This window comes from Myotis yumanensis, unplaced genomic scaffold (genome assembly GCF_028538775.1).
Source record: "Myotis yumanensis isolate MYYU_CA2020_CCGP unplaced genomic scaffold, mMyoYum1.0.hap1 SCAF_3, whole genome shotgun sequence".
Classification (NCBI taxonomy): domain Eukaryota; kingdom Metazoa; phylum Chordata; class Mammalia; order Chiroptera; family Vespertilionidae; genus Myotis; species Myotis yumanensis.
The window spans coordinates 112,989,292-113,061,380 of record NW_027223754.1 but is presented as its reverse complement, the minus strand read 5'-3'; the positions used below and the strand labels follow the sequence as shown (position 1 = coordinate 113,061,380).

Sequence of the window (72,089 nt, the reverse complement as noted above, 5' to 3'; positions counted from 1 at the left end):
TAATTTATGACACAGCATTACCGAAGGAGTAATACTATTAAGAAATTTGATGGGAAAATTTTCCTTTTAGCATCATCTGTGGAAACAATGTAATCATCACTCAAATATCTGTGAAAATCTCCATCGAGTATATCCAAATTTTCTTCATTTAATTTTTGAACATGCTCATTTTTTGGACAAAGAATTGCACGTTTAACTGCTGGTGGGAATGCAGACTGGTGCAGCCACTATGGAAGACAGTATAAAGTTTCCTCAAAAAACTGGAAATGGGGAGACCGGGAAGATGGCAGCATAGGTAAACACCGGAGACTGCCGCCATGGACAACCACTTCAAAAATACAACTAAAAGTCGGAGCGGACATCAACCAGAACCACGGGAAGGCTGGCTGAGGAGAGTCTCTTCAACTAGAAGCAAAAACAACAGCATTCCGACGCTCAGCGGAGGCGCAGTGTGGAAAATTTAAAGGTACGGCGGTGCGGTGGTGAGGGTGCGCGCGCAAAGCGGGCTGGCGGCTGAGGGCGAGATTGTCGTTTTCAATCAGGAGCGAGTCTCAGACTCTGGGCTACAGATCCGGGCGAGTCTCTAGGGACCCAGACTCAAACGGGAGAAGCGGGACTGTCTGGCTACGGCCCCTCCGAGGTTTGCAGCGGTTGTTGGGACAGAGAGGCAGAGCCCCTGGGGACGGACTGAGAGTGACCATAGCTGCTCCCTCCCCCCGCCCTGTTGAGCCCGCCCCGCCCAGGCCCTGCGCACAACCATTTGCCGACTGCCTCAGGCAAAGGCTGGAATAACGCCTCCCCAGAAGACAGACGTTTTCCACAGCTGATCCCTACAGCCAGTCGGCCTGGTGGTCAAATCCCTCTAGTGTTAACTACAACAATTAAGGCTTGGCTAGAACAAGACTGCGCACAGAGACCACAAGGGGGGGCACCAAGAAAGCATATAAGATTCGGAGACAAAAAAACATGACAGAAATGGAAGATATGGAGCTAAGAATCGCAATTTTGAGGGCTTGCCATAAATTTGTGCAGAGCCTCACGAAAACTAATGAGACCCTCGATGCTACGATAAAGAAATTAGAAAGTAAGCATACACGGACTGAAATAAAGAATATTATACCCAATAGCAGACCAGAGGAGCACAAGAATCAAACCAAAGATTCGACAAAAAACACCCAATTGGAAAAGCAAAATGAAAAAAGAATCCGAAAGTGTGAAGATAGTGTAAGGAGCCTCTGGGACAGCTTTAAGCGGTCTAATATCAGAGTCATTGGAGTGCCAGAAGATGAGAGACAGCAAGATATTGAAAACCTATTTCAAGAAATAATGGCAGAAAACTTCCCCCACCTGGAGAAAGAAATGGACTTACAGGTCCAAGAAGCGCAGAGAACCCCAAACAAAAGGAATCCAAAGAGGACCACACCAAGACACATCATCATTAAAATGCCAAGAGCAAAAGACAAAGAGAAAATCTTAAAAGCAGCAAGAGAAAGAGGCTCAATTACCTACAAGGGAATACCCATATGACTGTCAGCTGATTTCTCAACAGAAACTTTGCAGGCCAGAAGGGAATGGCAAGAAATTTTCAAAGTGCTGAATACCAAGAACCTACAACCAAGATTACTTTATCCAGCAAAGCTATCATTTAGAATTGAAGGTCAGATAAAGAGCTTCACAGATAAGGAAAAACTAAAGGAGTTCATCACCGCCAAACCAGTATTATATGAAATGCTGAAAGGTATCCTTTAAGAAGAGGAAGAAGAAGAAAAAGGTAAAGATACAAATTAGGAACAACAAATATGCATCTATCAACAAATGAATCCAAGAATCAAGTGAATAAATAACCTGATGTACAGAATGAACTGGTGATTATAATGAATCAGGGACATAGAAAGGGAATGGACTGACTATTCTTAGGGGAAAAGGGGTGTGGGAGATGCGGGAAGTGACTGGACAAAAATCATGCACCTATGGATGAACTCAGCAGGTGGGGAGTGAGGGTGGAGGGTGGGGTGGGAGCTGGAAGGAGGGGAGTTATGGGGGGAAAAAAGAGGAACAAATGTAATAATCTGAACAATAAAGATTTAAAAAAACAAACAAAAAAAAAAAAACTGGAAATGGAACTCCCATTTGACCCTGTGATCCCACTTCTAGGAATATATCCCAAGAAACCAGAAACACCAATAAGAAAGGATATATGCACCCATATGTTCATAGCAGCACAATTCACCATAGCTAATATCTGGAAACAGCCTAAGTGCCCATCAGTAGATGAATGGATTAGAAAACTGTGGTACATCTACATGATGGAATACTATGCTGCTGTAAAAAAGAAGGAACTCTTACAATTTGCAACGGCATGGATGGAGCTGGAGAGCATTATGCTAAGTGAAATAAGCCAGTCAATGAAGGAAAAATACCACATGATCTCACTCATTCATGGATAATAGGGACCATTATAAACTTTTGAACAATAATAGTTACAGAGGCAGAGCTGCCTCACACAGATTGTCAAACTGCAGCGGGAAGGCCGGGGAGGGTTGGGGGGCAGGAGGGAGAGGGGTAAGAGATCAACTGAAGGACTTGTATGCATGCATATGAGCATAACCAATGGACATAAGACAGTGGGGGGTAGGGGAAGCCGGGGTATTGTCAAGGGCAGGGAAAAAAAAGGACACATATGTAATACCCTTTGTAATGCTTTAAGCAATAAAAAAAAAAAAATGAAAAAGAACAAAAAAAAAAAACTTTTTAGAAAACATGAAAAAAAAAAGAATTGCACGTTTAGATATATTTTTAATATTATCTATAGCAGTGATTCTCAACCTTGGCTGCACATTAGAATCACTTGGGAATCTTTTTAAAATCCTGATTTCTGGGTCTTATCCTCCCGAAATTGTTTCTTTGTTATGCGGTGCGGCCACAACATTAGTAACAAAGAAACAGAATTAAAACTTTATTGTGGGGAGCCACTACAGTGTTTTGGACAGGTTCAAGCCTTGGACTGATGAGAGAGCACAGTCCTCTCATTGCCATGTGCAAGTCCCAGCTTGGAGGGCACGGCCCTCCCAGCACAATTATAGCCAACAGCTGTAGTTGTAAGCTTGAACCTATGGTCGGAACACATGGCCCCACATGCCTGAGTGATGTGGGCTTGATAGAGTTCAGGTGCATGTAGTTGAGTAGGATTGAAACCCAGGAGAATGTTGTAAACATCTTGGTGATGCCCTTACTTTGCCTCGTAGCATCTGCTATAAAATAAAGGCATGGCTGTGGGCGTGGTCGCTGTCTCTCAGAGAAGCAGCATCCCACTGAGACCCGGCTTTCATTCTCTTGTCTGTCTTTTCTAAGCCTTTCAGCCACCCCCACTCAGGTTCACCCCTGGCTGTGCTGGCGCACAGGCACACTTTAGAAAGATCTGCCTCCACGCTCGGAGGGCAGGTTCCTGTCTCAAACCCCACCCTTACAGGAAACAGCTCCGGGAAACAGCTTGTGGGAGGGCGCAGCCATTGCCAAGACAACTCCTGCAGGACTGACTTCCTTCCGCTTGGTCGAAGCGGTTCTGGAAGTGATGAACACCACCCATGGTTTTTATATAAGTAGCTAGGAAGTCAATAGAAACAAAAAAAGTCAACAGGAAAAAATATCATTATACAATATAGGAAGTCAACAGAAACTGCTCATGGTGTTCATGGGAGATGGGAGAACCTGAAAATCTCTGAATTTGGGAAATCTTTAGGTACCTTAGGGAACTTTTAAGTGGTTGGCTTTCTCTAGTGCTAGTACAGGGTGTGTGTTTATGTGTGTGTGTGTGTGTGTGTGTGTGTGTGTGTGTGAGAGAGAGAGAGAGAGAGAGAGAGAGAGGGAGAGAGAGAGAGAGAGAGAGATCTAACTGGGCTCAGGGCCTCATGCAGCAGTTTTAAGAGCATAAGCTTCCAGAGCAGTGTTGGGAACCAAGTGGTCCCAGGATGTACTTTTAACTCCACCTACTTCTGAACTAAGTTACTTCTAAAGTTCTGTTCCATAAACCTGAATCATGGGCCATACTCCTAGCACACAACAAAGGGAGACTTACCTGCCTTGCCTTGAATAGCTGGGATTTCCCTGAAAAGAACACCGTGGAGGTTAACTCCCAGCTCTGGCTCTTTATAAATGGTACCCATGTAGTGGGACCTAAGCGTAGTGGGACCTACTAACCTTAAAGGAAAAGACCTGAGCTGAGTCTTCAGATCCACAAAGGTTGGAACATCTTTCTGTTCCTTTGGTGGGAGAAGTCAGGTGATTCTTTCTACTGTCTCCTGAAAAAGACATCTGGGCAGGGAAGAGCTATATTCCCTCCTCCCAGAAAGGCTTTTCATGGTACAGGAGTGAAGGGGTGGGGCAGGGAGAAGCCCACTTGAGTAAGTGTGGGGTTTCACCCACATGCATGGAAACTAGTGTGGTGAGTGACTTTGTCATCATTCAGGGTGATTGGTTCATTTTGGGGTGCTTCACTCATTCTCTCCTGCTCTCCCTGCCTCCTCTGGATTCTGCTTGGGAGAGGAGTGCACTGGTGAGGGGGCTTGGTGGGAAAATACCCCTGAGTGGCAGGAATACCCTTGGACCCAGCACACAGTTTACAGCTGGTAATAGGCTCTTGCGGATACTCCAGAAGGTACAATCCCAGACTTGGGAACTACTGGTAGGTGGCTCTACAACATTTCTAGGGTGCCTTTGAAAAGACTGCTTGCCACTGAGTACTTAGCAGAATGTCTCTGTTTAGCTTATAGTCCCTGGTTCCTGTTAGGAACCTCAGGGCTTGTCAATGTGTTCATTTTACTGTGTGAGCAATGCCATTCCTGACATTAATCTTGTTAGTCACTGTACTGCTACTCCCCCTTCTGAGCTAGTGTCAGGCTGTGGGGACTATCCCTTGGCTGGGGAGTGAAGGGACACCCCTGTGGTCAAATTGGTTCTGGATTGGTTATGGCACACCACAAGCTGTAGGGAGGCTGTCCTCTTCCTTGGGTTTGCCATCTTGCTCCTTCTTCAGGTTGACATGTGGCCTTGGACTGGGTGCCGAAGCCCCCTGGGCCTCCATAGAACAACTCAGTCTCCTTGGCTTTGGAGTCTGATAGGTCTGGCTTTGATTTCCTTGTTTTAACTTAATGTGTGACTACAGCCAAGTCACTCACTCTCCTCATCTTTAAAGAGAGCAATAATAGTATTTTGCCCATATTAAGTGAGAAATTGGATACCGGGCACATGGTACAGTTGCCTGGAGCATTTATCACACTTGCTGTATGTTACCTTTTTTCTAACGAGTGTTCTGTGACTATTAGTTTGGTTGTGCCACATTGCACTGGCCAAAGTGAAGGTGGTGAGTGTCTTCTCGGGCACTGGGGCAGAAAGTGTCTCATTTATTTTTGCTTGTTCCTGAGCCTGGATGCTTCAGCAGGGACAGAGGCAGGAGTAACCTCTGAGCCTAGAGTGGAATCGGAGTCAGGAACATCTTTTACTGGGTGGGAAGTGGCCCAGGCCTCCAGCTGCTGCCCTGCCCAGTGGCTCCTCCTGGCTTGGCCCTGTGTTGAGCCCTGTGGAAGCCACCCTCGTGTTGGGAAGGCCTCATCCATCAGGATGTGTTCAGAGGCCTGGGATGTTTTAAAAAGCTCGCCATCGAGTTTCTTTCTGTGACACATTAGCACCCCTTTGGGCTCCTGGGCCTCTTTCCAGGAACTTATTTTCAGGCAATAGCCCTTTAATTTTATAATAATCCACACCATCAGATGTTGTAGATTACCTAAACCCTGTGGCCACCTAAATAGATCTCTAAGTGGTTTTCAACACCCTTCAAATACAATGTAAATTGTAATATCTCTCAGGATATGTGAGAACATCTGTTTTTCTTCAAATGAAGTAAACATAAAAGGGTCTCTTGGGATATCTTTAAAATAGACTTAATACAACATTCAGGAATGATGAGCAAAACCTAATCACAGTCAAAAAGGAATGTGAGCATTTCCTATTAATAATACTGGGACTTTATGCTTAATTCAGTGTTAAAAATGGACAATTAAGCCTGTAGGAGTCAGGAAGTTAAATTAAAATTATCACAGTAATATAAATTTAGCCACATTCTGTATTAGTTATGAAATCCACTTAACACTGCAAACAATATGTTTTCAGCTAGTTACAAAAGGAAAACAGAACCAAAAACCATGTTAATGCTATATATACTCTGTTCCTGTGGTCAGGGTCATTTTGCCAGAGGAAGAAATTTAACTTTTGAATCTTTAAATGTCCAGTTATTTAATGAGTCCTCTATTTGCTTGCTTGTTGTATAATTTCTGACAATAAAACATAAAAAACAGCCCTAACCGGTTTGGCTCAGAGGATAAAGCATCAGCCTGCAAACTGAAGGGTCCCAGGTTCAATTCCGGTGAAGGGCATGTACCTTGGTTGCGGACACATGCCCAGTAGGGGGTGTGCGGGAGGCAGCTGATCGATGTTTCTCTCTCATCGATGTTTCTAACTCTCTATCCCTCTCCCTTCCTCTCTGTGGAAAATCAGTAAAACATATTTTTAAAAAAACATAAAAAACAAGCAAAGAAACTTTTCTCTCTCCTCCCTGCTTATCCCTAATAAACTGAGTTGTCTGCACCAATGGCATCCTCAGGGGCACTCGACCACCTCTCTAAGTTCTCCCCCACTCTCTGTGGCATGAATGCTCTTTGGTTGCAGGGGTTGAAATTCAGTAAGGTGCAGAACCTCTAATCTAGAGCTGGGAATCCCCTGTGGCTATTTATTTGGGGAAAATGAAGCTTGTAATTCAGTTCTTCACTCACTGAGTCTACACCCTGCGCCTTCCTGCTGCTCACAGACCACATCTACCTCTATTCCATCTCCTATCAGGAGACCATAGAAGATGGGCATTCATTTTTAATACACATACATCTGCATCAAGTCTAATTTTACACATCTCAATAGTACTGTCAAGTGGGTTATTGGGTGCTATGGTGCTTATCAAATACTAGAGGCCCAGTGCATGAAATTGGTGCTTGGGTAGGGTCCCTAACAGCTGCTGGCTACCAGCTGGGGCCTTCCTTCGTTCTGCGCTGCCGCCTGGTGGTCAGCGCATGTCATAGAGAGCGATCAAACTCCTGGTTGGTTGAACTCCTGAGGGGACACTTTGCATATTAAGCTTTTATATATATAGATTCCCTCAAGAATAGCCAAAGTCAACCAAGCACTGGGAACTTCAGCTACATGCCCGAGTGATCCCTGACAAAGCACTCTAACAATACTTATAATGAAAGTGTCTTAGAGGAAGATCTCAGGGAGTGGCACTGACAGAATGTTGTCAGAAATCTGAGAATTATTCTTGATTCCTTTTTTTTTACCCCCTACTCCACACTAAGCATTGTAGTGATTATTTAATAAATAGCCCTCAAATCCACCAACTTCAGGCCAATGCCATTGCTACCTACCAACCATAATCTACCATCTTTTCTCCACAAATTTCTGAAATGGACCCTCAGCTGCTCTTCCTATCTTCATGCTGGCCTCCCTAATCTGTTCATGTTGTAGCCAAAGCAGTCTTCTAAAATGCAAATCCAGTTGCCAGACTCCTCCTCTTCAATCCTCCAGTGGCTTCTCTTTGTCCCCAGAATCATTTCAAAACTCATTGATGGTGGTGATGGTGGGTGAGTGGACATGAAAGAGGGCATAGAGAGGATAAATGGTGATGGGAATAAAATCCTATATAATAAAAGAGAAAGATGTAAATTGACCGTCCCTCCGCTATGCTCACTAGCCAATCAGGAGTGCGTATGCAAATTAACCCCACAAAGATGGAGGGTTAATTTGCATACACAGGCGCCAAGCGGCCTGAGTCCCAGGAACATCCTAGGGACCCAGGCTGCTACTAGCCTATAGGCCCGCGCATAGGCCCTGAGCGGCCGGCATCCCAGGACACCCCCGGCCACTCTGGGCTTACGGGCACAGGTGCCAAGCAGATGTTCCCATCCTGTGGCTGCTTGTGCATGCGCCGGCACTAAGCGGCGGACTGGGTTCATGCCCCCCAGCCCGGCGCCCACAACACAGGGCTGGCTGCTGGCCTTGGTGGCGTGCAGAGACCCAGCAGCTGCCGTGCATGTGGTCCAGGGTCTCCGCACACCCCCAAGCCCGATGCCCACAACACGGGGCTGGCTGCTGGCCTTGGAGGTGTGCCCCCCCCCCACCCCTGTGGTGGGGACATGCCCCTAGCCCTGTGGACACAACACAGGGGGTCCTCTATGCATGAGCTGCAGAGGAAACACCTTTTCTTTTCTTTTTTTAAAAAAATATATTTCATTGATTTTTTTACAGAGAAGAGGGGAGAGGGATAGACAGTTGGAAACATCGATGAGAGAGAAACATCGATCAGTTGCCTCCTGCACACTCCCCACTGGGTATGTGCCCCCAACCAAGGTAGATGCTCTTAACAGGAATCAAACCTGGGACCCTTCAGTCTGCAGGCCGACGCTCTATCCACTGAGCGAAACCAGTTCAAGCGTAAACACCTTTTCTGACTGCTCATTGGCTAAGCTCCCTGTACGCTGCCACTTGCAGTGTTCTTGGTAACTTGGGTTATAAGAATCCAAGAAGGTGATCTAGGGTTTCCCCACCACACTCCTGGAGGAAAAAATGAAGGTCCGCTGCTGGAGGGGCTAAGAAATGTTATATCCTGCCCTAGCCAGCTTGGCTCAGTGGATAGAGCCTCGGCATGCTGATTGCAGGGTCCAGGTTCGATTATGATCAAGGGCATGTACCTAGGTTGCAGGCTCCTCCCTGGCTGGGGCCCAGGTCAGGGCTCATGCAGGTGGCAACTAATCAAAGTGTCCCTCTCACATTGATGTTTCCCTCTGTCTCTCCCTCTCTCTTCCACACTCTCTAAAAATCAATGGAAACATATCCTTAGGTGAAGATAAAAAAAAAAAAAAGAAAGAAAGGTCATATCCTATGAAAGACACATTTTGAAAATGCCTAAAGAAAGTTGTCATTTTTTCATGGTGAAGGGACTGGAGTCCGTGTTGATGAAAACACCTGGTGGCTGTGGTGGCTGGCAGTGGCTGCAACAGTGGGGTAATGGGGCTGTCGCCTTCCCCTGATCTGCCCAGTTGCCTCCTGCAGAGGGAGGTCAGACTGCGGCTTAGGCCAGCTCCCCATGGGGACATCCCCTGAGGGCTCCCAGTCTGTGAGAGAGGGCAGGCTGGGCTGAAGGAATGCCCCCCCCCCCAGTGCACAAATTTCATGCACCAGGCCCCTAATAGTAATAATAATAATAATAATAATAAACTCCTTGATGAAACTGGCAAGGTCCTTTGTAACATGGTTCCTGTGGAACCTCCCACACCACCTCTTCAATCTAGTTTCCAGCTAAGTGGAAGTTTTTTCAGTTCCTCAATTGCATTGTGCTCTTTCTCTTGCTCAGGATCTTTAAACATGTAATTTCCCCCTTTCTCATCTCTTTGCCAAGCTAATATATACTCATCTTTCATTTTCATCTTTGGTGTCACTTCTTCTGGGAAGATTTTCCCAGTATTCTCTGTAAAAAAGACAGAAAATAGTTGTCTACTCTATTATCCATTTACCATTCACCCCAGACTCCACCAGGGCAGTAATGTGCATGGTCAAAAGACTACATTCCTAGTCTCTTCTGAAGTGAGGAAGCCCATGTGACAGCATTTTGGCCAATGAGATGGAAGCTGAAATTGCAGGGTAGGATTTCCAGGAAAGCTCTTGAAAGGGTGATTCCTCTTTTCTCTTCTCATTCTTTCTCCTTCTTACTTCCTAAAGTGAAGAACAGATGGCAGAAGCACCAGAGCCACAATGGACAATCAAGTGACAATGAGATGGCAGCCACATGTCATGTTGATAGAGCAGAAGAATTGGCATGTGGGTTCTTGATGACCTTGGAGTGGCCACACCAGTCATGGTTTGCCTACTGCCACAATTTTTTATAAATGAGAGAAAAATAAAGTTTAATGTTTAAGCCATTACTGTTTTGCTTTTTATCCTTATAGCAGATACATTTTATTCTAACCAATATTACCATTGACTGAGTCTATTTTGCTTAGTACCAAACCAGTGGTATATATGCTCAGTAAGTATTTGTTGAATGAGTGAATAAATGAGAGAAGATAGAGAATACATAACATTTAGTCTTTCTGTCTAACTGTCATCTGATCATTTTTAGGATCTAGGTACTGTATATAATTCCATGATTCTTTTAATAGGTCAGTTGAAGATCCTGGATCATTCTTCTAACAAATTACTTAGAACTCTAGTCACCACACATCTCTAAAAATAGTTGATCTGAAATTCCTTCAAGATTTTGATTTGTTTCAGATCCATGGACTCATTGTTAAAGATTTACAAGAAGCAGAAAATGCAAAGAGACTGATGTGTTGGTAATTTTGTGAAGAATTTAAGGTCAGTGTCTCGATTCATTCTTTTGCACATAACAAAAAATGTTGCATATAGCAAAAATGGTGTTGTTCCAGCACTATTTATTGAAAAGATGATCTTTTTTCAATTGTATTGCTTTTGCTTCTTTGTCAAAGATCAGTTGACTATAGATAATCTATATATATAGAAGCTTAAGTGACCAAATGACCGAATGACCAGTTGACAGTCGCTATGATGTGCTTTGACCACCAGGGGACAGATGTTCAATGCACAGGATCGAGCTCCCTCCTGTCTGGATTGGGCCTGTGGAGATTGAGCTGAAACTGGCTATCTGACATCCCCTGAGGGGTTCCAGATTGTGAGAGGGCACAGGCCAGGCCAAGGGACTCCACCAGTGCATGAATCCATGCACCGGTCCTCTAGTCCTACCTAATAATAGACAAATAGGGTAATTAACTATACCTCCACTACACTTCCCATTGGCTAGTCAGGGCTATATGCAAATTAACTGCCAACCAAGATGGTGGCCGGCAGCCACGCAGCTGAAGCGAACATGAGGCTTGCTTGCTCCAGTGATGGAGGAAGCCAAGGTTCCAGCCTGTCGCGGCCCGGCTCTGAGCTCTGGAAGCAACAGCACCGAAAGCAACAATGTTTCAATTATAGAAGCTAAACAAGCCCCAGATACCTGCTTTCGGCCTCAGAGCTGGAGCGAGCAGGACAGCAACAATGTTTCAATTATAGAAGCCAAACAAATCCCAGGTACCTGCTTTCAGCCAGCCAGGCCTCAGAGCTGGAGCCGGCTCTCAGCTCCAGTGACAGATACAAAAGGTAAATAAATCCCAGAATAAAAAGAAAAAGAAAAAAAGGAGAGGCTGGGAGCTTCAGTCGCCCGCCAGCCTGAAAACGGCCCTCAGCCCCTCACCCAGACTGGCCAGGCACCCCAGTGGGGACCCCCACCCTGAAGGGGGTTGACCAGCTGCAAACAGCCATCAGCCCCTCACCCAGGCTGGCCAGGCACCAAACGGGACCCACACCCTAATCCAGGACAACCTTCAGGGCAAACCAGCCGGCCCCCACCCGTGCACCAGGCCTTTATCCTATATAGTAAAAGGGTAATATGCAAACTGACCCTAACAGCAGAAAGACTGGGAATGACTGGTCACTATGACACACACTGACCACCAGGGGGCAGATGGTCAATGCAGGAGCTGCCCTCTGGTGGTCAGTGCGCTCTCACAGGGGGGAGCTCTGCTCAGCCACAAGCCAGGCTGATGGCTGCCAGTACAGCGGTGCTGGTGGGAGCCTCTCCTGCCTCCTCAGCAGCGGTAAGGATGTCTGAATGCAGCTTAGGCCTGCTCCCCACTGGCAAGTGGACATCCCCGGAGGGCTGCCAGACTGCCAGAGGGATGTCTGATTGCCATCTTAGGCCCAATCCTCCGGGAAGCAGACCTAAACCAGCAAGTGGTCATCCCCTGAGGGGTCCCAGACTGCGAGAAGGCACAGGCCGGGCTGAGGGACGCCCCCCCCGTCCCGAGTGCACAAATTTTTGTACACTGGGCCTCTAGTATTGTAATAACTATGTATAGTGCCAAGTGAATACTAGAATACTGGGAGAGATCACTTTGCAAATTATGTAATTTTCTTACTACTATGCTGTATACCTGAGACTAATATAAAATGATATTGAATGTCAACTATAATTGAGAAATAAAAAATAAATAACAAAATAAGTCATGGAGATGTAATATACAGATGATGACTATAGTTAATAATACTTTATCATATATTTGGAAGTTGTTAAGAGAGTAGATCTTAAAAGTTCTGATCACAGCCCTAGCCGGCTAGGCTCAGTGGATAGAGCGTCGGCCTGTGGACTGAAGGGTTGTGGGTTTGATTCCGGTCAAGGGCATATGCCTGGGTTGCAGGCTCAATCTCCAGTACAGGATGTGCAGGAAGCAGCCAATCAATGATTCTCTCTCATCATTGATGTTTCTATCTCTCTCTCCCTCTCTCTTCCTCTCTGAAATCAATAAAAATATTTTTAAAAACGTTCTCATCACAAGAACAAAAATTATAAGTATGTGTGTGTTGGATGTTAGCTAGACCTGTTGTGATGATCATTTTGTAATTATACAGATATTAAATCATTATATTGTATACCTGATACTAATATAATATTATATATACATTATATCACAATAAAAATACAAAAAGAAATAAAGTTTTAAAAAATCAGTTGACTATATTTATGTAGGTTGATTTCTGGGCTCTATATTCTGTTCCATCGATTTATTTGTTTATTCTTTGCCAAAGAATAAAAACTGTCTTGATTACTGTAGTTTTATAGTTAGGTCTTAAAGTCAGGCAGTGTCTGAATTTGTTTTTCTCCTTCAATATTGAGTTAGCTATTACGGATCTTTTGCCACTCCATGTAAATTTTAGAATTAATTGTCAACATCCACAATATAACTTGGTAGAATTTTGATTGAGATTGCATTGAATCTATATATCAGGTTGGGAGGAATTGACATCTTGACAATATTGAGTCTTCCTACCCAAGAACATGGAGTATCTCTCCATTTATTGCCTTATCCTTTTATTTAATTCACCAGAGTTTTGTAGTTTTCCTCATATAAATCTTGTACAGATTTGGTTAGATTTATGCTTAATTATTTTATTTTGAGGGAGAGGTGCTAATGCAAATGGCATTATGTTTTAAATTTCAAATTCCACTTGCTCAATATAAGAAAGTGATTGACTTGTATGTTGACCTTGTTCCTGCAATCTTGCTATAATTATTGGTTAGTTCCAAGTTTGTTTGTTTGTTTTTATTGATTGTTTCAGATTTTCTACATAGACAATCATGTCATCTATGAATAAAGGCAGTTTTATTTATTTCTTCTCAATCTATAAATCTTTTCTTTTCTTTCATGTCTTGCCGCGTTAACTAGGACTTCCAGTATTTGAAAAAAGTGGTGTATCTTTCCTGACTTTAGCAGGAGAACTTCTAGTTTCTCATCATTAATTATGATGTCAGCTGTAGGTTTCTCATGGATGTTCTCCATCAAGTTGAGGAAGTTTCCCTTAATTTCTGGTTTGCTAAGAATGTGTTAATAATTGAAAGTATCCAGGTTTTATACCAGCCAATTGAGAATTTAGTAGAGGAGCAGAGCTTTCGGCAAAATTCATAAAAGGTGAAAACTAGACCAGAAAAAGAGCTCAGTTATTCCTTTGGGTTATGCCATTTACTAGCTTAAATATTGAGCAAGTAAGTTACTGTGAGTCTCAGTTTCTACTTTGGTACAATGGACTAAATAAGATAATGCATGTAGTATGTTTAGCACTATTTTGAGTAAAAGGTGAGCCCTCAGTAAATGTTAGCTTACTCAGTGCTTTCTCAGTGCTCCAAGATCCAGGCTTAAGTAGAACTATGCCATTCTTTCTTGACTTGGGGTAGTTTGTCCCTAGGATTTTATTTGGTATTGGTTACATAGTGACCTACTTTTGTGAAGCCTTTCCTAATCAGTTCCTAACAGGAAAAAAGAAAACTGTTAACTGATTTGCTCCTTCTTTTCGCTAATTTGTAGTTAATTCCTTCCTTTAGCTTCAACATGATTTTTCCCCCCTAACTCTCCTTCAGGGATTAAGCAGGTAATCCAATCTCATGGTTGGGTATTGTTTGGGCCAGTTCAGGATATCTGGTCCCTGACCTTAAAATATCAGACAGGGGATCATACCACCTACCTACTTAAAATACAGGCCAAAGCAAATAGTGGAATAAGAGATATATAATAAGATGCTAGAGTTCCTGACTTTGTTCTTTAGGCAGGTTAGCTCGTTTGTGAAGGAAGAATAAATTATGGAGATTTCCACCACCTGATATTTCTAACCTATTTGAAATGCAAAGCTAGAAGATCCTCTAATCCATACAGTTCATAGTTCAGTTAATATAAACTCCTTTGTTGAACCTTTTTCAAATGAATTGGTTGCGTAATTTTATGCAACTTACTTTAACCTCTAAGTGAAAAATACTACTGAGCTACTAAACCAAAAATTTTTTAAATATAAATTTTATTGAGGTACAATTTACATACAATAAAATGTACCCATGTTAAGTGCACTGTTTTGATAAATAAATACATCCATGTAACCATCATCAAAATCAAGATATAGAACATTCCCCATATGGTTTCCTTGTGTTCCTCCTGAGTCACTATCCAGTCCAGCCTCAGCTCCAGGCAACCATTAATCTGCTTTCTGTCACTATAGATTATATTATTTATCTTTTCTAGAGCTTCATGTAAATGGAATCATATGGCATGCATTCCTTTGTGTCTGTCTTCTTTTGCTCAGCATATTGGTTTTGAGATTCATCTATGTTGTGTGCATCAGTAGTTTGTCCCTTTTCATTAGTGAACTAGAGGCCTGGTGCACAAAATTCATGCACTCGGTGGGGGGGGGGGGCATTAGCCCTCAGCCCAACCTGCGCCCTCTCACAGTCTGAGAGCCCTCGGAAGATGCCCGACTGACGGCTTAGGCCTGCTCCCTGTAGAGAGCAGGCCTAAGCCATCAGTAGGAAATCCTTAGCACTGCCGCTTGCCAGCTGTGAGCCTGGCTTCTGGCTGAGCAGTGCTCCCCCTGTGGGAGCACACTGATCACCAGGGAGCAGCTCCTGCATTGAGTGTCTGCCCCCTGGTGGTCAGTGCATGTCATAGTGACTGGTCAGCTGGTCGACTGTCTGCCCCTTGGTGGTCAGTGCATGTCATAGTGAGAGGTTTAGCGGCCTTAGCATATCATTAGCATATTATGCTTTGATTGGTTGAACAGATGACCAGACACTTAGCATATTAGGCTTTTATTATATAGGGTTAGAGGCCTGGTGCACGAATTCGAACACGGGTGGGGTGCCTAGGCCTGGCTGGGGATCAGGGCTGATCAGGGCTATCTTGCACAGTGCCTACTTTTGTGAAGTCCTTGATTAGGCTTGATCAGGGCCTGCCGGCTGAGGGGAGGGACCGGCTGGGAGGAGGGACTGCAGGAGGTTGGCTATGGGAGCGCACTGACCACCAGGGGACAGCTCCTGCGTTGAGCATCTGCTCCCTGGTGGTCAGTGTATGTCATAGCTACTGGTTGACTGGTCGTTTGGTCATTTTTTTTTTTTTTTTTTTTTTATATATTTTATTGATTTTTTACAGAGAGGAAGGGAGAGGGACAGAGAGTCAGAAACATCGATGAGAGAGAAACACCGATTAGCTGCCTCCTGCACACTCCCCACTGGGGATGTGCCCGCAACCAAGGTACATGCCCTTGACCGGAATCAAACCCGGGACCTTTCAGTCTCCAGGCCGACGCTCTATCCACTGAGCCAAACCGATCAGGGCTGGTCGTTTGGTCTTAACAGTCACTTAAGCTTTTATATATATAGATAATTTCATTGTAAGAATATACCACAATTTTTTTATTCCATTCACCTGCTAGACATTTGGGTGATTTCCAGTTTTTGACTATTTTGAATAAAGCTGCTACAAATATTATAATACAAGGCCGTGTGTCTACATGTGGTGAATTTATATTCCACAAAATTCTGGGGCCTGCTCTTGCTGTAAAATTTCTCAGGAATACAGTATTCTGAGACCATGGCAAATTATATATTCCAAGGTAAAGGACAAGTTCTTACATCTGGCCCCTCCTTCTACTAGAAAGAGTCATAGTGCCTGGAAGATCTATGCGGATCTTAGAGGCAACATATACTTCATTTGGGCATGCTAGTCCAACACATTTACTGAATAACCATAAAAGCTGCCAGTTTTCAGTGAGACTCTACCATAAGAAAAGGTTCTGTATACAAATTCAGGCTGCTGTGCAAGCTGTACAAATTAAGACTCAGTGGATATTAATGGTGCTTGAAGCATCAGTGACAGGCGGAAATGCTGTTTGGAGCCTTTGACAGCCACTATAGGTGAACCTGAATGTAACTCCTTAGGATTTTGGAGCAAAGCTATGTTACCCTCTGAAGATAACTATTATCCTTTGGAAAAACACCTGGCTTACTATTGATAATAAACACTGAACACTTTACCATGAGCCATCATGTTGTCTTGTGACCTGAGTTGTTCATCATGAACAGTGTCATCTGACCCACACCAGGAATTTGGCTTCACACAACAGCACCCCATCATCATGGGGAAGGAGTGGATAAAGGAGACAAGGCTCCAGCAGTACCTGAAGACACAAAACACAGCACAAGCAAGCACACGCCCTCAGCCAGTACTGTTGTCAAGTTGACTGTTCCCTTCAATCTGAATCTATGTCCTCATGAGGAGTTCTTATGACCAGTTGACCGAGGAAGAGAAAATTTGAGGCATGGTTTATAGGTGTCTGCACAGTATGTTGGTACTACCCAAAGTGGCTATCTGCAGACTATAGCTTCACTCTGAGGTGGCCCTGAGGACAATGCTAAAGGATAATCTCCTCAGTGGGTGAACACAGCAGTGAAAGTGAACGTTCCTTTTGCCCAGAGGAAAAACATGGCCCTAAGCACAAATCTGCAATAACTCCTGGAGAGTAGCCAATGGCTTAGGCAGATAGTCAGGAACTTGGAAGGGATCTAATTGGAAACTGGTGGCAAGAAGGTCTGGGAAAGAGGAATATGGATTGATTTCTCTGCATGCACAGAAAATGTGAGAATTTGTGTCCCATGTGAATGCTTAGAAAAGCAACTGAGGCAGAGGAAGGAGGAGCTTAATAGTCAGGTGGACAAGATGATCCCTTTTGGTGGCATCTGTTAGCTACGCTGGTTCTTACCCAATGGGCTTACGAATACAGCGGCCAAGGGGGTAGGGTTATGTATTGACACAGCAACATGGATTTCCACTCATCAAGGCTAATTGGCTAATTGGCTAATTGGCTCTAGCTACTGCTAAGTGCTCTACCTATCATGCATGAAAATCTGCATCATTATGGTGCCATTCCTTGTGTTAGTGCTGGTGAATAGCAAGCCATCTGGCTTAGGGTGATTCTAATGGACCACTTGCATCAGGGCAGGGACAGTGCTTTGTCTTCACTGGAATAAACACTTGCTCTGGAAAATGACTTGCCTTCCTTGACTATAGTGCTTTGGCAAACCCACCATCTCTGGACTTAATCCCATTGTCCTGGAATTCTATCCAGCATTGCTTCTGATCAAGGAAGCAATTTTATAGCAAGGAAAATCTAGCAATAGACTCATGATCATGGCCTTCATTGGCCTTGCAATGAAGCAGTTGGCCTGATTAGAACTCTGGAATGGACTTTTAAAGGCTCACTTATAACACCAGCAAGGTGGCAACACCTCGTAGGGCTGTGGTTATATTCTTCAAGATGCAGTATGTGCTCAAATCAGCCAGGACTCAGGGGTCCAGGAATCACGGGGTGAAAATGAGAGTGAATTTCTCACTATCACTCCTGATGTTCCAGTAGTGATTATGCTTCTCATCTCTGCCACTTTTAGCTCTAGTCTAGCAACCTTAGTTTCTATGGGAACAATGCTTCCATCAGAGAACACAACGATGGTTCCATTAAACCAGAAGCTGAGTTTACTGTCTCCTCATGCCAGAGAACCAACCGGCAAAGAAGGGGGTTCCTTTCTCTGCTTGGGTGATTGTTCCTGATTATAAAAGGGACACTAGACTGCTACTACGCATTGGGGTGAGGAGTTTGTACTCCCAGGTCCTGTGATTCCTGTCAATGGAAAACAGCAATAATTTAATACCTACAGGACTGATAATGGTCTGCCTCTTCAGGAATAAAGATTTCAGTCACCTCTTCATGAAAGGAAGCTGACCAGCTGAGGTACTTGCTGAGAGAAACTATGGTATGGATAGTAGAAGATAATTATAAATATTAGTCAACAGCCAGCAATTGGCTAAAGAAATGAGGACTGTAAGTGCCCATCAGTAGATGAATGGATTAGAAAACTGTGGTACATCTACATGATGGAATACTATGCTGCTGTAAAAAAGAAGGAACTCTTACCATTTGCAACAGCATGGATGGAACTGGAGAGCATTATGCTAAGTGAAATAAGCCAGTCAATGAAGGAAAAATACCACATGATCTCACTCATTCATGGATAATAAAGACCATTATAAACTTTTGAACAATAATAGATACAGAGGCAGAGCTGCCTCAAACTGATTGTCAAACTGCAGTGGGAAGGCCAGAGAGGGTTGGGGGGCAGAAGGGAGGGGAGTAAGAGATCAACCAAAGGACTTGTATGCATGCATATAAGCATAACTAATGGACATAAGACACTGGGGGGTAAGGGAGGACAGGGGATTGTCAAGGGCGGGGAGTGGGGGAAGGACACATATGTAATACCCTTTGTAATACTTATTATAATATTTTTTTAAAAAAGAATAAAAAAAAGAGAAAAAAAAAGAAATGAGGACTGTACTAGAGTTGAATATTTCTTCTTTATCTTGATCTGAATATAACTGTGTATATATTAATCATTTTCTATTCCTCCATTCAATTCCCTACTACATAACATAATATGTGTTAATAGTAGTTAACCTTATATCAGCATTTATGTTGCCAGCTATCAACAGGGAACTATGGCTCAGAAGCAGAAAGAATGTCACCTAAAGATGAATAAAGAGATTTATATCATTTTGCAGGGGAGAGGATTAGTGCATTTTTATTTTTATGAGAAAGTTTCATTGTGTTTGATAGAAGCATGATTTTGCCATTGTCTTTTTTAGAAGTTAACTTCTGTTTGGCTTAAAGGGGTGTATACGGCTGCCGAATCGACAAAGGGTGGACTGCAGTAGATATGTATTTTGTCCACTTGCTTAGGCTGGAGCGATGCTCTCCTAAGTTCACTTCGCTGCATAGTTCTGGGTTAGTGTGTGCCACAGGGGGCCTTTCTATGAGGCCAGGAAGGTGGGAGTGAAGTGGCATCCATCTGTGTCTGCTGAGCAGGGCAGGCAGGGCATGTAACTCCATTGCACATACATGGTTGCTTACTGCTTGCTCTCCTGGTGGGCTGAGCCCTCAGCTCTCCCAGCCTCTGCTGTTAACTCCTTCAGCTTCCCTGACTGCTCTGTGGTAAGGCCACCAGGTTTTTCTGCAGAAAGCCCTGGTCATTGAGGTTTGGCCTTAAAATCAGTGAGTGATAGACATGGGCTCCAACCTGTCTTCATGGTTTCCTCACATTTCAGTCTCAGCTCATTCTTATAGTTCAGGTTTTCCCTTGCTTTCCCCACTCCCTGTCCCTCTTCCCTTCCTGATGGCCTGCCCTTTGGAGTTTAGGCTTCAGTACCAGTTGCAGAAACAGCAATTAGGATTGACCTGTGTATTCCAAAAAGGCATGTTGAAGTTTTAACACCTGTTCCTCAGAATGTGACCTTATTTGTAAATGGGACAATTGCAAATGTAATTCAGTAAGAAAAGTCATCCTGTGGTAGGGTGGGCTCCTAATCCAATATGACTCTTGTTCTGTAAGGAGATGGCCATGTGAAGACAGAGGCATGAGGTGTGAATACACGTGACCATGGAGACAGAGCTGGAAGTGGTGCAGCTGCAGCTAAGGAACACCTGTCAGTGACTGTTTGCCACCACCGGGAGTTGGACAAGGCAGGCTTCAGCAGCAGCATGGCCCTGCTGACGCCTTGATCTCAGACCTCCATTCTCCAGAACTGTGAGACAATCAGTTTCAGTTGTTCTAAGGCACTCGTTTGCGGTCCTTTGTTACAGCTGTCCTAGAAAACAAATACAACACAGAGACTACTGGTATTTAACCAGCTCCCATAATGGTGTTGGGTCATCACTATTACAAGTTTTATATACATATAATCAATCATTTAGTGGTTCTGCTTCTCTGTTCAAACCCTGACTGATATAGAATATACGTTTTCATTTCTTTTGGAAAAAATGCCTAAGAGAGGAATTGCTAGTCAAGTGTGTATTAAGCTTGAGAAACTGCCGAAGTTCTTTTAAGTATTTTTATTTATATTTTGCCATCTTTACACTGTCACCAGCAACAGAGAGCGTTCCACCCGATGTTCATCCTTGCTGACCATGTTCAGAGGAGTACAGGGGGCTCTCACTGTTGTTTAAGTTGCATTCCCTGCTGACTAATGTTGGTGAGCATATTTTTATGCACTTGTTGGTCATTGTATATCTTTGTTTGTGAAATGTTTGTTTAAATCATTTACCCATTTTAAAAATGGGGTTATCTTCTTATCACGACTCGAAATAAGTTCTTCATATATTCTGGATAGAGGTTCTTTGTCAGATTTATGTATTATAAATATTTTCTCCCTGTCTGTGGCTTGCCTTTGTATTTTCTTAATGGTGACTTTTGAAGTGCAGAAGTTTTAAATTTTGATGAAGTCTAATTTATTCTTTTTTTCTTTACAAACTTTTTGTGCCTTATCTAAAAAATCCTTGCCTTCCTCACAGTCACAAAGTCTTCTTCCTATGTTTTCTTCTAGAACCTTTGTAGTTTTAGCTTTTATGTTTATGTTTAAGACTCAATTCTGGTTATGTCTTGTGTAATTTTTGGGTAAGGTCAAGGCCCCTCCACTCTGATATGAATCCAGTTATTCTGAAAAACCTTGCTTTCCTCATTCAATTACTTTGTCAAATATCAGCTGAGCATATATGAGCATCATGATTTTTAATTTTATCATAACTAAATGTCCCCAAGGCAGGCTGTGCCCATTGCTGACCACTTCTCCTTAGAGAGTCTGTAAGGCAGATCAAGCTGATATGTGGGCAAAGGAACCTGTGTCTAACCTCTGTTGTGCTCAGCACACAGCATGATGTTTTCTGCACTTCTGGGTTACTTGCTTTATTTTTCTTCAAACTCATACTAATACACTGTGCTGTGTATCTCTGTTAGAAGAGGGAAGAGGATTTCTGCATACTATTGTGGTTTCTTGCAGTCTGTAGGACTGTCTGTGGACCTCTGTTTATATTTTCTTATTATCAACTTCTAGCTTGAGATTCTAGGGAATGAAGGTCTTATCTGTAAATGTCATTTAGATTGTAAACACCTAATTCAGGATCCTTAGCATGCGTGGAATTTAATCAACAGTTTTGATGTTACAGCAAATTCGCCTTCTCTGTTTCCTCATTTATCTAATGACACGAGGCTTCATCTCTATTTAATTCGATTTGGTTCTGCCATGGCTGTTCATGTAAAGAAAGGCCATCTGACTGTGGCCAGGGAAGGAGACTGACACTCAACAGGCTGATTTGGTTCTCTCGGAGACTATCAACATGTGCCATCTGGAACAGACCATGGCCTGGCATTTGTTCATATAACTTACCTTTCAGATCAATATTGGTCTGAATAGTCTTTCGATTGACTGAAATTGAAAAAGCTGCTTTGTAACTATGATTTGTGCCTGTAGACCTGGGCTATATAATTCTATGTCTAGTCTAGTGTTGACACCTCAACCTGGGAGAATTCTGTCCCTTCCCTCACTCCCAACGTTATGTGCAAGGGAAATCCTTGTCCTAATGAACACTGAGGGCAACAGTGAATGGAGAGTGAAGAGAAGAGATGTCATGAAGTGGCAACATGCACTGGAGGTGAGATGGAAGATGTGTGGATATTGTTGCCTGACAACTCGGCGAAGTGGCCCCATGTTGCCATGGTGATGGAGGTGTGCTTTGGCTAAGTGCATGAGCAGCTCCCATGTTTCAAATAGCTGCTCTTAGTGCCACTGCCTTTTCTGAATTGCTGCCCTCCCCCTGAGTTCTGCCTGGCCCCAGCTGTCCAAATCTCTGCTGACAAATGGTTGTCCTTCACAGAGAAATCACTAAGAGCACTCTAATTAATGCATGTGCTAATTATTCCTCCGCATGCCCAGCACATTTGTCTAACTGGCCTGTCACACTAGATAAGTGCAGTGTATGTGCCAGCACTGAAGGCCCTGGAACAAGGGTCCCGGAGGAGAAGGGCTCTGGGCCTTGAAGCTGTGGGATGGTTCTTGTTAAATTACATTTACTGACGGTCAGGTGTCTGGGGATTAAGTTATTTTCTGTGAAATGTATATGTTTTCCTTTCTTTTAGCAAAAAATTTCTCTTTAGAGGCTTAGGAACCATCGCTCAATTCATGAGCCCCTGAGGGGACTGACTACCCAGCACAGGCGCAGAAGGACCAGAGAGTCCTCAGGTCAGAAAACTGTCCTGGCAGCAGTGTTCAGGGAGGTTAAAACCCAGACTTTGAAACTAAGCAAGCCTGGGTTTGAGTCCCAGTTCTGCTCCTTACTATATGTGTGTCCGTGGGCGTGTGGCCTAACCTGTCTGAACCCCAGTTTCATCTTTTGGGCAATGGGAGGAATAATTTGTACCCAGAGGGTTGTGTTGAAGAGCAAATGCACAAGTGAGGTCCCCAGACTCAGCGGTGTCCCCAGGACTCAGAAGTGTCCCCAGGACTCAGCAGCTCAGAGCTCCGGGTCCCAGGCTTGGTCTGGTTTGGTCCTGCCTGCAGAGGGCTGGCTGTTTGGCTGGAGACCCTCTTGTTAGGGATCCAGGACCCAGTGCAGGCCCAGTGTTCCCCTCCCCTGCTTCCTGAGTTCTTGCCTTTTTTTTTTTTCTGTCTCAGCAGCTTTCTATTAAGATGAATGTCATTTCCAGAGGCTTCACCTCTGATAAGTGCTCCTCTGCAATGCAGCCAGAATCCTAATGTGTGCACTGGAATTGAAAGGCCAACTTGGCTGACTATTCAAATGCTCTTCTCAGGGAAGTAAGCTCACCCCACAACGCGTGCTGTCCACTCTGGCAGGTGACTCCAGGGAGCCCAGGTGTGGATGTCCCACCACAGGAGGGGACGCAGCTACTGACCTCCTGCCAGACGCTGTTACCAGGTGCTAAAGTGGAAATTGCTTGGCACCCCCCCTCCCCTTTGTGGAGCTCCTGGGGGCTTGGGAAACAAGCAGGAGGCTGCCCTTTCCTGGTTCCCTGAGTTCCACAGAGCTGGCAGGGTTTCCAATGGTATCTGGGCAGACCATGTCGGATTCTGGTGATGTGTTTTCCATGTACCTGCAGAGCATGGCATAAATGCACACACCATGCACATAAACACTTGGCAGGAGAGAGACTAGGGTGAGCCTTAAAGACACCAGACTGCAGGACAGAGAAACTTCTTTAAAAACTTGACATTTTAATATCTATATCTATATCTATATCTATATCTATATCTATATCTATGTCTATGTCTATGTCTATGTCTATGTCTATGTCTATGTCTATGTCTATGTCTAGGTCTAGATAAAACCCTAATATGCAAATAGACCAAGTGGTGGAACAACTGAACAACTGGTTGCTATGACGTACGCTGACCACCAGGGGGTGTGTGCAGAACAAGGCAGGCGTTGGCCACAGCAGGCTGGTGGAGCAGGTGAGCCGGGGCACCAGACCAAGGCGAGAAGGCAGTTACTGTCATTGGGGTGAGCCTCTGGTAGTTACTGAAAATTCTTTGCTCCTGTGCACCATAGTCCTGCCAGGTGTTTGCACCTCCTGCCGGCACCGGCCCCGCTCGAACCTGCAACCAGTGCCTGGTGCCAGTCTCAATTGCCCTTGAGGGCTTCTCTACCTCCCCCTGCTCCTGAGGGGGTGATTGGGGCAGCAGCTGCAAGTGAGGCCGGTGCCATCAGTGCGTGGGAGCGGTGGTGGCAGAAGCAGGCAGGGCTGCTGGTAGACAGGGGACCAGGAGACGCTGGCGGAGGGGCCAGGGAGGGGCGAGGAGGATGGGCCGAGACCCACCCCTGTACCCACTTCAGCCTCAAGGCCCACAGTTCCTTTCAAGGTGCACAAATTCTTGCACTGGGCCCCTAGTGGGATTATAAGTAGTGTACAGTCATAGCATGATAGAGGATGTACCCAGTACTCTCCCCAACCCCCTAATCTCTGTTTAGGGAATGATCTCCCTCAACCATATGACAACTATGGAAACTTCCAGGTTCTTTTGTTTTCTTTCCATCTGGTTGTCCTAGGAATGGTTATCTAACTACCAGGGCTGATGAGATGGTTCTAAAAATTATATGAGTGAAATCAGTCCTTTATAGGTGACAGAAGTTATAAGATGTAAAACTCCACAGTTACAGGTGGACATATTTTCCTCTGTGTGGAGAAAACTGGTCTGTGGAGAGAAAAAGGCTGACAAGCTAAAGAAAGTTGAGAGAGACTGAGAGAGAGCACCTCATGAGAGAGAGAGAATTCCTTGGCTCCAAGGCCCAATCACATCTGGACTCTTTTCAACTTTTGGTTATTCAGGTCCTTGGATTCTTTGAGCCAATAAATGTCCTTTTTTGACCAAGTTAGTTTAAGCTACAATTCTATAGTTTACAATCAAAGCAATTTTAAGGGGACTGGTCTTCACTTTGAATGCATTACCACTGAATTATGATGACAGTTTGCAGACTAACACTTCGTGGGCATCAAACTCCTTGTCTACTGGGACCTAAGTGTCCCGGAGACTTACCCAACTCACATACAAATGAGATGTTAAGGAGAACACAAAAATCTTTCTAGTGCTGAGGCACTCAGAGGGTGCTCAAGTCATGACCAGCCTGGACTGCCCTTGCAGCCGGCCTCCGTGCACCTCGTATTCAGGCTGAGCTGGCCTCTGCTGCTGTCCACAGAGGGGTGTGTGATTATCGCCCCATGCTGGCCTCTTCCACACCAAGAGGCAGATCCCTGCTGCCACCAAATATATTGGCCAACATTCTCTTTCCAAGTTAGGTTTTGCTAAAAGCTCCTCTTAGTCACTGCTAAAGAGTTGAGTCTGGGATGAAGGTTGCAGGAATCTTGCCTTTTCTCTTGCAACTTCCAAGGGTTTGCCATTTACCAGGGAAAGCTATCCTGTAAACTGCCAGGTGACCACCTGCCCCACCCAGCAGGTCTACGCTCACACCTTCTCTGCATGCTTGTCAATATGTTGAGAAGACTCCAGGGAAGGTGTCTCCACAATTACCTCATGGGATCCAGTTGCAGTGTTTAATAACACTTCCTGTTTGGAATTTTTCCTTAGGGGTCATCAGCAACCCTATTTCTGCCCGTTGTCTCAATTCTTTGGTTAAGTTTTAATTCTCTTGCTGCTTTCAGATGCCCCTCCTCCTCCTTATCCATCCATCCATCCATCCATCCATCCATCCATCATTCCTTCCATTTATCCAGTCCTTATTACCTGACTGCCACTGTGGACCCTGCCATGTGTTAAGTATTCCTTTCCCCTACTAGGAATTCAAGAAAAGAAAGGCAGTACTCAGGACACAGATCATTTTGGTGCTCTATAAATAAAAAGTTTCATTTTTTTCCCTTCCTGATTCTTTATCTAGCCCTGCTTCTTCTGGCAGGTCACACTAAGCCAGGGCATTTTGGTGGATGGGGAGAAGGAGGAGGAGGAGGAGGAGGAAGAGGAGGAGGAGGAAATGGAGGAAGAAGAAAAGGAGGAGGAGGAGGAGGAGCAGGAGCAGGAGGTGGAGGAGGAGAGGGGAAAGAGGAAGAGGGGAAGGAGAAAGCAGCACTGTGTATTGTGCTGGGACCTTCAGAAATTCTAATGATGAAAGACAGAGTGCAGGCTCTCACTTCCCCTTCCTGGACAGTGCAGACGTGGGTGGCACAGAGCAGTCCTCGCTGGTGAGCCTGAAGCAAACATGGATCAAGAAACCCTGGGCAATATTGTCCTGTTGGTCATCGTCACCCTCATTAGCGTGGTCCAGAACGGTAAGAGAAGCTTCTCACTTGGGCGGGAAAACAAGGGGAAATTTTATTTGTTAGTTGTATGAAAGTCAGGCTTACACAATACTCTTAAGTTCTCTCTGTACTTTTGTTTTATCTATATTTTTTTCTTTTTTATTTGAATGTATAGAGGTGTGTGTGTTTCCACATAGATTGGGCGTTTTGCTTGTCTTGTTCTTTTTTTCACTTTAGTAGTGATGACTAACCAGGCTTGCAGTGCCAGGGAAGCCACCTGGAGGCTTTTCAAAGACCCTCACCGAAGGGCCTGCAATCAGCATTTTAACTTTTATTAGTTAGTGGGGCCAGAGAGGAGGGCAAGAAGCCTAGAAAGGGAAGATGAGACATATATTCACTCAGACACTGGGCTTTATTCTGTGCAGCTGGGCTGACTTCAGTGCATCTGAGGTTACTGTCAAGTGTAGGCTAAAAAAAAAAAAAGTGAATTTTGGGGTTTGTGAAAGGGAAATAACCTTATCATTATTTTTTCTTTTGAAGAAACATATCTTTTGTAATACTTTCCCCCCCTCTAACAACATATATTTTTTGAAGCATTTCCCATATGCATTATATACTTACATAAAAAGAGAGAGGGGAGAACATTCTTTTTTGTTTGGGGCTGCACGTCCATTAACTTTGATAACAGTTTTAAAAAGCCAAACAGGATACCCAGACCCGACAAAGATAGGACTATGTAGGACTCTCTCCTTAAGGTTCTGAGTTAGGACTGCATCACTCTTTTTATAAGTATCTCCAGTGGCTTTGTATTTTGCAATTTAGTAAGATAGAGAAAAAGGAGAGTACTATAAGGACAGCTCTATAACTTAATGGTAATGAATGTTCACACACCACCACACTTTGGAAATTTGAGTATTTCATCAATTTTGGATATTCTGATTTTTTTTTTCCAATTTGAATGTGGACAGAGACTGGTGATTAAACCTTCTGAGCACAGAGCAAGGCTCGGAGGCACACTCTGAGAAGGTTTCCTGTATGGGGCAGCACTTTGCAGCTTTCTGACCCAAATGTTTTCCTACAAAAGCACACACAGTAGAGTTGCAACTCGAGGGGAACAACCGGACTGTTTTGGCTGCCATTTCCTCAAGTCACCGCTGTTTCACGGGGGCACCATTTTGTCAATGAGCTCCCTCAGTTTGTCAATGGGCAAAGGGTTCATTCATCCCTGTGCACCCCACCAGGGACCCTGCCCTGTGCCAGACAGTGCTCTGGTTCCCTGAACAGACAGCTCTAGTTCCTGCCCCCAGGGAGGGAAAGAGCAGCGGGAGCAGAGGAGGTCAGCAGGAAGCTCTCCGGGAGGCGGCAGGGTGGGTGGTAGGCAGACAGTGCTGGGTCAGCTCTGTGCAGGCTCTTCCTCCAGCCCTTCCCCATGGAACCATCAACACAGCCGAGGAGTGTCCTGGCCAGGGAGCCAGAGCCTTCTCACTGCCTGCAGAGAGGACTGAGCTTAGCCCGGAGGTGGGCCTTCACTCTGAGCTGCTCCCTCTCGGTTCAGACCTGGTGAGGCAGGGAGCTGAGGGAGTTGTTGCAGTGTCTCCTGTTGTAAGAACAGTCTCTTCATCTCTCCTAAGGGAGATGCACCAGGCCCTGGCCCCGGGCCGTTGAGTGGGTGCTGAGCTGCTCTGTAATGGCATAGTGCACCCTGAGCAGAGATGGTGAGATTTTAATTATTTTTTGGTAGATGAGGTTAAGAAGTTCTTTAGTACAAAGTGGGAGGAGGGATTATAGATGGCCCAATATCTAAATCTTAACCACAATCTACAGGCCATTTAAGCTAGATAAAGATAGAACACTGTGGTGTCACAGAGTTCCACCAACTGATGAGTGGGATGGAGGCTTCCTGGTGGGGGAGATACAAATATGGGCAAGTATGGAGCTACTGTTTTGGGCTGGAGACTTTTTTATGCTGGGCAGACCCCACATGGCCCCCCACTTCAGTGTCTGTTCCTCCCCTGTTCCCCTGTGATCTTCAGCAACTTGGGAGCAGAGTGACCTTGTACAGCGCTGCCCCACCTCGTGTTTGGGGAAAGGACAAACTAAAGCCACAGAAAGAGCCCTTGTCACCACCTCGGTGTCTCAGGACAAGCGTGCACCTTTGTGAGGCACAGGCATGAGGCCTTTTTGTTTGTAACTGTTAAACATGCCATGTAGGAGAACAAGAAAAATTCCAATGACTTAGAAGACAGCATCTCTGCTTGTTTTCTCTGTGAGTTTCTAGGCAAACACAAAAGTCCAAATGTATGTCACAGAGCCTCTCTTTGCAATTCTAATCAACCTCCACGTAGCAGCCATAGATCTACCTTACAGGATTTGGAAAATATGCAAAAACTGTGCTCTCTCCCTCGCCCACAAAACATTATTCCAAACCCTTCCTGTTTGTTTTAAGAAATATTTACATGCTGTGGCGAGGCACTGCACACTTTGTCTTTGTCCCAAGACAAGTCCCTGTTTGTCCATGCTGGTGTGTGGGGCTCTGTGCCTTGCTACACAGTGTGAGCTCATATTCTGGAGAGACCAGGGTGCGGCCACCTGGAGGAACTTCCTCCTCTGCCTCTCAAACGTCCTTTAGTCATCAAGATCTTTGAACATGTGGCCCTCTTCCAGCTTGATCCAGCAGAACACAGATAGAGACATGCAGAACAAGTCTGAAATATATCATTCTAAGAGAGCGAGGCAAGAATTACCAGCGCCTACTTTCCTAGGGAGGATAGAGAGAGGCATTTTCTATGAAAAGCATCCAGTGAACCTTCAATTTCTCCTGCCCAAGTGCCAGCAGCTTTGACATGGAGCAAAGATGGGCACAGATTTGGATGAGAGGGTGAGACTAACTGGTGACAGCAGGGAAAAGATTTTCTCCAGCAGGAGAGCTGTTCCCTTAGTCCTGCTGAGGCAGGGAAGGTGGTAGGAGTTAACATCATCCTCTCTCCTCTAAGAGTGACAACTTCCTCAATCAAGTCTCTTCTTACTTTGAAGCCAAGAAAGGTCATAAGGGTTTGTGAGAATTGTGATTGGAGGGAAATAGAGCTGGTAGGAACTACCTATCTTTCAATGCCTTCCCTGCTACTCCCACCCAAATGCGCACACTCACATAGTGAGTCTCATGAGCCTCCATATCAGAAGACCTCACAACTCAACCTGGGCTCTAGCAACAGGATTAGGGACTCACTCTGGAAGTTCCCCAGCACAGAAATCTTCACACATCCTCAACAGCTCCTCCTGGAATACTGCTATAGTGGAGAGTTTCCATCCACTGAGCGTGCCCTGCCCATTATCAGGTGTAGTGAGACTTTGCTCTGTGTCAAGCACAGTCCTTTGTGCTGATTATTATATTATCTCATTTAATCCTTGCATCCTATGAAATATATACTATTAGTATTCCTATTTTACAAATAAGCAAAGTGGGGCTTAGAGAGGGTAGACCATTGGTTGGAGGTACTAGAGTCAGTAGTGGTGAAGCTAGGATTCAAACTTCCTCCAGAGTGTAGACAATTACACCATGTATATTGCCTCAAATTCATTTACTAAAGAAATCACTACCCAGGAAATGCTTTCTAATTTTTTTATTTATTGATTGATTTGAGAGAGAGAGGAAGGGAAAGAGAAAGAGAGAGAGAGAGAGAGAGAGAGAGAGAGAAAGAGAGAGAGAGAAAGAAAGAGAGATTTGTTGTTCCACTTATTTATGCATTCATTGATTGATTCTTGTATGTGCCTTGACTGGGGATTGAACCTGCAGCCTTGGCATATTGGGACCAATTGAGCTACCCAGCCAGGGAAGGAAGTTCTTTCTAATATTGAGGTGAAATCTGCCCTACAAATTCTATCCATCAGCACTGTTTCTGTCCTCTGGAAAAACTTAGACTCTGCCTTCTGCTTCTGTGTTTACAAAACCAGCTGTAACATTTCTTCTTCAACAAATCATTTCTCATAGGTCTTTGTTTCCACAGTCCCTTGTCATTGCCCACTCTTTCTACCTTGCCATGTTCTTTCTAAAATGCAGATAGTTGTTTCCTGTGCAGGCAAACTGTTCCTGAGATCCAGATATCAATTCTATTAAAATAATCAACATATAGAATATTCTTTTAAAGACTTGTATGGCATTGCTGGCTCATAACTTTACAGTTAACTAAAATCTCACGATTTTTCTTTGCGATCTGAGAAAAGTTATTTAACTTTTCTGACACTCAGTTTCCTTATTCATAATTCCCATGTGTGGTGATTGCAGGTATTGCATGAAATAAAATAGGTAAGGCAGCTAGCAGTGCCCAGTGTGTGGTTGATTCTCAGGAATGGTTTGCAGCCTTCTCTCTCTGAGTCTATCTATGTTTCTCTCTGGTTTGGCCTGATGTTAGTAGCTGGCCAAGATAAGTGTGTTAATGGTCTTTGCGTGCACAGTTTCTGCAACATAGTTGAGGATAACAAGGGGCTGGGGTTAGAATGAGCAAAGGTAGTCCAACTCTTTCAAGTCTAGCTTGGAAAGAAGGAGAGGTAGATCTACTGGAAAACTGGATTGAGATAGGCTTGCCTTTCTTTTGTTTTAAGAGTAGGAAGGATCTGAGTATGTTTCCAGAGTAAAGAGAAGGAGGGGTAAAAAAAGCTTGAAGGTTCAGAAAATAAGCAAAACACCAATAAAACAAAGACCTGGAGAGGTGGCAGGAACAGGGTCAAGGTCACAGGTAGAGGGCAAGCCTTGGGAAACAGGAAGAGGCTTGTTTTCTGAGCAAGGAGAGGAAGAAGGGCAGAGTCAGGGAAGTAGAATCAAGTTGTGACGCTGGTTGCAGAAATAACCTTTGACTCTTAATACTGTCCCAGTTTACATGTTCAGAGGCCAGGATGTCACCTTAAGTTCTGGAAAGGTAATGATTAGAATTTTCTACTGATTTTGTACTAAGAAGAGACATTCAGAATGGACAGAGACATGTGCTTAAACCCTGTGTAGCTGAGGAATCCATGCAGCGAGCATCTGTGTGACAGTGAGAGGAAAACACATCCTCATAGGCCCAGCTGGATCTGATCTTCAGCTTTACTGAGTCCTAGTGTAGTGACTCTGACATCGTTATTTAGCCTCCCTGAAGCACAGTGTCCTTATCTACAAAGTGGGAACAGTCCTGGCGCAATAAAGGAACCTATATCCCATGCCTACCAGAGTGCCTGCAATATGGTAGATTCCCCTTCATACAAGTCAGCCCTGGAGATGGGCTCAAAATGAGCCCATTCTTGGGGAAGAAATGCACTTTTGCCAAGCAGAAAACCATAAAGGCTTTTATTCAAATATAAGGCATATTTTCCATACTTTTCTGAGATTAATAAGAAGTTGATGAAAAGGAGCCTTGTGGATGGATTTATGACAATCTCACTTTCCATCCCCCCTTTTCACTCTTGAAATAGGAGTAAAGGAATAAAATAGGGGGAAAGGAGAAAAAGAGAGACCTTCACTCCCTGCCCCCAACACCCAATGTATAGACAAACCCTCTGGATTCTGTCTCCTCCACAGCATCTCTTACATCCCACAGCCATCACCCTAATCAGCTCCCTCCCATTTTCTCCTCACTCCTCTCCCTGATCTCCACACTAAAAACAGGGTGGCTTTCTGATTACACCATGGCTCAGCTTACACTCGTCAATAACACCTCTTTGTTCTCGAGGTGGAAATAAATTCCAAATTTATTAACTTGGCTCTCATCAAGGTCTCAGTGACACTGTCAAATCCAGTGGGTACTTGTCAACCATCATCTTCTTCAAGCCTTGGCTTACTGTTTCCTCACTGAGGTTCACTCTGTCCAACCTGGAGGGCTCTTCCAATGGCCCTGTACCATGCTCTGCTTTTTCTTTGCCCATAGCTCCACACACTGTGTAATTGTAATTGCTGTATTTTGTTTGCTTGTATGGTCTGTCTCCTCCTCTTCTATCCTTGCCAGAACATAAGCTCCCTAGGCCAGGAATCTTTGTGTGTTTTGTTCTAGGATGCAAGCTAAGTGTCTGGATCATGGCAAGTGATAATAGATACATGTCATTGAAAGAGCAATTTACCACCTATCTCTCTGGCCTCATTTGTAATTCAACCAGGTTCTACTCCCCACTTCCCACTCCTCATCATAAGCTAGACATACTGAACCAAGGATAGTTCTTGCCTCCAGACCTTTGCATATTCCATTCCACTTGAGTAGAATGATTTCCCCTGTTGTCTCCTGCCCATCCTTCTCCTTAGCTAATTCATACTTGTTCTTTAGACTTTATTCTAGGTGTCACTTCCTCTACGAATCCTTCTGTGACCCAAACACTGAATTAGGTTGCCTCCTTTGTCGCACTATAGCACTGTGTTCTCACTCAATCTCATCTTAGCATGAATCACTACACCCTAATTTCTGCCCTACTTCTTTGTCTATTTCAACGGTTCTCAACCTGTGGGTCTTGACCCCTTTGGGGGTCGAACGACCCTTTCACAGGGGTTGCCTAAGACCATCAGAAAACATATATATAATTACATATTGTTTTTGTGATTAATCACTATGCTTTAATTATGTTCAATTTGTAACAATGAAAATACATCCTGCATATCAGATATTTACATTACGATTCATAACAGTAGCAAAATTACAGTTATGAAGTAGCAATGAAAATAATTTTATGGTTGGGGTCACCACAACATGAGGAACTGTATTAAAGGGTCGCGGCATTAGGAAGGTTGAGAACCACTGGTCTATTTCTTTCAGCTGTAAGGTCCTTGAAAGGGGGCTATGCCTTGCTCGTGATGGCATCACCAAAACCAAGGGGAGAGTAGTTGCTGAATAAATTTTGCTAAATTACATTTAATGGAGGACATTTTGGGCTGTTTGGAAGTCAAGCCAAATTTTTTTTTAACATTTAATATGAGATGGCAGGCTCATGACTATGTTGGTTATAACCCAAATACAAACCTTTTCCTTGGCAGGATTCTTCGCCCACAAGGTGGAGCACGAAAGCAGGACCAACACTGGGAGGAGCTTCCAGAGGACAGGGACACTTGCCTTTGAGCGAGTCTATACTGCCAAGTGAGTCTAAATCCTGACACTGCTGACTAACAGAGTCGGGGCATGGGCACCGGGGTCTCTCTACTGGAGTGACAACCAACCTCAAGGCCACATGTCTGTGTGGTCCAACCTCCCCAATGCCAGGGAGGTAGGGTTCCCAGGGGAAGTAGAACACCCCTTGGGAGGCTTTGTGGAAACCCCTCACCATCTCAGTAAGTGTATTAAAAGAAAGGAAGTGGGGACCCTGGGAGTGAGGAGGTGAGATCTCCTTGTTCCAGAGCTTGGGACAGTCATTTTGTCACATAGTTGACCAACTTCCTGTGTGGTTAGTGCAGAGGTAATACAATGAAAACCAGCCACGCCTCACCTTCTGCCTGCAGAAGCAACAGACAGGACCTGCTGGCAGCAGCCTGCCACTCATCGACCCTGCAGTCCCTTGGTGGAAATCTGGAGGTGACACAGTACCTTTCATAATGCTGCTCTTCTTGAGCAACCAGAACAAGAACAGAAAGAATGGGGGGGATAATGCAATGGCTTTTAATTCTTTGCTTTTGAATATAAAGACTGTTTGAAAACACTGGAACAGTCCAGTGAAGGAGCTGGTGCTATTTGGGATGCAATGGATTTTATTCAAACCCTCATTTCCCTCTGTGCAAAATGCATTTAAACAGAGGGCTCAGCCCAGCATGTCTGCTGCTCCTCTGTGCCTGTGATTGAGGCCTGTAGAAAAGGAAGGCTTTGGCTGTGAGCTGGTGAATGGCCTCCAGGCTCAGCTTAGAGGCAACTCTGATGTCTCTAGAGATCCTTCCAAGGGAAGAGTCATGGCCACCCAAGGAAAGGACTTTCAGGTTGGCAAGAACAGCACAAGCAAACACAAGGGTGGAGTCATCCTAGAGTCAGAGACTCTGTGGGAGCAACTTGAGGGAAGGCTCCACACGCAGGGCTACTGATGGCTTCTGAGAAGTAAAGTGACTTCAAAGGCTCTCAACTGGGTAGGCCTTCAGCATACTCCCTGACACACTTTTGCTTCTGTCCTTTGCCTCACCTAGCTATTTTTACTTTTTAAAAAATTTGATGTAGGAATGGGAAAGACGGAGGGGGAGTCCCCTCCATTGCCACTTTTCATCATCAGTCCCCATTTCCCCCCAAGCTTCTAAATTTCTGCATACATGGTCTGAGCCACTCCTGGGCACAGTTGTAGGGTCACCCCAAGCTGATTTTCTGGCCCCCATTTTGCCCCCTGTTATTCCAGCAGCCTGATCTCAAGGAAATCCTTTGCTGAATTACTTACAGGGAGATTTCTATTTTAACATTTGGGCCTTCACTGTATTAATTCTCAGAATCAATTGAAGAAATGTAAAGATGTGGCGGCTGTAGGCATTTTGGATCCATTTAAAGGAGAGCAGGGAACGCACACAAGGTGCCATCAACCACTTGCAAGGGGAGAGGTGAGAGCTCCCTTGAGGCACAGTCTGTGTGAAACAGCTGTAACAGAGGTGCCTCTGACCTGGGGTGACATAAAAACCTCTTTGAACAAGGAGCCAAAGTAAACACTAATACTCCGCCACAGGTTTGGAAAGAGAAACTTTTCCCTTCCCATATCACTACTTCCTAACCAGTTATGTTGTGTTCTTAGGTACTCCTCAGCTTGTCTACTTGGAAGAGGTTAGGCATTTTGGCCATGCAACAGAATTCCACTGTCCCTTGGGAGAAATTAGGTTGCCTTTTGCTGGCAATGAAGAAACAACAGAGCAGTTTGGGCTGTCTGTCTCTGCCATTCCCCCCAGGAGTGAACTAGCTCTGCTTCTAAGAAGTCGCTGTGTTCACACCTTGCCTGTTGCCAGCCTTTGAATTGCGGAAGTGCCATTTGGTAGTGGTCGGAGGGTGGTTGGAGGTTCTGCAATTTTGTGGAGTTCCTGACATAAGAAGGAACTAGAAGAACATGGTGGGGCCCTCCACTCCCAAAACCAGCATCGTTAAGTGTCTTTCCCACTTAACCTTTATGGGACTGGGGGTAAGGAGGAGAAGAATGAGAGGAGGAGAGAGAGAGAGCTGTGGGGAAGGGAGGACAGGAAAGAAGAATTTCTGCAAGATAAAGGTTGCCCAGACACTGCTGTGGTTCTGTTACAAAGACACTTCCGCCCTGACCAGCTTGATAGAAGGTGCTGGGGATCAATGCAACAAGGCATGGCATGTTGGTGAAAACCACAGCCCACAAGTCTGCTTGCTTTTGAAAGCTACAGAACGGGGTGATGTGTTAGTCCAGTAGAAAGCAAACACTAGCTACATCTTTTCCAGGGGCCTCCAAAAGCACCAAAGAAGGGTGCAAAATGAGTCCTGAGGGTGTAAGAAAAAAAAAAAAAAAGAAAATGTCATTAACCTTGCTGTCTAAAAAATTAAAAACTTAAGATTTACTTATTTTTATTTTTTAAATTTATTTATTTATTACTATTATTTTTTAAAATATATTTTATTGATTTTTTACAGAGAGGAAGGGAGAGAGATAGAGAGTTAGAAACATCGATGAGAGAGAAACACCGATCAGCTGCCTCCTGCACACCCCCTACTGGGGATGTGCCCACAACCAAGGTACATGCCCTTGACCGGAATCGAACCTGGGACCCTTCAGTTCGCAGACCGACGCTCTATCCACTGAGCCAAACCGCTGAGGGCCATTACTATTATTTTTAATTTATTTTTAAAGAGAGTGGAAGAGAGAGGGAAAGACAGAGAGAAATATTGATGTGTTGCCTCCTGCACGTGCCCTGGGCCTAAGAGGAGCCTGCAACTGAGGTATGTGCCCTTAACTGGAATCGAACCCAGGACCCTTCTGTTTGCAGGCAAATGCTCTACCCACTGAGAAAAGCAGGCTAGAGCAAGATTTTCTCATCCTATCTAAGAAAAGAATAATATGCAAATTGACCATCACTCCAACACACAAGATGGCCGCCCCCATGTGGTCAAAGACGGCCACCACAAGATGGCTGGCAGGGGAGGGCAATTGGGGGTACCAGCCCTGCAGGGGAGGGCAGTTGGGGGGAACCAGGCCTGCAAGGGAGGGCAGTTAGGGGCAATCGGGCCTGCAGGGGAGGGAAGTTAAGGGTGACCAGGCTGGCAGGGGAGTGGTTAGGGGGCAATCAGGCAGGCAGGCAGGCAAGCAGTTGGGAGCCAGCAGTCTTGGATGGTGAGAGGGATGTCCAACTGCCCAGTGGGATTGGGCCTAAACGGGCAGTCAGACATCCCTTGAGGCGTCCCAGATTGGAGAGGGTGCAGGCTGGGCTGAGGGACACACACCCCCATGCACAAATTTTGTGCACTGCACCTCTAGTTTTTAATATACGGATGGAGAGTAGCATGTGTATATAATTACATAAAATATACTTATCAGAGGATTACATGATAAACACTTTTGGTTGATGGGGTGTATGATCCTAAATATTTAAAGACTGGTTATGAAGGCAAAAGTAGCAGGAAGGATTAATGGTGCTGGTGATTGAAAAGCCCAATGCATATTTTTCAGTATAAGATATGGCTGTGGACTGATACAGATAGTTCAAGATTGTGGGGCAGTTAATAAACAGACATCACAGCCAGGTGTGGCCCATCAGCTCAGACTTGGCCTCCGTTAATGGTCTCCTCAACCCCATCCCCATGAGGGCAGACCTGAGCCAGCATTTGAGAGGAAAGGAATCTTGACCTTGAATCTCTGTTCATGGTTATAAGTCATAGTTCAAAGCTCTATTCATAGTTGATGAGCACAGGAAGAGCAGTCAAAGTTTGTTTTTTGGAGAAAAATATCAGTTAATGGACCTAAGACTCTTCCCCATTAGTGCAGGTAAACACAGGTTGCAGAGAGGAGATGTCTAATTTCCTAATTTCATAGTTGACAAGTTCGTGTGCTGTTGACAAGTGTTACAAGAAGAACAAGTTCTGTACAGCAATACTTTTTGAGAGCTTTCACTGTGCTAAGGGACACTGTGATTTTTGGTTCTTCAAGAAGGGGAGGGGTTTTACAAAATGCATTTTGAGAAATGCCACCCTCATGTTCCTTCTTCCCTGCACCTCTCAGAATCCATTCTAGACTTCCTTACAATTGTTTGAAGGTGACAGATGTACATTGCGTCTATTAATTAGTACTGATACAACTACTCTCATGTACTTATTTTAGGTTAACCGATACTAACTAATGAAACACTGAGTGCTTCTATATCTCATTCTGAAAGGTGGAGAAAAGTGAAAGAGAAAGTAACAACGAGTTCTTTTCTCCATCAAAACGTTGGCACAACAAACTGTGTGGCACAGCAAACTGGATGTAGCCCAGAGAGCTGCTGCCAGTGCTGCCGAGTAGCTCATAGTTAGACCTCAGGCAATGAGAGCAAAATGGGTTGTCGGTTTTGTCTTGCAGGGAAAAATGGCACAAAAGTCTCCACAAAAGATATTTTGGAATGATAAATATTTGTCAGTAGGAAAGACAAATTTAATAGGGGATTCTAAGAAGAAAAACACTGGAGCAAGAATAGCCACTGTTTCTTGAATGCTACTGATGAGCAAGGCACTGCGTTATCTCATGCTATTCCCACAACAATCCAGAAAGGGAATTACTGGTGTCTCCATTCACTGTCAATAGATGAGAAAATTGAGGTTCTGGGAGGCTAGGAGATGCACGCACTTTCACACAGTTGCTAAGTGGCATTCCCACATTGGACCCAGGCTTTGGGACTTTGAAAACCGCAAGAATGCCCACGAGGCACTCCATCACTGACCAAAGCTACTTGAATTCATCCCACCAGCAACCCTCTGTCAAGAAGAGGCATGTGTGCTTGGAGCTTAGTTCTGGTGGAGATACGTCACAGATCCTGGATGGGGAGAAGGTACTGGCTTGGTTAGAGCGAGAGACAGGATGGGGGCATATTCTGAAAATCCATAGGAGGAATCCATTCTCTTACAGCTGAGAGAGTTTTATTTTATTCTGCAGACATTTTATTAGGGACCATGGTGACTCAAGACAATAGGCAAGAATGACTGAATGGCTGATCCAATGTCAAATCCCTAGACATTCTGTCTAATGAGCAAATTCTTTGATCAATGCAGATTTTTAGGAATGTTGCATCACCCAGACAAAATCAGTTCTTTAAAATCAATCAACCAACCAACTAACCAATCAAAGCAGAAGCATGAGACTGAGGAGGAAGCAAGGACGATCTTTGGTATTAATAAACTTTCAAACTGTAGGAGCATCAGATATTAGATCCCATCAGATACAAGACGTTATTTAACTAAATAAAAAGAGACGTTCACTCTTATTTCCTTGTACTGGGAAGTGGGTTACATTCTCAGTCCTCAGGCTGCAGTTTTGTTCTCTCATAACATATAAGAATAGAGGTCATGTTCATGCATAATAGCTGCTGCAGCTACCATTCTGGGACCTGTTTATTAACCATGTACTTTATCCCAGGTGGTATTTGTAAGGGGCTCCTGCCCTGCCCACTAGGTAAAGTGACAATGAGGCTCTGCTCTCTCCTGTGTCTATATTCCAGCATAGGACATACTGGTTTCTTAGCTTTTACATTCATTGACTCCTTCAGTAAAGGCTGTTTTAATCATCAGAGGGATGGCAAGGCCCCTATGGCCAGGAACACTGCCAGCCTCTCTGGGTTCTCTGAAGGGAGCGGCCCCAGGGCTGATAATTTCAAAGTTCCCTGTGGTCCCCTTGAGGCCCAAGGCCCTATTAGTTTGAACAGGTGTTCATAGCCGATTGAGGAGGAAAATCATGAGAACAGGATCAAGAGAGATCCAGATGAAGGAATCCAAGGAAGGAATTTGGATCAAAGGCCAAATATATTTTGAAAATTGCCTCTTGGCTTTTACCTGCACAGTTTGAATTACATGAGAACAATGGAACTCAAACTTGAACATACATCAGGATCACTCGGAGGTCTTGTTAAAATAAAGACTCCTAGACCAGCCCCAGAGTTTTTGATTCTAGAGGTCTGAAGTGGGCATTAACACCTGCATATCTAATGAGTTCCCCAGGGGATTCTGCTGGTCTAGGACCACACTCTGAGAACCACCCATTAGACCACTAACTCTTTGAGCTTAAATGGATCTTAGAGTTATTCATCATCAGTCTCTTAGTTTTACTGGCAAGGAGACTAAGTTTAAAGAGATTGCTGTGCCAATGACCAATAGCTGGTCAATGTCAGGTCAGGGACTCAATCCTACTTCCATGCCCCTCTATCATGTTGCCCCTCCTTTTCTGTGCTTCCTTGTACTGTTGGGTTATTTTTCTGTGGACATAGGTATCGTCTTTCCTGATGTAGACTGTAAACGCCTCAAGAGGATATTGGTAATTTGATTTCTTATAGTCAAAGAGGTAATAGACCTGGTTTAGAGTCAGACTGACCAGTGTGAGAATCCTGGCCTTGCCACTCCATAACTGGGTGACCCTGGGCAACTTGTTCAATTTCTCCCAGCCTGTTTCTCACCTGAAATGTGAAAGTAGTTGTAGGCAGAATCATGGCCCCTCAAGGATCACCCCAGGCACCTATGAATATGTTATATTACACGGCAAGGGGAAGCCAAGGTGAGTAACCAGATGACTTTAAGATAAAGAGATTGTTCTGGATTATCTGGGTAGGAAGGAGGCAAAAGAGTTGGTATCAGAGAAACTCAGTGTAAAAAAGACTCGATCGGCCATTGCCGGCTTTGATGTTGGAAGGGGCCACCAACAAGGAATACAAGTGATATCTAGAAGCTGAAAAAGGCAAGGAAATGGATCTACCCTAGATCCTCTGGAAGGAATGCAGACACCTGGATTTTAGCCCAATGAGACCCATTTTGGACTTGTGATTTCCAGATAATAGATTTGTCTTGTTTTAAGGCAGTAAATTTGTGGCTACTTGTTACAGCCACCATCGAAAATTCACGTAGTCACCATGTGTACTCACAGGTTCGTGGTAAGCTTTAAAGAGGCAAAGGTGTAAAACACCAGTATGGTGCTTGGGTTAGAGTGAGAGTCCCTCCATGGGAGCAAGGACGGAGCCCTGCACACAGAAATCACACAGTCAGCAAGATGACTTTCTGAACATCAGCTTTTCTTAACCTACCCTGGTTTCTTTAATGTGTGACATTGCCTTTCCTTCTTCAGCCTGGCCTTGGGTCTGAGCTGACTGTGTGTCTACCATAAAGGTCTTCTTAGCTGGGCTCTTCTCCCAGCCACCCCACCCTAACGGCCACCACTGCATTGCTCACTTGTCAATTTCAGAAGCACTTTGGCAAAGCCAGGTGCAGGAACTCTGCCATAGCGAGTCCATCAAGAAACTGAGTCTCCAATGAGCTTCACTGAGGAAGAGAGTGAATGGGTTCTGAACACATGTCGCTTTACACTGCTGTCCATTTCTGATGTGGCAGCTGGTGCCAGTCTTCATGGGCAGATGTATGTGGAATTATGAATGGGGCTTTTGCCTCAGATGTGATGGTGCATATTAATTTGTGGTTTCAGAGGACACTGTGGTAACATGTTTTCTGATTTTTCTTCTTTAAATTTATTTACTCTACAGCCAAAACTGTGTCGATGCGTACCCCACTTTCCTTGTCGTGCTCTGGACTGCGGGGCTACTGTGCAGCCAAGGTAAGCAGCTTCTCTCTGTGTTCTCTGTCTGAAATGTGCCGGAGGAGGCTCCAGTTCAGGCTCTTTGTTGAAAGGAGTTTGTCTGACCTCCAGCTCTGATCTGTGAAACCCTGGAGAGGTGCGGCCCGGAGGCCGTGTTTCCCGTGCTCTGTGCCAGTGGGTTGGTGGATAATGCATTGCTAATGCTGGCTCCCTGCGGCTGAGAGTGCCTGCACTGACAAGGGTGGTTTAAGGCTAAATGTGACTCAGAATCCGTAAGCAGTGTTAGCTCAGATACAAGGGCATTATAAATGAGACTGCCAGAGGGATCTATTCTGGGGCTGCTGTCACTTGGCTCTCCTGCTAATAAGCTTCCAGGCTGGCAGTCCTCCCTCGGGCCCTGTCTGCAGTCTCGGGCTGGATTCCAGGTCTCCAGCCTTTCCCAGTTATCAGCAGCCCACAGTCTTGACTTCAGTAAGTTGACTCCCAGAGTGGATTTAAAATTAAGTGGAAACCAGAGTAATATTTTTTGGTCTCCTTTGGACACTGGCACTGTGTCGGGGAGAAGGGTGGCATGACTTGGTCAGCCAAGCAGGGTGTAACAGAAGAGGTCACTAGTGTTCTCTGTTGAACTATTTAACCCTCATCACCTCCTTCCAATTTATAAAGCAGGTAGAGTGGATATCCTTCCCCCATCATCCTTGGGGACACTTTGGTTCAGAGAGATAGGTCATTTGCTCAAGGTTACTCAGCTGGTGAATAATGAGCCACATTGAGAGCCCAGGTCTTTTGGCTATAGCCTGGATTTCTCACAAGTAGCCTTTTACTTTATTCATTTATATAATACACATACATAGAACACCTACTCTGTGACAAGCCCTATGCTTGGATACACAGTGACTGACAAAAAGATGCTGGGGAAGCCCACAGTAGTTGGCAAGATGAAACAGAAAATCAGTGAATGGGTAAATTATTACCAAGAATGGGAGGTGCCATGAAGGAAAAGAATAAGAGCAGTGATAGAGAAGAGAGGTGAGGGATGGCAGAGAAACCATTTCAGGGACACCTGTGGCCATTTTCTGTGCTCCATGAAGCTGTCACTAGCTCACTATTTATTTTCCATTTTTTATCCTGAGTTAAATAAGAAATATGTCCAGCAAGACTTGAAAACCAGGTCAAAATATGCTCATAATAGGAGTTATGATTCCTTTTATGTTTTAATGATACTTGATGTAGATGAATATAGAGTTGTTCCAACCAGACAAATACAAAGGGAGTCTACAGGTGTTTCAGAGCCTGGGACTATGCATTCCCTGTCAAACATGTGTTGGCATTGTCAGGGGACAAAAGTGTCAGTAAACTCTGTTCGATAATAGTTATATCATATCAAAATAGTAGGTGGTAGAATTTCTTAGCTGAAAGGAACCTTGGGGATCATTTGAGCCCAAACTCTTTTCTTTATAGAAAAGGAGCCCAAGCCGCAAAGGGACAAGTGGCTAGCTCGGACTTTAGAATTGTAGAGCCCAGATTTGCACCCACTGTGCTCCTCTTGCTGTTCTAGGCAGCCCAGGTGCACAGAGGTGCACATCATATCCGGCATGAGGGCAACAAGTGTGGCCATTTCCCACCCTGACTCCTATTATAGTTCAATGCAGTTCCTGGTAAAAAAAAAAAAAAAAAAGATGGGCTGGTAAGTTAGTTCAGAGCCATCCCGATGGAACAAACCAGGAAAAACTTTGCCCAGAACAAATTGTGAATTGTGACAATTTTGTGACTTTTGGAGAATAGGATGAACTTCACAAGCAGTTTCTTTTGTGCTTTGGATTCCTTATCTGTCATGTAACCATAGTATTTTTGGAGGCAAGGCAGAGTTGTGGAAAAAACACGGGTCTTGGGGACTGACAGACTGGGATGATTCCACTGCTGTTGTGACCCTGGGCTGTTACTCAGCTTTCCTAAGCCTCGGTTTCCTCATGTGTAAAACAGGAATGACCGGATTCCCAGGATGATTGTGTGAAATAATATGCATTCAGCCCCTGACACAGTGCTTGGCATATCGGGTTAAACCATATAAAACTGCAGCTATTTGACTGTTTGTGACTCATGAAAATGACACTTTCATATAGTTCAGCTTAAAAATAGAAGCACAATAAATGTTATTATTGATGGTGCTAGTGGTGGTAATAATGCTTTGAACTCAGACCTGTTTTCAAATTCCACCTCTCCTTTGGCCAACCTATATGACTTTTATTCATTCATTTGACAAATATAGAAGGCCAATATGCGCCAGGCATGAGGCCAGGCACAGAGATGAAGACTGGTAAAACACGGCTGTCCTCAGGAGTCTTTTGGTCTGGTAGGTGACTCTGGGCAAACTGACTTCTCGAAACCTAAATTTCCTTAAATGTCAAATAGTGACAACAATGTGCTCCTTACCAGGCTGAGAGGATAGAAGACCCATGTACACAGAGAGCCTTGGCAGTACTGGCATATAAAAAGTGCTCAGTCAGCACAACTCATTTGGCATTTGAATAATGCTAGCAGGTTTTCCAAGTGCTTTCATACTTATGCTTCACTTTCTTTGACTCTGAATTATTCCTGATAGGTGAGGAGCTGTAATCGGCCCTTTGTCCAGATGTAGACCAAATTAAGTATTAGCTCCAGCTCATGGTAGTCCTAGTGGGACTGTGCTTTCTGACTCGGCTCCAAGCTCCTGACTGTAAGATTTTTTGGGTGCTGCATACGGTAGCTCCTCACAGGCTAGAATGCAAATGGAATCTCTTCCTCCAGAGACCTTTTCTGAATGGTAGCAATTGTTCAGAGAAGTTTGAGCATTGTGCTGCCTGGAAGCCCAGAGGTGAAGGTTATACTTTTAAGAGAACTAGGCTCAGAGCTGGGCTCGGGGTCTGCCCCTTCCTCCCACAGATACATCTAACACCTGGCAGTATCATACAAGCCTCTGGCCACTCAAGCCCAAGTTTCCCACATCTGGAAATAGAAAAGATGATACTGGTCATATGGGAAGGATTCAAATTAGATGATGGTTATGAAAATACTTTGCAAACAATACCACAATGCCAATATAAATAACATCACTATTATTATTTTTAATTTATAATTACAGTTGACATTCAATATTATATTAGTTTCAGGTGTACAACATAGTGATTAGACATTTATATATTTTACAAAGTGGTCCCTCTGATAAGTCTAGTACCCACTTGGTACCATTCAGAGTTATTACAATATTATTAACTACATTCCTTATGCTGTACTTTACATCTTTGTGATTATTTTGTGACTATCAATTTGTACTTCTTAATTCTCTTACCTTTTTCTCCCATCTGGCAGTTATTAGTCTGTTCTCTGTGTCTATGAGTCTGTTTCAGTTTGGTTTATTCATTAATTTTGTTCTTTAGATTGTACATATAAGTGAATTAATATGGTATTTGTCTTTCTCTGTCTGATTTATTTCACTTAGTATAATACCATCTAGGTTCATCCATGTTGTCACAAATGGTAAGATTTCATTATTTTTTAGTGGCTGAGTAACATTCCATTGTATGTATGCACTACCTCTCTTTTATCCATTCTTCTATTTATGGACACTTAGGTTGTTTCCATATCTTGGCTATTGTAAACAATGCTGTAATGAACATAAGGGTGCATATATCTTTTCAAATTAGTGTTTTGGATTACTTTTGGATATACACCCAAAAGTGGGATATTGTTGGGTCCTATGGGAGTTCTATTTTTAGTTTTGTGAGGAGCCTCCATACTTTTTTTCCACAGTGGCTGCTCCAGCCTGCCTTCCCACCAGCAGTGCACGAGGGTTCCCTTTTCTCCACATCCTCATCAACATATTGCTTGTTGATTCATTAATGGTAGCCTTTCTGACAGGTGTGAGGTGCTATCTCATTGTGGTTTTAATTTGCAGTTCTCTGATGATTAGTGATGTTGGGCATCTTTTTTATATGTCTATAACATCACTATTATTAAAATGTTCAGATTTCTTCCAGCCCTAGGCTGTTTGCTGAAGTTCACATCAGCCCAGACTGTCAGAACTTGAGGCCTCTGCTAGATTTTGTGACAAGCAGTAATTGCACAATGACTGTATTTAAAAAAAAAATATTTTTATTGATTTCAGAGAGGAAGGGAGAGGGAGAGATAGATAGAAACATCAATGATGAGAGAGAATCACTGATCAGCTGCCTCCTGCATGCCCCCAACTGGCGATCAAGCCTGCAACTGGGGTTTGTGCCCTGACCAGGAATTGGTCGATGCTCAACCACTGAGCCGTGCTGGCCAGGCCACAATGACTGTATTAACATTGTGTTAACTTAGCCTGTTTGGCATATATGAAACTAAAGTGTTTTTCTTTTTCTTTTTCCACTTAGTTCCTGCTGCCTTTGCTGGGCTGATGTACCTGTTCGTGAGGCAAAAGTACTTCGTCGGCTACCTAGGAGAACGAACTCAGAGGTAGGCACTGGGAGTGTTTAAAAACCACGCAGCAGTCATGCTTCTTGAGCATGAAGAGTGGCAATTCACAACCATATTCTGTGTAGCATTCGAAGGCTTGGGGGACCACTCGAGGTAGGATGGCTAAAGCTGACTAGGATCCCTCCTCTTTTTCTCCCTGAACTTCGTGGGCTCTGAAAATACAGGTGGGGGGCTTGAACACTGAACAATTCCTGCCGATGGTGTAGGGCTCACAAAGGGTGCTTTAATGCCATGTGCTGTACATTCCTTGCAACCCCACACCCTCTACTCCCGCCCTTCACAGTCTGGGTCTTGAATGTCATCCTATGTCTAGTTTTCCCAGCCTCCGGTGAGTGAAACATTCCATTGTTTGCCTAGAGAAATGAGAACTAAAGCTTGCACCGTGTGATAAGTTCTCTTGAATAACAGATTTTCCAGGGGCCAACAGAAGGAATGTTGAGAACATACGGTACAATCATAGGCAGAGGATGGGGACTGAAAATAGAGTCACCGTTGCATGGTTTACAGATGGTGCCAAATTAACAATGACACTCCCACTCCACCTGGATTGGGAAATCCGATTCTAGTAAAATAAATGATGACACTTACAGAAGAAACATTCCAGTGGCAGTACACCTAAGAGAACAGGATTCCTACTGGAGCAGAGGGGCTCCGAGAGTCAGGAATTTGTTCTGGGAGGTTGAGCTCAGCCTTCCCCTTCAGTTTTCTTTCTTGTCTACTTTCCCACCTCTCCCGGCTTTTTACAATAGCACACCTCTCTAGTGGCTAATGGGTTCCCTGTTTAGATAGCATCCTTCAACAGTGACAAAGGCGCTGACATCCCAGGAGGTCAGCAGGTGAAAGCATTACTTCTGGGGAACTGGGAGCTGCAAAGCTAAGTGACTTGGTGGCTTGGTAGTGAGTGGCTGGAGAATAATGGCTTTTTCTTACAATTCTTTCCCGGTGCTCATGTCTCCTTCATTCCTCTCTAGTGGCCTTCCTATTCATCCTCTAAAACCACATTTCCATTATCTCTCTTATTCTTATCAACACTGTCCTAAATAATGTTCTTTATTCTCTTTTACCTGGGAAAGCCTCTATTCTGCCTTCCCCAGGAGATTACCTGCTGTCAGGAGTTGTGGGGTGTCTATCAATAAAATAAGGGGGCTTGGCTTCCCATGCAGCCCTATATTTCTCCCCTACGACACAGGCATTTGGTTAGGTCACAATTTTTCTCTTTATCAGTCACCACTTGCCTGAGATCTTAAAGTTGCTTTAATTCTAAGACAATCTGTGGCTCATGACAAAATTAGTCCATTTACCCATAGGCACTTCTTATTTTAAAGATAATCACTACTAGGAAATGGATAGAGGCAGCAAAAATAAACAATAGAATATAGACTTAACATCTGAAAAGTATTTGATTTCTCCAGACCTCATTGAAATGTAAATGGCTTAACCTCTTCTTTTTAAATCATTTATAATTTTTTTCAATTACAGTTGACATACATTATTATATTACTTTCAGGTGTACACCCCAGTGATTAGACATTATATAACTTACTAAGTGATCATCCTGACAAATCTTGCACCATCTGACATCATATATAGTAATTACATTATTATTGACTATATTCTCTATGCTGTACTTTACATCCCCAGGATTATTCTGTAATAACCAATTTGTATTTTTTAATCCCTTCACCTTTTTTTACTCATCCCTCCAAACCCCCTCCAATCTGGCAACTGTCAAAATGTTTTCTGTGTCTATGAGTCTGGTTCTGTTCTGCTTATTTTGTTTTTTTAAGATTCAATTGTTGATAAATATGTATTTATTACTTTTTTATTGTTCATATATTTTTATCTTTTTTTTTCTTCTTAAAGAAGATCCTTTAATATTTCATATAATACTGGTTTGGTGGTGATGAACTCCTTTAGCTTTTACTTGTCTGGGAAGCTCTTTATATGTCTTCTGATTCTAAATGATAGCTTTGCTGGGTAGAATAATCTTGGTTGTAGGTCCTTGCTTTTCATCAATTTGAACATTTCTTGCCAATTCCTTCTGGCCTGAAATGTTTCTGTTGAGAAATCATCTGACAGTCTTATGGGAGCTCCCTTGTAGGTAACTGCTTTTCTTTTGCTGCTTTGAAAATTCTTTCTTTGTCTTTAACCCTTGGTATTTTAATTCTGGTGTCTTGGTGTGGGCCTCTTTGGGTTCATCTTGGGACTCTCTGTGCTTCCTGGACTTGTGTGTCTATTTCCTTCACCAACTTAGGGAAGTTTTCCATAATTATTTTTTCAAATAGTTTTTCAATTTCTTGCTCTCTCTGTTCTCTTTCTGGCACCCCCATGATGTGAATGTTGGTATGCTTGAAGTTGACCCAGAGGCTCCTTACACTATCCTAATTTTTTGGATTCATTTTTCTTTTTGCTGTTCAGATTTTGTGTGTGTGTGTGTGTGTGTGTGTGTGTTCACACATGTGCGTGTGTGTGTTTTGTTTTCTTCCTTATATTCCAAATCACTGATTAGATTCTTGACTTCATCTATTCTACTGTTTATTCCCTGTAAATTATTCTTCATTTCGGTTAGTGTATCATTTCTGACTGGTCCTTTTTTATGCTGTGGAAGTTCTTACTAAGTTTATTGAGCATCCTAATAACCAGTGTTGTTTTTATTTTTATTTTATTTTTTGTTAATCCTCACCAGAGGATATTTTTTCATTGATTTTTTTTTTTTTTTTTAGAGAGAGAGAGAGAGAGAGAGAGAGAGAGAGAGAGAGAGAGAGAGAGAGAGAATGGAAGGGTTGGGGGCAGAGATACAGAGAGAGAAACATTGATGTGAGAGGGACACATCGACTGGTTGCCTCCCACATGCAACCTGACTGGGGCTGGGGACAGAGCCTGCAACTGAGGTATATGTCCTTGACTGGAATAAAATGCACTACCCTTCAGTCTGCAGGCCAATGCTCAACCACTTAGCCAAAATGGCCAGGGGAATAACCAGTGTTTTGAACTATGTATCTGGTAGGTTGCTTGTGTCCCTTCTGTTTAGTTCTTTTTCTGTAGTTTTGTTCTGTTCTTTCATTTGTGACATGCTTCTTTGTCTCCTCATTTTGGCAACCTCCCTATGTTTGTTTCTATCTATTAGGTAGGGCTGCTACATCTCTCAGGTTTGGTAAGTGGCCTAATATGGTAAGTGTTCTGTAGGATCAGTGACATAGCCTCTTGATCACCCAAGCTGGACTCTTGAGGTGCAGCCCTATGTGGGCTGTGTATATCCTCCTTTTATAGTTAGCACATTAATGGGAGGGATTTACCTATAGGCAGATCAGCCACAAAGACTGGCTGCAACGACTGACTACTGATCTCTGATAACTGTGGAGGATCAGTTGTGCAGGGGCCCACCCCATAGAGCATAACTTACTTCAGCAGGGGTCTGGTGCCTGCTGAGTCTTCCCCTTTAGTGTGTCCCTTGTGGAGGTGGTTGGGTGGTGGTGCTTTAACATAATCTGAAGCTGTCCTGGATAGACTAGCTTTGAGGCCTGCCAAGAGGTGCAGGCCAAGGTCAGCTGCTGTCTCTGTTCTGCCTGGGTCTACCTGGCATGAGCTACAAAGCGATCTGCAGATGGCTGCTACTTGTGCTAGGCTTGGAGCTTTCCAGAGAGGCCAAGCTGTGAACCAAGGTGGCTGCTGCTAAGTGTTAAGCCTGGGCCACTTAGTGAGAGGTATGGGGCACACTGAGGCCAGATGCTGCTTGTTTGATATATTTTAGGATGGTCCAAAGCATGAGGCAAGACAGGCCATTCATATGGAAAAGCCACTGGAATCAGTTTGGTGGGCCCGAAAGTTGGGTGGGGTGGGGCCTTGGGGAATCACCAGGGTGGGGAAAACAGTTTGAGTCAAGTCGGTGGAGTCTCAGATATGGCACCTCCCTGCTGGCTTTATGAGGGGAGGTTCATCGAAGGAATGGTTGTCTCTGCCAGCATTTCTGTCTGGAAGAAAGCTATTCCCCAGCTCTTGCCCTGATGCTAGACAATTTAATTCCTCCCCATATGTCTTGGTGCCTTTCTAGCCGCTGCCCCAGCACCGGAGCTTAGAGGGAGTGAGTCCAAGTAAGTCCGTGCCTGGGCCCTTTAAGAAGAACTGCCTGGGACTCCAGTAGCCCTCTGTCTTCCTCAGCCTCAATTCCTGCTGGTTTTGACAGCCAGAAATTACGGGGACTTCTCTTCCTAGAACTGGAACCCCAGGCTGCCTGATGTGAGGTGGTGACCCTCTTGTCTCTCAGGTGGGACCTATGCAGCCAAGATATCTGTCCCATTTTTAAAAAATATTTTTATTGTTTAAAGTTTTACATATGTCTCCTTTTCCCCCTGATTCACACCCCCACCCCCCACCACTCCCAACGCTGAGGACAAGTCTGTGTCCATTGGTTATGCTAATATGCATGCATACAAGTTCTTTGGTTGATCTCTAATCATGCTTCCCCCCCGCATTTGTCTTTGGATCTATTTTTGTTCATCAGTTTATGTTGTTCATTATATTCCACAAATGAGTGAGATCATGTGATATTTATCTTTCTCTGACTGGCTTATTTCGCTTAGCATAATGCTCTCCAGTTCCATCCATGCTGTTGCAAATGTTCCTTCTTTTTTATAGTGGCATAGTATTCCATTGTGTAGATGCACCACAGTTTTTTAATCTACTCATCTGCTGATGGGCACTTAGACTGTTTCCAAATCTTAGCTATGGTAAATTGTGCTGCTATGAACATAGGCATGCATATATCCTTTCTGATTGGTATTTCTGGTTTCTCGGGATATAATCCTAGAAGTGGGATTACTGGGTTAAATGGGAGTTCCATTTATAATTTTTTGAGGAAACTCCATACTGTCTTCCATAGTGGCTGCACCAGTCTGCATTCCCACCAGCAGTGCACGAGTGTTCCTTTTTCTCCACATCCTCTCCAGCATTTGTCGTTTCTTGATTTCTTTTTTTAAAAAAATATATTTTATTGATTCTTTACAGAGAGGAAGGGAGAGGGATAGAGAGTTAGAAACATCAATGAGAGAGAAACATTGATCAGCTGCCTCCTGCACACTCCCCATTGGGTATGTGCCTGCAACCAAGGTACATGCCTTGACCAGAATCGAATCTGGGACCCCTGAGTCCACAGGCCGACCCTTTATCCACTGAGCCAAACCAGTTAGGGCAGTTTCTTGATTTCTTGATGATAGTCATTCTGACAGGTATGAGATGGTATGGCATTGTTGTTTTTATTTGCATCTCTCAGATGATTAGTGACTTTGAGCATGTTTTCATATGTCTCTCGGCCTTCTGTATGTCCTCTTTCAAAAAGTGTTTAGTTAGGTCCTTTGCCCATTTTTTGATTGGATTGTTTATCTTTCTTTTGTTAAGTTGTATGAGTTCTCTGTAAATTTTGGAGATTAAACCCTTATCTGAAATAGCATTGACAAATATGTTCTCCCATGCAGTGGGCTTTCTTGTTGTTTTGTTGATAGTTTCTCTTGCTGTGCAGAAACTTTTTATTTTTATGTAGTCTCAAGTCCCATTTGTTTATTTTCTCCGTAGTCTCCATTGCCCTAGAAGCTGTATCAGTAAAAATATTGCTACAACATATGTCTGATATTTTGCTGCCTAAGGAGTCATCTAAGATTTTTATGGTTTCCCATCTTATATTTAAGTCCTTTAGCCATTTTGAGTTTGTTTTTGTGTATGGTGTAATTTGGTGATCTAGTTTCATTTTTTTGCATGTATCTGACCAAATTTTTCAGCACCATTTATTGAAGAGACTGTCTTGACTCCATTGCACACTCTTTCCTCCTTTGTCAAGTATTAATTGAGCATAATGGCTTGGGTTGATTTCTGGGTTCCCTGTTCTGTTCCATTGGTCTATATGTCTGTTCTTGTGCCAGTATCAGCAGTTTTGAGAACAGTGGCTTTGTAATATAGCTTGATATCTGGTATTGTGATCCCTCCAACTTTGTTCTTCTTTCTCAGGATTGCTGTGGCTATTTGGGGTCTGTTTTTATTCAAGATGAATTTTTGGAGAGTTTGTTCTAGGTCTTTGAAATATGCTGTTGGTATTTTAATGGGGAGTGCATTGAATCTATAAATTGCTTTGGGTAGTATGGACATTTTAATGATGTTGATTATCTATACCATTTTAAATTTTTTTGTTAATCCTCACCAGAGGATATTTTTTCCATTAATTTTTAGAGAGAGTGGAAGGGAGGAAGGGAGGGAAAAAAGAGATAGAGATAGAGATAGAGATAGAGATAGAGATAGAGATAGAGATAGAGATAGAGATAGAGATAGATTTATTTGTTGCCTCCCCCACTCACGCGGACCAGGCTAGGATCAAACCTGCAACCTAGGTATGTGCCCTTGACTGGAAATTGAATCCATGACTCTTCAGTGGATGGGCTGACTCTCACGAGCCAGGACCCTCCCAATTTTTATTCACTGCACAAGGGTGTGGGGCCAGCTTGTTCCATGATTCTGCCCCTCCTACCAGTCTCCCTGTGGCTTCTTTTTAAATTCCCTAGTTGTAGGACTTTCATTCAGCCAGATTTTAGGTGGTTCCTAATGATGGTTGTTTTGTAGTTTAGTTGTAATTTTGATGTTGTGGGAGGGGGTGGGTACTGCATTTAACTGCCCTGCCATCTTGACCAGAAGTTTAATGACCAGAACTTTAAATCCCTCCCTGGTCTCTCCCATTACATGGTTATAAGAAGATTCCACCAGCTCCTTTCCTCATGATCTGTGTTTGCAGACATTACTTACCAGTCACGGTGTTCTTTCCTGCAGAGACCAAATGTGTCCTCATAGTGCTTCTTAACACACAGTCTTTGATAGAAATGATACACTGTATACTGGATGAGATGTTCAATCCTAATCTAGACCAAAATGTAGCCTGAAGTAGATGCAAGCCTGAGCGGTCTGTGGCTAGGTCCAAAGAAATTTTCAATTCTGCCTTCTAGAAACTACTTGCTAAAGCCCTCGTACATCAGGGACCCCCCTCTTTTGTTTATCTGCCTCTGTATCTGGTCTGTGTCACACTTAGTCTCTGCAAGACACCTTAATGCCCTAATGCTTTTAGGGTCTGCTTTAGTCCTTGACCGTACCCACAGAGGAAGGTCCTGCTCAGTGAGTTCCTTCCCCAGAAATTTCTCCTTGGGCTCTAGATCATCTTTGCTTTTCTCCAGAAGTTACTTCGGCCCGTTCCCTTCAGAAGTTCCAGTGGGTAGGGAAGACATTCCTTAGTGTACATCCTCCTTCAAAGTTCCTTCTCCTTCTCCTTCTCCTTCTCCTCCTTCTCCTTCTCCTTCTCCTTCTCCTTCTCCTTCTCCTTCTCCTTCTCCTTCTCCTTCTCCTTCTCCTTCTCCTTCTCCTTCTCCTCCTTCTCCTTCTCCTTCTCCTTCTTCTCCTTCTCCTTCTCCTTCTCCTTCTCCTTCTCCTTCTCCTTCCCCTTCCCCTTTTCTTCCTCTTCTTCTTCTTCTTCTTCTTCTTCTTCTTCTTCTTCTTCTTCTTCTTCTTCTTCTTCTTCTTCTCTCCTCCTCCTCCTCCTCCTCCTCCTCTTCCTCCTCCTCCTCCTTTCCTTACCCGACAGTATCCTGCTCTCATTGATCTTACCATTTTTTCACTTTAGAAGTTACTAGGTTTAAAGTGATATTTCCTTATTGAAAAGAACAGAATTTTAAAGCCAGAGGGACCATAACATTTTCTTTCTCTATCCATATTTGGTGTACATTTTTGTGTGAGGTAGGAGAGGGGTGGTGAGTTGCCCAAGGCCACACTGCAGAGAGCTGGGGATGGAACTTGGGTCTCCAAATGCCTGGGTTTGCCTTTCTTCCACCACACCTCCATTTCTTGGAAGTTTTAGGTATATTTGAGATAGGAATTGTTTGGTACAATGCCTCTTTTATGTCTTCCTGTAGATTTTATGCTATGTGTGTGTGTGGGCATATTTGTTTCAAAACTAATAACCAAATCCTAGCCTCCAGAATCTGAAGGAGTCCTCAGGAAGTCAATGTGGCAGAAAGAGGAAGACTCTGGCCTCACACCGACAGGCTTGAATTCCCACTCTGCCTCTTTCTGGCTGTGTGACCTTAGACAAATTGTTCAACTTGTCTGTCCTCCTTTTCCCCAGCTGGAAAATAAGCTAATCATACCTCATGGAGTGGTTCTGAGAGTTAAATGAAATCACAGGTATAAAACTCCTGGTTTCTACAGATGCTTAATGATTTCATTCTGACCTTCCCCACCCCAATTTAGAGAGAACTATGTAATCCTAACCTTAATTTTTATTATTTAAAAACAATTTCAATTATGGTTGACATTTAATGTTATATTAATTTTTCTCAACATAATGGTTAGACATTTATATAACTTAAGAATGATCCCCCAATAAGTCTAGTACCCACCTGGCACCATACATAGTTCTTACAATATTATTGGCTATATTCCCTATGCTGTACTTTACATCCCCATGATTATTTTGTAACAGCTAATTTGTACTTTTTAATCCCTTCACCTTTTTTTACTCCCTGATCCTCTTCCCATCTGACAGTTTGTTCTCTGTATCTATGAGTCTATTTCTGTTTTGGTTGTTCATTTGTTTTGTTTTCTTAGATTCCCCATATAAGTGAAATCATCTGGTATTTGTCTTTTTCTGTCTGACTTATTCACTTAGCATAATACCCTCTAAGTCCATCCATGTTGGCTCTGCACATGGTAGGTGTTTGCTAAGTTCTCTGCACTGCCTGAGAAGACGACATAGCTCCTTTGGGGGAGGTATGCCTTGAGACCTTTGCAAAATCCTGCCCACATTTAAGAAGACCACTATTCCATTAGGAGGCATCATCATTTTATTCCTCACTACAGACTTATCTTGAGTGTGTTCTGAACAACTTCACAAATCCCCCCGCCTTTTTTTGTAATGAGCATATGGTGGCCTCATTCATCTGGTAAATCAGAACCACCACAATATTTGACTTTTCACAATTTAATGCTTCTGCACCCTCTGTTCTCTGTCTGAAAAATAGACTCCTTGACATTCTTTTTTCTTCCTCACTAGCATTAGCAGGTAACTCGATATTCATCTGCTAGGGCCACCACAACAAAGTGCTACAGACTAGGTGGTTCAAACAACAGAAATTTAGCATCTCCCAGTTCTGGACATTGCCTCCTTCTGAGCCTCTTTCCTTGTTGTGCAGATGGTCACCTTCTCCCTGTGTCTTCACTCATGGTCATCCCTCTGTCAGATTGAGTCTTTAAAGACCCTATTTCTAAATACAGCATTATTCTGAAATATGGGACTTAGTATTTCAATTTATGAATTTGAGTGGGACACAATTTAGCCCATAACCCTCTCTTTTGGGACCCCCCTCCCCAATACGGAGATAGAACTTCTCATTTCATGAGCATGACTGTGAACCAAAAAGTCAAGGAGAGACGAGCACAGCTGGCCAAGGAGCAGGGTGCCTCAGCAGCACTTCTCAAATGTGAATGTGCCCAGGAGTCACTGAGAAAGCTTGTCAAAATGCAGATTCTGATCTGTAGTCCCGGGAGGGGCCTGGAATGATGAATTTCTAACTAGCTCCATGCTGTTGGTCCAAGGAAGGATCACACTTTGAATAGTAGGAAAGCTGATACTCAATTATTGAGTGGTTTTCAAACTCTTGACATGGGAAAATTATGGGTTACATTGTGAATCTTTGGGGTCCCTTTCAAAAAGATAAAATTTCTAACAAACTTGTGGACACCAAATTTTGCTCTCTGATTATATCAAGAATCAGACTCAGCGGTATTAACTCACATGTTCAGCTGGGCTAGCTGTTCTTGTTGAGGAGTCCTGGTTGTCAAAGGCTCCCTCACCAGGGTCCATCCTAACAGCCATAATGAGCCATTTGGCTGGACTTTGCTAATGCCACACAGATGGACCCAGCCACAGAGATTACAAAATTCCGCAGATAGAGGGAGGAAGCCAAGGTGGCTGCTGTGAACAATTAGGTGGTCACATATCCCTGGGGAAAAGCCTCTTGACCCCAGCCGACGATATGCTCCAACAGCTCATGATTACAGCCGTTGATAGAAGAGTATGAATGTACTAGTATAAAAAGCCTCTCTCCCTCCATTCACTTTAAACACCCATCTTTCACTGCTGGGCGCCCAGCTCTCTTTAGAGTGAACATGAGTTATTCCCAGGCAGATGGAAGTCTCAGATGCCAAAGACCTTTTAGATTTCACCAGCCTTGTTAGCTCATTTAAACCATCACTTCTCTCCTGGAGGCCCTTCAAGGCTTGCATTATACACAGCTGCCCCAACGCTCTTATAGGCGCTCCTGGAGAGGAGCAGCATAGAGAGGGTCTGGATGAGTCGATGGGATTCCTAACCCCCAGTCAGAATGCCCAATGACCAGCAAAACCTGCTACTTTCACGCTGTTGAGGACTAGAGGTCAGAGGAAACCAGGAGCACAAAGAGCAGCTGTTGCTGAGCCTTATCGATGAGGGGTCTGAGGTCTGGGCTCTTTGGCTGGGTTTTGAAATATGTTCAATGAGTAATAATAGCTAAAGAGACTGCCATCCTTCATATGAAGTAAATGGAGCATTCTTGAGTGAAAGGAGCTATAATTTAAACCCCATGTATTTCAAAGTGATAGTGTGTGTGTGTGTGTGTGTGTGTGTGTGAGAGAGAGAGAGAGAGAGAGAGAGAGAGAAAGAGAGAGAGAGAAACGGGTGTCATTTGTGTAGCTTTTACAGGTTTCTCTCTTCTTTTCCAGCACACCTGGCTACATTTTTGGGAAGCGTATCATACTGTTCCTGTTTCTCATGTCCATTGCTGGCATACTCAACTATTACCTCATCCTATTTTTCGGAAGCGACTTCGAAAACTACATAAAGACGATCACCACCACCATCTCCCCTCTGCTTCTGATTCCCTAACTCTCTGCTGAATACAGGGTTGGTGCTCTCATCTGATCAATACCTAGAAGTCATCATCACTCAGCCCTTGAGAGATGCAGCCCCTCTTAGATAGGAAATAAATCTAATGACCATCTGGGCTTCACAGCTTGAGTTCACCTTGCTTTCCTGGAAGAAAATAATCCTGCATCAGCTTCACCCCTGGAAAATGGCAGTATCCAGGATTTGTCACCCAGACCCACTCTCTTTGTTACTTGACTTGTCCTGCTTTCTGAAGATGTTTTGGGACCGGATTTGTGTTTTCCTAAAATAAAATGTAGAGACATGTTTGAAGCTGGCGTTTGAATTTTGTGTGTGTCTGTTGCTAAAGTTGAATAACTAGTTTGTTTTACTCAACCTAAATGATGATAATAAGACATACATTATACACAAACACACACGCACGCACGCACGCACGCACGCACACACCTGGAAGGGTATCCACCAAAATGTCAACTGTGATTATCTCTTAATGAGAAAATCCCATTAAACAAAGAAACGGAAGATACACAACTGAAGCCTTGCCTTTCCTAAGAAGCCTTCCCTAACTCCAGGTTGGTCTATGTTGCCCTCTGACCTCCCACAGCACCCTGTGCACATCTCAAGATATTTCTTAGGAAGTGCCACTCTGCCCCACTAAATCATCAGCTCTTGAATATCCCCAATATCCTGTTGTTCTTTTCCTGTGCTGTGCTCAGGATGGGCCCATAGCAGGTACCAATGACTCAAACTATCCGGGAACTCAAACAAAACATCCTGTAAAGTGTTCTATTGTAGGGGACTGTAGGTGTGAGTTTTATGAGATTAAGATGTGTGTTTTGAAAAAATATTTTAATGAGATAAATTGTGGAGAAATGCCAAAACAAAAACAAAAACAAAAATAACAAAAAAAGGAAAGAAAAGAAAATGCATTATTCGTCCTACAGACAAACAGACTACTTGAAGAATCATTTGTTGACTGTGCACCCCGCTCCCCACCTCTCGGCCCCATGAGGACTAGGTTGCACTCATATTATTTAGTTTGAAATGTGCTGTAACTTAGTGTCAACACCTATGATAAGACCAGGTCCATCACAGGTGCCCCCACATAGTGTTGAATAAGTGAATAAATGAATGATTGAGCTCACAGACTGCTGGCTGGCAGTATTTAATAAAATATGTGTTGAGTCATTTCCCATATTGTGGATAGACTCATGGTGGTCCAACCATCATCACACATGGTGTCCTTTGGCACAAAGAGCACAATTTGGAAGATGGCTGGGTGTGGTCAGGAGTCCAGGACACCCCACAGAGAGAAGCTAGCCCCTACAGGGGAGTCAACTCATCAGGGCTGAGCTCTCAGTTGAGGTGACCAGCAAGAGGTGAGTGCCCTTCAATCCCAGCTGAGTCTTTAAGGGTCCCCATCTTAGGCAGGAAGAGGCAAGTCTAGAGGTCAAACCTCCCTCAACTTCCCCTGAGTTGCCTGGTTGGGGAGTGGAGCAGAAGACAAGGAGTCTGGCCTGTGTGGTGTCCGGGTCAATGTGCCTCATGTGAGATGCTCAAGGGAGCAGACCTCTGGACTTGGGAAAAGCTCCCAGGCGGACAGTCTGGCCTGTCTGATGGTGCTGGCTAAAGCCTGCCTGGGCTTTCCCTGCCGAACCTATCCAGCAGGAGCTTCTTAGTGCCATTGCTTTTGTAGAGTGGCTTCTGCTCTTACTAGTAGCTCCCTGTTGAGAGCAGGACTCGAATACCCTAGCTGGGCATTTCTGTTCTTGGTGACAGGAAAAATCATGGCCAGCTTCAAGGGCGACTTGGCCCCTAGGCCCACCTCAGCCTGGGCCTGGTTTGCAGGGTGATTGATTGTCGCAGCTTGCCTGGGGCTGAGGAGCTCCTGGGAGGCTGGGCTTTCAGTTTTAAAACTGAGGCAGTCCTGGGAAAACCAATATGAGTTGTCTCCCTAAGAGTGGACTAGGCCAGAATATTCCCAGTGGATCCTGGGGAAACCTTAGCTCCTAGAAGCCACACTGTGCAAAATGGCCATGGGACCTTGCAGTGCAGGGAGAGGAAATGATGAGATGGCCCATTCAGAGGCTCTGTGGATGGTGGCCTGAATGGAGCATGTGTAACTGAGGGCAAGAGGGGTTAAGATGTGGCTGGAGCAGGCTTCCGGCTGCACAGAAAAGAGTCTCAGGTGCAGGAGGGGCTCCTCCTCTGATGGGAGGCCGTACTGAAGTGGTCAAATTCTCTGTCTTCAGAGCTCTGGGCCTGGACTGAATCTGTCACCTCCTCAGTTCTGTGACTTTTTCCTAAGCCTCAGTTTTCTTATGTGTTAGACTGGGATAATAATAGTGCCAAATTTAGAGAGACTTGTTGTGAAAGATAGTAATATAAAACAAATAAAAATGGTGAGCACATAGTAAATACTGAATATTACTATTATCTATTATTGCTGTATTTTTATTGTTATCTTATTGTATTAGTTTTCTATTGCTGCAGAACAAATTCCCACAAACATAGTGGCTTAAAAACACATACATTTACCATCTCACAGTTTCCATGGGTCAGGTGTCCTCAGGGTGAGCTGGGTCCTCTGCTCAGGTCTTACCAGGCTGTAATCAAGGTGTCACTCTGAGCTGTGATCTCTGCCAAGGCTTTGGGTTCTCTTCCAGGCTCACTGATTGTTGGCTCAGTGCTTTGCAGTTGTAGGACTGAGGCCCCCAGTTCCTGGAGCCCCTTCTCTGACTCATGGCCTTCTCCACAACATGGTGGTTTTCTTCTTTAAGGCCAACAGGAGAGTATCGTATTTTTTTTTTTTTTCATTTCTAACATGTAGACCCACTTTTTTGGGGCTTACCTGATTAGGTCAAGCCCACCCAAGGCAAGATCCCCTTTGATTAACTTGAAGTCAACTGGTTGGAAACCTTAGTTACAGTTGCAAAGTTCTTTCTCTTTGACTTTATCATGCACCAGTGTGATCACACTCACAGGGAGGAGATCACGCAAGGTGTGAGTCAGTTTAGGACTCTGACTGCCTCTCTTGCCTTCGGGAGCCAGAGGGAGCTGTGTAGACGATGACGTTGCGGGTGCTCTGGGCAAAAGCAGGCTAGAATGTGTGAGTGTGTGTGTGTCTGCATGCCCAGTGTGCGAATTTGTACGTGTGAACACCTTGGGGAGAATTCTATGAGGCAGGAGGCCGGGGTCCCTTCCAACTCCTGAGGACAGGGAAGCTCCTTAACCTCCTTAACAGAACAGATGAAGCTGAGACATAACATAAGTAAGCCTGGCTGGTGTGGCTCAGTGGTTGAGCATCGACCCATGAACCAGGAGGTCACAGTTCATTTCTGGTCAGGGCACATGCCCGGTTTGCAGTCTCGATTCCCTATAGGGGCCGTGCATGAGGCAGCCAATCAATGATTCTCTCTCATCATTGATGTTTCTATCTCTCTCTCCCTTTCCCTTCCTCTCTGAAATCAATTATATATATTACTTTTTTTAATAGGTGCACTCCTCCTTCCCCTTCTATTTTGACTAAAATAGGATTCTTTTCATGCTGAGAACCTCCCTGGCTGTGAAGAGGGAATCTGTGCAGCTGTTTTTTTCTATTCCGCTCTCCTCCACCCCACGCTTTCTCCAGTTCAGGACATGTCCCACCATCACTCAGTTGCTCTTCCTTCCCACCCCATGTCAATCATTACAGTGAGTTCCGTCAGCTCTACTTTAAGGTACATCCCATGGCTGGCCACTCCTCACCATCCCCATGCTGTCCCTGCTGTCTGAGTCAATGCCAATCTCTCTCCGGGAAGCTTCAATGGCCACTTCCCTCAGCTCTATATCGCATGCCCTTGCTGAAAATCTGCGAGGGAATTTCATTGCTCTTAGGACAAAGGTATATCCTTGACGTGCTGTGTGGGGCCTGGGCAATGGTTGGTACCTGTGGCCTCTCTGCACACCGTCCCTTGTTCACTCCCTCTGCTTGCTCAGCTCCACCCACACTGGCCTGCACACAGACGGCTTGGTGCTCCTACCTTCCTTTATTCAGTGTCTGCCAATGGTCACCTGCTCATGGAGCCCTCCAGGACCACCGCACCACATCTGCATAGAAGCCCAGTCCTTCCTTGGCCCCACCCCCATCTCCTACCCTTCCTTCCTTCTCTTCTGTGTACTTATCACCACCTGACATTAGATCACTGACTTACCCCTTTATTCATTTATTGCCTGTCTCCTCCACTGGAACAGGAGTTTCAAAAGGGCAGACTTTGCCTATGTTGTTTACCCCCATCCCAGGGCCAAGAACAGTTCAGTTCTTGGATCAGTGCTCAAGACATACCTGATGAGCTAAGGACAGAACAGACAGGATTGTGGGATGGTGTCGTCTGTTGTGTGTGACCCTGTGGGGTCGGGGGATAGGAGGTGGTGATGGCTAAAGGGCTAAGAGCAAATCTGGGACCAATCGCCTAAGAGAAGTTCTCAAATTTCAGTGCACAACGCTCCAGCTGGGGAACTTGTTAAAAATGCAAGCCTTTAGCGCCACCCCCAGAGAGATGATTGGTAGGTCAGGGATAGGGCTCAGGAATTCATGTTCTTAAGATTCTCAGGCTTTTCCTGATGTAGCTGGTGGCAGATCACGCTTTCAGAAGCTCTTAGCTTGAGAGCTGTACCACCAATACCAGCCACATGTGGCTACGGAGCCACTGAAATGAGGCTGCTCTGACTTGAGTGTGCTGCAAATGTGAAATGCACACCAAATTTTGAAGACAATGTGAAAAAGTAAAATATTTCAATAATGGTTTTATATGAATTACCATTGAAATAATAATCTTGTGGCTCTATTGTGTTAAATAAAATGTATTATTAGAATTAATTTCACCTCTTTCTTTATAATTTTCTTAGTAGTGGCTACTAGAACATTTTAAATTACAGGTGCGGCTTGTGTTATATTTCTGTAGGACAACTGACCTAGTTCTGTGGGGCCCAGCAAGTTCTCAAGGCTGAAAAGAAACACTGGCCCTTACCTTAGGTATGACTTCTCACAGACAATACTAAAAAATGTGCCAATAAAAATTGCCATAGGACACCAACTGGTTTTGTCTGAATCTGGAAAATAGTTCTTCAAAGCTTGTTACCATGATCATGAGGGTGTTTCATTAAGTATTTCTGATCACAAAAGTGGCACATTATTAAAATATCATTTTTATGGTACCCTAGAGGCAAAGGTTATCTGAATGTGGAGAGAGGCAGTTTGTGGAACGGTTGTATAAATGAAATCACTGGAAAGCAGTGCACTCGACTGAACGTTGGCTCAGGGGCGAATTCTTATTAAAATGTTTAGGTAGCAGTTTCTGTTCATTTCTGCGGAATTGCTCTCCAAATTAAAAATCTGGCTCAGCACCCCAATAGCCCTGAGTCCCAGAAGAAGTTTATCCTCTTTCTTTCCTACGATCCTTGCTTAAGCTCTTAATGCTCTGCTGGTAGACAGTGCAGATCGTCTGTAAGGAGCACCTGCATAAAATTTGCCATAGCCCTGCAAACCAGCACGCTCCCCCTTGCCTCAAAGAAGTCAGTGCAGGCTTCAAGAAAATCAGAAGATCTACCCACAGAAAAGCAACAATTCTGTTTCTGTTTCAATCATTTTGGGAAACAATTTTTAATGGAATTTGGCCTTAATCACTGAAGTTGCTACAAAAATGGACTTGCTGTTTAGTAGACTGGAAACACCACATAAACATAATTAAATATAAACTTTATCAGAATTCAAGTTAATAAACAACTGCTCAGCTAATTAACAAGACGGCAAAAGAATGAAGATTTGGTGCACGACCTTTTAGTTCCATGTGCATACACATTCAGGTCCTCAATGGCAACCAGCACGTGGCCACAGCACTGTCAGGAAATGTCTATTCTCACCTGGAGCCAGGAGGCCACCCTCTCTGGGTGCATAACTTCCTCCCTCACCTCAATTATATTTCAACTTATCAATGCACTGGCCAGTGACATATAAAGAGTGCTAGCTGATATGATTGACCCCATGAGGCTGGATAAAAGAGGGGGGTCTGAGGGAAGGCTGTGTGTGTGTGTGTGTGTGTGTGTGCACGCAGTTCCTACCTACTGAGAAGGAAAAACCACAATAACATTTTGTGATTCAGTGAATCCTTCCCCCTTCAATCACCTGAATTAATGGTGACCACAGAAAGCTTAGCTAATGCCTGAGCCTCATCTCATTGCAACCCTTGTTTCAAAGCCCTTCCTTTCCTGAGTTTCCTGCCTTCATTCTTCCAACGTATTGAGGCTATAATTGAGAAATTAAATGAGAGAGACCAGACAGAGAAAGGAAGTGAGTTGCCAAGAAGCTGAGAGGTGCTTATGTACTCTTCTAGAATGTTCGACTTTACCTCAGTGAGGGATTCTCAACTGGTTATCATGGAACAAGTAAAATAAAATCTGAGCCCAGGGCCTGATCTTCATAAATGGTAAAACATATAAGTAAATAAATAAGCCACTACTTATACCTCTTATCACTCTTTTTTGTTTGTTTGTTAATCCTCACAGGAGAATATTTTTCCATTGATTTTTTAGAGAGAGTGGAAGGGCGGGGGAGAGACAAAGAGAGAAACATTAATGTGAGAGAGACACAGTGACTGGTTGCCTCCTGCACATACCCTGACCAGGGCCAGGGCCAGAGCCTGCAACTGAGGTACATGCCCTTGATCAGAATCTAACCCAGGACCCTTCAGTCCACAGGGCACCACTCCATCCACTGAGCTAAACCAGCTAGGGCTTATCACTCTTTTTATTGTTCATTTGGAAGCATTCTAAAGCATAGCAGAAAAACTCCTGTCATTGAGAGCTAACTCGGTGTTTGGTTCAGTCAGACCCAAGAAAAGAGGAAAGGTGAAGGAAGTGTCATTGAGGGGTCAGGAAATAAGAGGAGAAAAGAGAAGAAAGAAAAAAAATCAATAAAATGAAAACGTTGAAGAGGCACTTTAAAGTATGTGAAGAATACAGAATACACTGCTGCTTGTGCGCAGAGATCAAAGCTGCTACACCCAGAGGTAAGCCTGGTGTAATAGAGGGTCTTGGTCTCAAGGGGACTACATTTTATTTGGGGGAACAGAATTGTTTATGAACAGATAGTCAATAGTTTACGCTACAGTGGGCAGGAATAGCAGTAGAGACCATGGGGTCTCAGAGGAGGCAGTGGCTGCTGCCCAAAATAGTCAAGGGTAGGGAGGAGGGACCTCACTGGGGCCTAGGAGAACAGACTGTATGATTGTGATAGTGGGGGAAATGGTGCTCCTTGGTGAGCTATAGGACCCAGAAACCACTTAACCACACCTCTTCTTGGACCCTGGAGGTTGGACTCATTCAGTTTTACAGATGGCTATAATCTAAAATGTTTTTATATTAAGGCAAACATGCGTATACTTAATGTGATAGAAATGCAAAATCCATATGAGTTCTTAACATAAAACACAAGACTTGAAAGCAACATCTTTCCCTATGTTCTGTAGTCACCCTCTGCTGTGGTTGAGGGAGACTTTGGTAAAAAGTTTTGAGAGACACTGGACCTTGAGTCCCGGGCTCAGGAGGACATGGCAAGCAAACCGCTTTGGCTGGAGTGAAGGGTTTCGGGGAGGAAGCCCATGGGTGAGGCGTGTGAACATGTCAGGTGCCAGCCAGGCTACCGGATCTGGATGCTCTCAGTAGAGTTGTTGAATGTGTTTTTTGTTTTTTTGTGTCTTTTTATTTTTTGAGAGAGAATGGTGACTTGTGGAAAGAAGAGCTTTAATACAATATTCTGGCAGCTTTGTAGAAGATAGTTTGGAGAAAAGAACTAGCTAGATGTAAAAGAGGAAACAAGCTGGAAATAGTGGGTAGGTAACAATTTCAGTGGTCTAAATGCAAGATGGTGGCTGAGCGAATGGAGAAGACAGAATGGAAGATGTAACATTATGAATAAATAACCAACAGGAAGTATGATTGGTTGAATGAGTGCAGGAAAAGGGGAATAAAGAACTCGTGGTTTTGAGCATTTTTTTTTTAATCCTCACCTGAGGATATTTTTCCACTGATTTTTAGGGAGAGTGAAAGAGAGAGGTAAAAACAGAGAAACATCAATGTGAGAGAAACACATTAATTGGTTGCCTCCTGCATGAGCCCTGACCAGGGCCCGAGCCTGCAACCGAGGTACATACCCTTGACAAGAATCGAACCCGGGTCTGTTTGGTCTGCAGGCCAACACTCTATCCACTGAACCAAACTGGCTAGGGCTTGAGTGTGATTTTGAATATTTTCTATCATATTCCAGGCCCAGGGCTAGGTGCTGGGCATCAGTAGTGCTATGAAAGACAAGACCCCTGCCCTCAAGGGATGTTTATTTTAATAAGGACATTAAATAGAGAGTGCAGGTCACAAAAGCTTGTGGACAGTTTCAACTTACAGTTCTGTGTAAATATCATGAAAAATTAACATCAAAGAACATTAGCAAGCCACTTATAATAAGGAGAAATGAGAATCCCTAAATCCTTGATAACAAACTTGACAATGCCTTTATTACTCTCTCACTGTGTGCCAGGCACTTAACTATGTGTTTTGTATGCTTTATTTTATTTAATCCTTTAATAATCCACAGGTGAGGACATCTGCCCCAAGGTCAAAGAATTAGGAAGTAGGATATCCAAGATCCAAATTCAAGATTATTTTATTTTAAAGCTGTGAATTGACTTTATCAAATAGGTCCAAGCACAACTCCTGGGTAATTTTGGGTATATGGTGGCATTGAGACATTTATGGCGGATGAGAGTTAGCTATGTGCTCATACCTCACCATCATGTTATTAAGAAAGCAATTCTCAGACCAAATTTGGCCTCAGATTTGTACAAAACAAGCATTCTTTTAGAAAGCAGGTCCAGGACAGTTTATACAACTGTGAGCTTGATGAATTCCATCTCTTGAGCACCTTTTAGAATATCTCACCCAGCCCTCCAGACTCGAATGCTTAATTGTATCATTCAGAGTCTATTTCTGATAGTCATCATGTAGACTAGCAAGCCTCTCATTTCAGCAATAAACACTTATTTCTGACACTCACTATCTTATTTTCCAAAGCCTCAGGTGATGACTGAGATCCCAAGAGCTGATGTCTCTCTGCTTTATTGCCGCTGGACCATCTTTGGAGGCTGACTTATTAGAGCATCTCAATGCCCTAAGAGTCAAGGCTCCCACTAACACAAACTCCTGTTCCCATGCACAATGTCAAACGATTTTAAAGTATGGACATCATAAAGTAAACCCATACTCTTAACTATGACTCCATAACCTATAAAATAGATTTCTTTAAAAAATTGATCCTGATAAAGTGTTTATATTATTTATTTATTTATTTTTGGCTAGGGAATCTTAAACTCATGGCCCAGGAGTAACAATAACAGCTAATAATAACCAGCTTTCATTATGGGCAAGGCACTGTGCCAAGAGCTTCAGACGTACCTCATTTATTTTTTATTTTTAAAATTTTTTTTTTTAAATCTTCAGCAGAGGATATGTTTTCATTGATTTTTAGAGAGAGAGGAAGGGAGAGAGAGAGAGAGAGAAACATCAAACCTACAACCTAGGTATGTGCCCTGACCGGGAGTCAAACCCACAACCTTGTGGTGTATGTAACCATGCTCCAACCAACTGAGACACCTGGCCAGGGCTACCTTATTAATTCTTCAAAGCAAACTAATAAACAACGTATTACTATTACAGACCCGCTGTACAAGGGAAGAGAATGCACGTTGGAGAGAGCAAGTAATTCAACCCAGATACCACAATTCACAACTGATAGTTACGGGATCAGAGTCTGGACCTGGGGGTGGGGAAGCTGAAAACACTGAAATTATACTCAAAATTGTGTGTGGGCAGCCGTGTTGTTCATGTGTTCCTGGGGGTGGGGGGTGAGGAAGGGTTGTGGTCAGTTTCTGTGACTTTAAATGAATTATTGAAGGTTTTCAGCACTGGGTGGACGCTGGCTCCGTCAGAATGCAGACGCCTGGCCTGACAGCTGCCAGTCGTAAGTCATCGTCCTAATGGAGGCACAAAGCAGATGCTTCATTTCCTCCTCTGCGGACAGACCTATTGAACCAGGTCTTTAAATCTGAAAACACAGCAACGTTGTCCTAATTTATGGAGAACATGTCGGGTAAGAAAAATCACATTCATAAGAAATCAATTGATCCTTTGTATTTTCCAGTTCAGAAGTGGCTCAAAGAGCAGGGTGGCTCCACACCAGGGAACATAAAAGTGCAGGTCTTTTTCTCATGGTTTGTCAAAGAAATGCATGTCTCTTACCAGAGACTTCTTTTCTTTTTTGCCTCTAGACTAAAATATCCAATTGCCGGGTCTCCACTTAATATGTCAAAACACAACCCCTAACTTCCCCAACATCCAAATAACTCCCCCAGCCTCCACCGCCACCCTGTAAATGGTAACTCTGTACTACCGGCTCAGGTCAAAGCCTCAAGGTCAACATTGACCCCTCTTTCTCTCTTACTATACATCCAATTCTCAGCAAATCCTATCAATTTTACCTTCAAAAGTTGTTTTGAAAACCTGATCATTTTCACCACTGCAGTGAAGACATAGACCTTGCCTGTTTCAATTATTGTCCTATTTCAGTTCCTGGATCACAGTGGGACACATTGTGGGTGCTCAGTACTATTTAATGAGTAGATGTCTTGCCTGGATTATTGTAGTAGTCCCCTAACTCTGATGTCACCTTTGGCACTACTGACATTTTGGGCCTCTCAGAGCCAGCAGCAAGAGCACCACACAGCTCCTCTGGTAAATTCTCCTATGTGACTACGCCAGGGCTGGTTCCTGCTTGAACCCTGCCCACTGTACTAACTGTTGGGAACTTAGTCCAAGTTCCTCCTTTCTCCTCTGCTCACTAGTAGCAGGTGTTGGGTCTGAGCCCCTTTGCCTGGGGCTGGACTTTCTAGGACGCCATGTCTTAGATGGAGAAGCCATGAGAGGTTGTGGGTATATAAGAATGAGTCTTTATTGCTGAAGCCAGTGGCCATATCACCATCAGACAAGAACAATCCTCACAGCAAAGTCCATACAGGCAGGCAGCCGGACACCAGCTGGTGAACATATAACTTTCCCATAAGCAGCATCAGTCTCTGTACCCACAGCTATTATCTGAGCAGCCACTCACCGCCTCACATCGTAGCGGTATCTGAGCTCTCTGGCTCAGCAGCTTCTGTCTCTCCTGCCCAGCTGCTCTCTCTAGCAGACTTCTTCACACACTCCATCCTCACTGCTCTCTCTCCATAGTCCAGCAGACTTCTTCTCACTCCCGCCTCAGTCGACTCCAGCCAACTAGGTGGTTAGTAACCTACTTTTATACCATTTAGACAAAGAAGGCTGTGTGCCAATAGCTACATCAATCATATTTGTTACATAAGAGCACAGTGTACCATGTGTCCTTGCACCCGCTCATGGTATCTTAGCCTGATTAGGATTCCAAGGCTCAGAGTCCTTGGACATCCCGTTTAGGCTCATGCCCAGAGCGGCCTTTGGCCATTCTGGGGTATTGATAACAAGGACTCTGTGCTCCCACTGGTCTTGACTACCCAGGGACCAGGCATGGTTCCCACAGGGCCTCATGAGAGTCTCATGCACACTGTAGGATGGTTAACAGCGTCCCCCACCAGATGCCAGTCCCACACTCTGTCCCACCCATCACCATAACTTGTGTCCCACCCATCACCATAAGCAAAAATGTCTTCAGACATTGTCAAATTTTCACTAGGGAGCAGAACCACCCCTTGAGCTGGTCGTCCACTTTAACACTCATGCCCCATAGTCTCTGAGTGTCCAGACTGACTCTAAACATGGAAGCCAAATACCTTTCAGCACTGATTAAGCCTCTCCCATCTCCTCTGACCTTGTCCCTCCCTGTGGCTCCCTCTGTCCCAGACCCACTCTTTGCTTATCCTCTGGACACACCAGGCACATTTCTGCCTCAGGGCCTCTATGCAGGCTGTCCCCACTGCCTGGACCACCCTGGCCCCCATGCTAAGCCTATAAAGCAGAGTCCTTCCTGCTTCTCCATATCCCCTACCTTGTTTCTGGGCCCCTTTAACACTTACCACCTCCTGATAGACACATGTGCCCAGAGTAGGGCCTGGCAGTGATTAGGTGCTCAGAAAAGTCACTGAGTGAATGACAAATGAGCAGGTGGGTTGGACACAGAAGAGGGTGGTTCTATTGGTGGTCTTCATTGGCCTCCTTCCTCTTCTGTCTTTGGCTCTCTCCTAAGTCTTTCTGAGTCACAGTTGGTTCTCTTTTCTCCTCACACTGAACATATGAGCAGAACTAAACAAATGGTGTAAATAGAAGTCCATGTAGATAACCAAAAGCCTCGCAGGGAATGTCTTCCAGAACCCAGCTTGGACCCCGTCCCCTATATGTCCCAGGATTTGGGCTGTATTGGGAGTCACCGGTACAGCTTAGTGGTCTGTGCTTAGAATTTGGAGTTGGATGGCCTGTGTGCATCCAGGTACCCCCTGACCCCTTATGTGCTCACAGGAAATTTACTTTTACCACCTGTGCTCCAGGCTTTCCCTCATCTGGAAAATACAATGAATACTAAGACAGAATTCCCAGGGCTGCTGTGAGGATTAATTGTAAAAGATGTAGGTATGTAATAGTCCTGCACAACTATTTGCTAGTATTATCGGTCTGCATATATGCTGTCTGCATGAGATTTGGTGCCTGGTGAGATGACAAAGCTTTGAAAATTTCTGCAAGACATTCGTTCATTCAGTCCATATGTATTGACAGCCTACTATGTGTTACGTGTTGTTCTAGGTACTGCGGATATGGGTAAATGGGACAAACAGAGCCCTGTCTTCCTGAAGTTTACATTGTACTGGGAGGATACAGACAATATGCAAATAAACAAGAAATCATCAGATAGTGGTCAGTGCTATGATCAGAATAAAACAGGGTGATGAGATGGGAAGGAGAGAAGAGGGGAGGGAAGGGTTATTGTAGGTTTTACGATCTGGAAAGCTGCTGTGACAGGTGACTTTTAAGCTGACTTCAAGGTAGCAACCAGCCAAACACCGGTGGCAAGACTTTTCCAGACACTGTAAGGGGTGAAGCCTTGTGTATTTGAGCAGAAAGGAGACAAGTGTGGTGGGATGGAGTGAGTGTCAGCAGGAAGTGGACACAGAGGTTGACTTGTGGTACATTGTAGACCACAGGAAAGGGTCTGGGTATTTTTCTCTTAAAGGGCTAGGGAGTCATCGGAAGGCTTAAAGCTGGGGAATGGCATTTTACAAAGATTCTGCTGGTGCAAGTGGAGAAGGAACTGAGGGGCAAGCAAAACAATAGGGACACCAATGGAGGACTAGAACAAGTGGGGGTCACAATGTGATGCTTAGGTGCAGTTCTCAGCCTTGTTAACATGAGGTGTCAGCATACCAGCGAGGACGTGGTACCAGGTAGCTGGTGGTCCTCCTGCCTCAGGAAAGAGCTGGCTTGCGCCCTAGTCCTCTTGCTTTTTTTTTTTTTCCAAAGAGGTTTTAATGTAAACTTGTAATGTCATCAGTGTGGGGCAAATGGGTAAGGCTAGATTCTCTTTACTTCTAGAATCATCTCCTATGGCTCCTAGGGATATTAAGAAAATCAGCTAAAATAGTGTTGAATCTAACAGGAGAACAATAGCTTTTATACAAAAGCCAACCAAGAATTCCATGCTGACAATGGGCTGTACTTATTAAATATCAGTGATATAACTACTTGTGGACGATGTTTGTTTTAAGACTCTTTAAAAAACACATAGAACTTCTTCCAAAGGTTAAAAACAGAAAGGCCCCTTGTGCTCCTGTTGTATAAATTCTATTCAGGATGAGGCTGTATGTTTTAGATTTCATAAACAGTTACTGGGTTGGAAGGATTTCTTTTCTGGATCCAGTGGACTGAAGGCCAAATTTTGTTGTTGTTTTTTGCTGTTCTAATTTACACCACTCTTTATAGTCCTGCTATTTTCCATACTTAGAATGCTTTCCAAAATGCAGGGAAGAGACCAAATGAAGTTGCTAGAAATCTTCTCCCTTCTGGTTATTCAGAAGAAGCACAGCACCCCTGACAATGGGACTTATGCCCTAAAACAGTAGTCTTGGATCAGACCATGTCTGCTGTCCCCTCTGTTGGTCTACCCAAGATCACTTATTGGGCAGCCTGGTTTGTTTGTTTATTTATTTATTTATCTATTTAAAGATTTTTTAAAAAACGTTTTCATTGATTTTTAGAGAGAGGAAGGAAAAGGGATAGAGAGGTAGATATATCAATGAGAGAGAAACATTGATTGGCTACCTCCTACAGGCTCCCCACCAGGCATGTGGGCTGACCGGTGACCTCCTGGTTCATGGGTCAATGCTCAACCACTGAGCAACATCAGCCAGGCTGGGCAGAAAACCCAATTAAATTTGAATTTCAGATTTTAAGAAATGAATTATTTTTAAGTGTGTCCCAAGCATCACATGGGTAGTTACTAGAAATTTAAATTGAACCCAGCTTGGCTCAGTGGTTGAGCATCAACCTATGAACTAGGAGGTCACCGTTCAATTCCCGGTCAGGGCACATGCCTGGGTTTTGGGCTTAATCCCCAGCGGGCAGTGTGCAGGAGGCAGCTGATCAATGATTTCCTCTCATCATTGATGTTTCTATCTCTCCCGTCCTCTCTGAAATCAATAAAAATATTTTAAAATATTTAAATTGAACTGGGTATCCTGTGTTTTTATTTGCTACAGTGGCACCTCCAGCTCTGATTGGGAGCAAGTGTGAAGCCTTCCTGGCAGCAGGAGCCACTGACGCCACACCTCTGCTGCCTCCTTTGGGCCTGTCCATCTCTGGTCACCCAGCTGGACTTGTCAACATATAGCAAGAGGGTATTGTCAATGAAGTGGTCAGCTCTCTCTTTACCTACTTTCTTGTAGGACATTCTATCCTTTACCTGCTTTATAGTACAGGCAGGGCATTATCTATCCATTCATCCATCCATCCATAAAGCAATCCATCCATCTGTTCATACAGCCATTTACCTATCCATTTGACACATATTTATAGAATACATTTTAAGTATCAGACACTGTGCAACAATCCATAATCTCCCTGAGAACATGTCATGTGAACGATTCATATTCTGTCTTGGGGCCAACTCCTTGGAAGCCCTCCAGTGTACAGGAAGCAGCTGTCGTGATAAACCCAGCAGCTCTGATTCCAGCATTGTTCTACCTGTCCAACTGAGCCTACATACCTCAGATGACACTGGTTGCCCTGGAACTAGTCCTTATCTGTGAAATGTGGTACAAGAAAGCTGAAAGATAGGCAGGACTGTCCTGTTGTATAAGTTAGGGAAGGCTATTTGTTGTAACAAACAGACCTTGATGTATATAATCACACTAAAAGTTTATTTCATATTCTGGTAATACTCTGGGAAGTTGCAGAGGTTGGTGAGCATCCCTCTTCAACACAGTCTTACAAGCTTTGGAATGGCACAGACTCTGCTATCTTCACCAGGTCATTCGTCATTGGTCACCGACCCGGTTGCTCAGAGGTCATCATCATTCACCAGCCAGAAGAGGATGAGGGCATGGAGGCATGCATAGAGATTGTAAGGTCAGGCCTGGAAATGGCCCACATTGCTTCCTCTTGGATCCCTTGACTAGCCACATGGCCACTATGAGTTGCAAGGGAGGCCAGATAATGTGTGATGAGGAAGACAATAAGAATATGGATTTGATTAACTTCTCTGAACTTCAATTATCTCATTTATGAAATATTTTCAAAGTCAATTGG

At 44.0% G+C, this 72,089-nt stretch overlaps 1 protein-coding gene across 1 annotated transcript; it reads left to right on the top strand.

The window, feature by feature from the left end:
* Window positions 1–25,984: 25,984 nt before the first annotated feature.
* ALOX5AP (arachidonate 5-lipoxygenase activating protein) lies at window positions 25,985–56,557 on the top strand. The gene is made up of 5 exons (XM_070407541.1): window positions 25,985–26,149; window positions 33,108–33,207; window positions 40,746–40,816; window positions 45,193–45,274; window positions 56,078–56,557. Exons 1-5 carry the CDS (start codon window positions 26,080–26,082, stop codon window positions 56,238–56,240), a joined length of 486 nt encoding a protein of 161 aa, XP_070263642.1. The 5' UTR covers window positions 25,985–26,079; the 3' UTR covers window positions 56,241–56,557.
* Window positions 56,558–72,089: the final 15,532 nt, after the last annotated feature.

What these genes read in the sequence shown, in the direction of transcription:
- ALOX5AP (XM_070407541.1), top strand. Translation starts at nt 26,080, where the DNA reads ATGGATCAAGAAACCCTGGGCAATATTGTCCTGTTGGTCATCGTCACC. An exon ending in CATTAGCGTGGTCCAGAACG is followed by an intron (nt 26,150 to 33,107) that starts GTAAGAGAAGCT and finishes TTTCCTTGGCAG; the next exon opens with GATTCTTCGCCCACAAGGTG. An exon ending in GAGCGAGTCTATACTGCCAA is followed by an intron (nt 33,208 to 40,745) that starts GTGAGTCTAAAT and finishes TTTACTCTACAG; the next exon opens with CCAAAACTGTGTCGATGCGT.